Consider the following 71,499-nt stretch of genomic DNA (forward strand, 5'->3'; position numbering starts at 1 on the left):
TAGGTTGGAAAAGGTGGGGAAAGTTGGACTAGAAGAAGGGAACACCTTAAACTGAAGTGGGGATAAGTTTAATGTGTATTGGGAGTATATATATGGGGTAAGGTCGGGTATGAGGAGGGGGTGTCTGGAGGGAGCAGGTGGTGGTAACTTGCAAGTACAAGTCCTGGAAACATTTTTCAACTTGACAATTTCTGCTAAGATTTTTCACCATTCCTGCCTACTATTCCCGCAGATCAAATATGGTACTTTAGAGTCATTGACATAAGGGATGCTTCTTACACAACCACTGGACATCTTAAATTCAGGGCTCTGTCTTGACGAAGACTCTCTTTGACTAAACTCTAGTCAGGCTCCTTTGAGCCCTCTTCTCAAGCAGGTCTCAACCTTGGCTTATAAAAACTACAGACTCTCAGCATAAATGATTTTGTCCATCCACATACACTAAGAGATTTGAACAAACACCAGAATAGTTTCTAACCACTCAAGGCCACATCCTTGGGACTATCCAGGCCCCCCTTAGTGCCTGCCTGAGAAAGCTCAATGCTGCCTGGAGAATTTGTTTGTTCTAGCCAAAACATGTTGGCAGGCAGAGAGGTCCCTAAACCCTCTCGTAGAGTAGTCACTTTAGAAAGTTTGCAATTGTAAATCCTTCCCTGCTTCCTGTCTCCTTGAAATGCAAACATTCTAGGAGGTAACTCTCATTCCCAGACCAGTGGCATTGGGCACCTTGCTCTAACTCACACTGCTGCTTCCTATCATAAAGATGCAAAAATTCTGTCTTCTAGATAAGTGCCAGTGAACAAACCCAGATGGCCTAGACACATGGACCAACCCTGTTAACACCTCTCAATGCCTTTTCCTTAGCACATGCCAGCTTTAAAAAGTCTATCTTTCGTTTCAGTGACGGTGAGTTCAATTCACACTGGGGCTTCTTCCCTATTGCCATGGTTGTTACTGAGTGAAGTCTATTCTTCTTACCCCTTTAACTAGTATCTAGTTTTATCTTTTTTTTTTTTTTTAAGTCTACATTACTCAGTGCTCATGATGATAAGTGTACTCTTTAAGTCCCATCACCTATTTCACCCATCCCCCCACCTGCTTGCCCTCTGGTAACCATCTGTTTGTTCTCGAGAGTTAAGAGTCTGTTTCTTGGTTTCAGTCTCTCTCTCTTCCCTTTGCTCACTTGTTTTGTTTCTTAAATTTCATATATGAGTGAAATCGTATGATATTTGTCTTTCTCTGACTGACTTATTTTGCTTAGCATAATACTCCCTAGCTCCATTCATATTGTTGCAAATGGCAAGATTTCATTCTTCTTTATGGCTGAATAATATTCCATTGTATATTTATTCCACCTCTTCTTTATCCATTCATCTATCAATGACCACATGGGTTGCTTCCATAGTTTGGCTATTGTAAATAACACTGCAATAAACATAGGGGTGCATGTATCCCTTTGAATTGGTGTTTTTGTACTTTTTGGGTAAATACCCAGTAATGGAATTACTGGATCATATGGTAGTTCTATTTTTACTTGTTTGAGGATCCTCCATACTGTTTTCCACAGTGACTGCACCAGTTTGTTGTCCCACCAACAGTGCAAAAGTGTTCCTTTTTCTCCACATCCTTGCTGATACTTACTGTTTCTTGTGTTTTTGATTTTAGCCATTCTGACAGAATATGAGGTGATATCTCATTGTGGTTTTGACTTGCATTTCCCTGATGATGAGTGATGTTGAGCATCTTTTCATGTGTCTGTTGGCTATCTGGATGTCTTTCCAGAGAAATGTCTATTCATGTCTTCTGTCCATTTTTTAATTGGATTATTTCTTTTTGGGTGTTGAGTTGTATCAGTTCTTTATATATTTTGGATACTAACACTTTATTGGATATATCATTTGCAAATATCTTCTCCTATTCAGTAGGTTGTCTATTAGTTTTGTTGCTTGCTTCCCTTGCTGTGCAGAAGCTTTTTATTTTGATGTAGTCCCAAAAGTTTATTTTTGCTTTTGTTTCCCTTGCCTCAGGAGACATATCTAGAAAAATGTTGCTTACAGCCAATGTCAGAGAAATTACTGCCTATGCTCTCTTCTAGGATTTTTATAGTTTCAGTTCTCACATTTAGGTCCTTAATCCATTTTGAGTTTATTTTTGTGTATGGTGAAAGAAAGTAGTCCAGTTCCATTTTTTTGCATGTGGCTGTCCAGTTTTCCCAACACCATTTTTGAAGAGACTGTCTTTTTCCCATTGTATATTCATTCCTCCTTTGTTGAAGATTAATTGACCATATCATTGTGGGTTTATTTCTGGGTTTTCTATTCTGTTCCATTGATCTATGTGTTTCTTTTTATGCCAGAACCATGCTGTTTTAATTACTACCACTTTGTGGGGCACCTTACTGACTCAGTCAGAATAGTATGCAACTGTTAATCTCAGAGTTGTGTGTTTGAGCCCTATGTTGAATATAGAGATTACTTAAAAATAAAATCCTTAAAAAATCCATATAGGTCAATTTAGTAATATAACTTGAAGTCTGAAATTGTGATACCTCCAGCTTTGCCTTTCTTTTTCAAGATTGCTTTGGCTATTCAGGGTCTTTTGTGGTTTCATATAAACTTAGAGCTCTTTTAGTTATGTGAAAAATGCTGTTGGTATTTTGATAGGGATTGCATTAAATCTGAAGATAACTTTGGATAGTATAGACATTTTAATGATATTTGTTCTTCCAACCCATGCGCATGGAATGTCTTTACATTTCTTTGTGTCGTCTTGAATTTCATTCATCAGTGTTTTATGGTTTTCCGAGTATAGATCTTTCACCTCTTTGGTTAAGTTTATTCCTAGATATTTTACTGTTTTTGCTGCAATGGTAAATGGGATTATTTTCTTAATTTCACTTTCTGCTGCTTCATTATTGGTGTGTAGGAATGCAACAGATTTCTGTAGATTGATTTTGGATCCTGTGACTTCACTGAATTCATTTCTCAGTTCTAGTAGTTATTTGGTGGAATCTTTAGGGTTTTCTGGATTTGCCTTTGACAGTCTTCTGTGTGTGTGTGTGTGTGTGTGCACGTGCACGTGCTGATTCAGAAAGGGGACCATTTCTGGTCGTTCTAGTACTTCCACACCAGGGCAACTTTAATTCTGCCCTCAAACTGCACGGTCTTCCACCTGTACCCCTCTTCAAGGCTTTTCTCTTCTGTTCTCTGACTTTAACTGGGGCCTTGGTTTCCATGCGCAGGTAAACTGGATGTCTCTGGGTCACTTTTAGTTCCCCCTCCCTCACCCCCCTCCCCACCTTCACGTTCTACAACCTGCCCTCTGGAATCTTCCCTCCTTTCCATTCTGGATACAATTTTTTTTTTTTTTTTTTTTTCATCTCTTGCCTAAGTGAATCTAATTACCTTTTAACTAATCTCCCTACCTCCAGTCTCCACAGAACTCCATGGGGCTTCTTTTAAAACACTGACACACACACACACACACACACACACACACACATACATACATACATACATAAAACACTGAGCTGATCACCTCACTTTCCTTCTCAGAACTTTTCTTGGCTCTCTCCACAACCTACTGAATGAAGGTGAAACTCCTTAGAAGGCATTTGGGGCCCCCCTTACCCTACCTTAACCTAAACATCTCCTACCTTATCTACCATGGAACCTGTGATCTCTGTTCCTTAAATACATGTGTATCCATACTTGTAGGGTTATGCTCACATTATTTTGTCATTCTGGGATATAAGGCTCCCTTTTCCTCATTTCTGTCAATGACCAATATTTTATTTTTTTCAAGGCCTAATTCAGTATCACCTCCTTCATGAAAGCATTCCTAATAGTTTGAATTAAAATTGTTTTGTTCCTCTGTATCAGCTCATATCATTTTTGAAAGTCAGGTTCATAATTGAGGTATAATTTATATGCAGCAAAATTCACCCCTTTCAGGTGTATAGTTCTATGGGTTTTGACAAACAAAATATATAGTTGAGTAACTCACCATCACCACAATGAAGTTATAGAATATTTTAGTGAAACCAAAAAGTTCCCTTGTGTCTCTTTGTAGACAATTCCCTCCTCCCATTCCTAGTTCCTGGCAATCACTGATCTGATTTTTGTCCCTATACACTTCATATCACTTAAATGTATTTTTGCCTTTTCCCCTACAGGCCTGGCGGACTGAGAGCTGTAGTCACTCATCTTTGTATTGCTCATGGTTCCAAGCACAAGTTTCAAACACACTTATTACGTACCAGGTCATAAATATTTGATCAATGGAAAAAGGAAGAAAAGGAAGAAAGGCAGACCAGAAGAAGGAAAGAAGGAAAGAAAAAAGAAAGGAAGAAAAGAATGAGCCAAAGAATAAATGGACAAATAGCCCTAGGAGAATTCTGATTCGGCAATGGGGCAGCCAACAGAGTGCATACTAGTTTGATGAATTATTCTGAGTTATTAATCTGAACTACAAAAACAGTTACTTTTAAACACCTATATAGTGAAGTTTGAAGCAGTGAAACTGACACTCTAGTTTGGGAAGGAAATCTTAATGTAAATAACGTAAGTTGTACTAGCAGGTAGGAAAGGACCACCCACCACTCCCAGGCTAAGCTGCCTCTGATCTCCTCACATATTACACCACCATAACTAAGATATGAAATGTTCTGTTCTTGGTATATAGCACATTCACTTAAAATTTCCAGGGGAGTTAAGGGAAGGAGAGAGGTAATGTTAAGTGCCCCAAAGTCATGGTGTTATATGCTTTGTACTGTTTTATTTTAATTCTTACAACTACTTTCTCACTGAAGTTAAAAGTAATTAGGAGGTAACTCTTTTTTGGGAAAGGAAATAGATAATTAAAGGAAGTTTAGGGGTGTACCTCCTAAGGGTAGAGACAAGTTACAAACTATTTTTTAGTTCAGGATAAGTTCTTTGGAGATTTTGAGTTTTTCTTCTGTGAAATCACAGTAAGCAAGAAGGGACAAGAGTCCAGAGTAATAAACATTTTTTTTTTTTTTTTTTGTCTATCATTGATCCACTCAGGGTATTTCTGGTGTGGTGACCATGTTCATTTCAGAAGCCAATATAATGTGAAGGAACTCCAGTGTGCTGTTTGATGACGTTGTCAACAAAGGCAGAATTTCGGGGTTAAGGAGTATATTTAGTAAGTGGGTAATAATAACTGCCTTCTTTCTATAGTATGGTGTCATGGTAATTTAAAGTGATTTTGCAATCACTCTTGAGAGATAATTTTCTTGGTTCTTAGAACAAGTTGGAAGATAAACTTTGGACGATGTATTATACTATGCCCTTTGCAGTTAAATAACCCAAGATAATGTGTTAAAGTTTAGTGGAAATTTAAATTCCTGAGCTGATTAAAGAGTGTTAAGACTATTAGGTTTTAGAAATGTTAATATTACTCCCAGAGTTTCTAGGCACTATGTAGTGATGAATTGCATGTTTCCCTCGCTTATTATTTTTCAATCTTGCAGAACAGTTCAGCATTAAATAACTAAAATTACAGTTCAACTTGAAGCCTGGGACCAGGGCAGGAAGACCTTGAATTTCTGGCTGACTTAGGGCTGCATCGCGTCCCTGAAAAGTGGAGCCATTGAAAACTGTGGGATCATGATGGAAGTGCTTTTTCAGGAAGATAAATCTGGCTATGTGTGCAAATGGTCCGGGGCAGAGAAGAGAGAGGCAGCCTCCATTCAGAGGCTCCTGTAATATCCACACTGAGGTGATCAGAGCAGAGCTGGAAAAGAAATGGTAAAAAATAATAAAAGAAAAGGGTAGTGTCTGCGGCCAACACTGGACGATGACCAGATCCAGTGGGGTTGGGTGAGTAAGGAAGAGAACTGAAAGAACGGCTTCGTGTTCTCCAGCGACCCGAAGTTCTCAACAGAGGCCCCTCGACTCCTCTTCTGTCCTCAGCGCCGACGTACTGAGATCAGCTGGAAAGCTCAAGCTTCAGGCTGGTCCGGCCAGCCAAGGGTGCACAGGCGGAAGGACTGGCCAGGCGTATACTCCAGCTTGCCTTCCTTCCCCGCCTCCGTTCTCAGGCAGTCGCTCTGATTGCTAACCCTCTCTCCTCACCATTCGGAGTCCCCAGATCACCCCCCCACCCCCCGCCCAACCTCAGTCCGCGGTCGACACCGCCCTCTGTTCCTCCCCTCCCCCTCCCCCTTGGGGCGCTGACTCGCCCGCCTGCCACGTCTCACTGATGACATCACCAGGGCCGCTCGGTCTTAGCCAATCCGCTAGGGGGAGTCCGAGCGAAGTCCTAGCCAGCGAGTCAGCGGGGCGGGGAGCAGGGAGGGGCAAGAGGGGGAGGTGAGAGAGTGGGGCATGGGGCGGGCGACAAGCTCTCAAATACGCATGCACCAGAGGCGCGAAGCTTTGCGGGAAGTTGAGTCCCGGCTGCCGCGTCGCCGTAGGTCTTCGGCGCCCACTGCGGTGTTCGAACTCTCTTTCCCGGCGTGCCGCGCGGTGCGGCCGCCCTCCGGGCTGTGTAAAGACCCCTCGGTCTAAGGCTTTCCTGTTTCCTGGTTCGCCGGCGGCCATTTTGGGTGGAAGCGATAGCTGAGTGGCGGCGGCTGCTGATTGTGTTCTAAGGGGACGGAGTGGGGAAAGACGTTTGCTCTCCCGGAACAGCCTATCTCATTCCTCTCTCTCGATTACCCGTGGCTTGAAGGGTCAGGGCGGCGGCTGCAGCAGCAAGGGCGGCGGTGGCGGCGGCGGCAGCTGCAGTGACATGTCCAGCATGAATCCCGAATAGTGAGTGCAGGAGAGCACCGGTCGGCTGGGTCCGTGGGCCAGCTTGGAAAAGCTTAAGGGGAGCGAGGAGGGCTGAGGCAGGGGTGGGGGCCTCGGCCTCGGTGAGGTGAGGGTGGTAGGGCAGGAGATGCTGGCGGCCGGGAGTCGGGCCCCATTGTCTGACCGAGGAGGGGCGGCCGGGGGGAGGGGTCGGGCCGGATGGGTGAGCCGCCCGGGCCTGGACAGGTCAGGTTGGAGGCCTTGAGTGCCCGGCCGGTGCGGAGGAACAGTCTTTTGAGGGGGTTGGGGCGTTTGGGAGTCGGCGGTGGGAAGGGGTAGCTTAACGCGGAGGCAGTGACTTTTGAAGGAAGACTTGTTTTTAAGGGGAGAGGCTAGGGTGGGAGAGCTCTCCTAGAGGGCACTGTCAGACCCTGCGCCCGCACTCTGCGGAGCTGTCAGAATCGTCTGGGTGGAAACCAGCTTTACTTGTAAATCTTGAGCTTGTTGGCTCTATTCTTTCACCCTCCCGGCCAGGTTGCAGGTAATATGGATGCTTTTCAGGACTGCGTGGGATTGAGGGGAATGAGTAGATGGTGAGAAGAGATTTTAAATTTTTAGTGTTTTTTTGTTGTTGTTAAGTTATTTTCTGGAGTTCTTCAAGAACTCAAGGGGCCCATTTGCCTTCCTGAAAACCTGGGCATTTGTGAGAATTTTTTTTAGAGGACACTGAAGTCATTTTGTCTTCTGTAGGTCGAGAAAAAAAAAATAAACAGACCTCTAAGACGTAGGAACATTTTTCTGATATTATCAAAGTAAAGGAAGACTGCTGTCAAGTTGAAAGAAACGAACGGGCTCTATGATCTGTAGGTTTTGGGTTACCTGCTTGAATGCTCGAAAGATAGGGAGTGAGGTTCCATGACGTGTCATGAAAAGTTAATGCATTTCTTTTTCTTGCTTACTCAAGAAGTCAACACAGCATATGTGACACACCTGACACCTTTCCTGGGAACTGGTGTTCACTTTCCTTGGGAAGACTTCGTTGGGCTCCTCCTTAATGGACCTTTAAAATCCTCCTTCAGTTTACGTATATAAATTAATGAATGATTGGAGGAGATTTGATTGGTATTCCTCTTCAGCGTCAGAAGGCTTTGGGGGAGAGAGGGATTTTTTTTTTTTTTTAAGCAAAAATCAGTGTTTTAAAAGCTGAGTGTATTTGCTGCTTTGGTCAATTACTGCTAAACATTTCCCCTAAAAGGTCCACCTATCAGTTTAGCTGACTGTCATGTGTGTGTCACATGGCTCTTGCAAAATGCATTCTGACTTCAAGTTTTGTAATATGGTGGTTTGATGCTGAAATGTCCCCTTTTGCACTAAACAGAAGCCACTGTATTCCATTAGAATTTTATATACTTTAAGAAGTTGAGGATAGTGTTCTCATAGTGCCATATTTGCTATGTTGGCAGTTTTTAATTTCTTTATCAAGGACTCCCCAGGACAGAGTTGGTTTTGCATAGTTAGGGAGAGTTGAACTTGAGGTCCCTAATTTGGTGGTTTTCCTGGCAACAATAAAGTACATGGATTTGCCACTTATGGAGACTTGTAAACCTCCTCTTTTCAGGGAGTTTCTTATATTTGCTGCATATTCTTAGTATTATAAATAGATCTTTAGGATTAGTTGAACAGAACCATGACAAATTAGCCTCTGAATTTGTTTCTCCTTTTGTAAAATAGGATAGTAGGAGTCATTATTCCTATCAGGGTAGTTGTGAAATTCAAGTGTATGTAAAAGAAAACGTAAGAGCACTCTAGGTGGTATATGTCATTATCATATATGACATTCTAATAGTGCTAGGATTTAGGAATATGATCCTTACCCTCAAGGAGTTTATAATGGGATATAGAAAATAGATTGTTATATATGTCAAATACCAGTAGATCTAGTTTGTTCCACATGTGCAGGATGGATAGGAGCAAGAAGATTTCAAAGGAGGGTGGAGGGCTGTGGTTGGCTAGTCTGGTTCAGGAAAAATTTATAGAAAGGAGACTTCTAAGGGAAATATTAGCAGATTTAGAGAAGTAGCAGGGAATGAGGAGGATTTCTCAAGGGGGAAGAAGGAAGAATGGTTAATAAATGGCAGTGATAGCAATTCTTAAGTATATACAGTGCCAAACCATTGGTTAGATTAATGACCTTAACAGAATCAAACCCAGACATCATTTTTATACTTTTTCTGCCATCGACTATGCCAGTACCAGGTCTACTGTATTTATATTCTAGACCGTGTCTATGAAATAGGAGTTTGGAAAAACCTTTGGAGGAGCATTACTGAAAATTATTTGGAGAGGAGGTGATGGATATTTTATTAGGGAAGGTCACAAGGGCAACCAGCAGGCAGATTTTTAACAATGTGACTTCAGCAGTTTTTTCGTTTTGTCTTTCATGAAGTTTGTTACCGTCATAAAAGTAATTAGTGAAAAATTGGAAAATAGAGAAAATGAAAAAAATCTTAGAGTTTTATCACTGAATACAAGTCCGTTTACTTTAATACCTTGTTCTAAACTTTAAAATCTTAAATTTTTTCTTAAATTAAAACTTTTAATGGGTGAGTGCCTTTCATGATTCCATGATGTCTTAATAGCTAGCATTTATAGCTACATATATGTTAGCATTTATAGCTACATATATGTTAGGTATATTATACATTTGTAGCTACATATATGTTAGGTATATTATACATTATAATGTTTGTTGTAGCACATGCATTATATGCTGATGTGATGTACACTAGATAATATTTAAAAGTGCAGTCTAAATGTTCCTTGGTTTTGGTTTAACATCTGCTAATTTATTCCTTTTGGAAACATTTAGAACTCTTCATGGGTGCCACTGAATTTGGTAATGAAATGGGTTCTTGACAAAAGAGGTTTGGTTCTGTCAGAAAGAACAGGATTTTAGATTATTGGTCGACAAATGATTACCTGTTGGTAGCTTTTTTTATCGAATGCTTTTACTTTATGATCTTTAAATTGTAAGTTTGGTTTGGGAGTGAGGAGAAAAAGAAATATATCAGTCAAAGGTTAAATTTTAAGTTGTCCCTTTGACTACTTTCTATGTTATTTGGCTAATACGAGAGAAATGACAACCCTGGATTATCTTTATGGTATAGAAATTAAGGGTAATGACTGACTTGTCTGAATTTCAAGTACAAACAAAAAGAAAAAGCAACTGGAAGTGGAATCTGAATAGTGGAAAAAGTAGATGGAAAAGATCAGAGCTTTCTTTTTTCTGGAGATGTGAAGAAAGATTTTGATTTTTCTGAGCTAGGTGGTGAAGCAGGCAGTGATTATTTCAGCATACTGGTTAAGAAATGCTTAACATTATTCTCATACCAGAAACATTTGTTCTAATCCATTAGCTTTTAGTGGATTTTTTAGTGTCAAGGAAATCATTTCGGCTACTTCATCTATAAGGAATGTATTAATAAAGTATGTGTACCTATCATGGATATACCAGTTAACTATAATAGGAAGGACTATAGTAGTCTACTTGGATCAACTGTAGTTCTTTAATGCAGAAAAATTTTATAGTAAATGCCTTGTTTTTGTTTTGTTTTGTTTTTTAATATGGCTCCGGAGTGATGTTTAAGATTATGGCTCAAGATTTAATCAGTCTTATAAACAGCTCTTCTGTCATAGTAGACTTAAGGAACATTTGACTTTTTTTTTTTTTTGCTAGCACTGTGCTTTGAATTAATCTGTCTTTTAATATAAGGGTTTGAATGTAAAAGCAACTTAATCAGTCTTGTCTGTCAGTATAATTTCATTAAGTATGTCATAATTGGCTTTATAATTTTTATTTAGAACTTTTTTTATTAGAAAAGAAGCATAAATCAACTAAAAGTAAGTTGCCTTTTTGTTGGTTGTCTTGATGACTTTTTGGTGGTGTTGGTAGTGGTTTGAAAAATTCAGAAAATTTTAAAGAAGAATAATAACCAGTATTCTCACTATTGGGTATATGATTTCATAATGTCTGTAGAGAATCAGCAGATGTGATTCTTTGGGTAGTGTAAGTTTCTAGGAGCTGTACAGAATCTCCACAGAATGAATCTTCAGAGTTTTGTGTGAATAGATGATCTTGTAAGATCATTTGAAGATAACTGAAATTTTGCATTTAAAAATTTCTTCTTTTTCATAATTACGTTAAAATGAGAGCTGTTGACAGTTTCTTACATACTCCAAATAAAATTTTTAAAGTTTAAAAAATAATGTTAAGGATGGAAGAGCTTCAGAATCAAATGTTCTCTTGACAACTTTAATTGACTTTTGAAGAGAATTTTGCTTTATAAGTGATTTTATTTCTTGGATAGTTCAGTTTTTTTTTATTCTGGAAGCAATCTTAGTAATTTGTGGTCTGACATTTTGTTATAGTCACATCCTATTAGCAATCCCTTGTGTACATATGTTTTCTTGGCCACTTTTGACTATACGATTATGATAGTTTTACTATTTAAAGTTGTAATAGTTCCGTTTTTAATAATTAAGAATAGATTCCTTTTGCTAATGTTATCTACTTTTGTCTCTAATATATGAAAATATTTAAGGTCAAATAAAATCCTTCTTAAAGTTTTTTAGGTTTTTTTTTTTAAGGTTTGCTAAAAAGTACTTTGAGTATTTGAAGATGAAAATAAGCCAAAAATGGGTATTGGATGCCAGTGCATGGGATATTTTAGATGTGTTGCTTATCAGTTTTTTACCACTCTGTCTGAACTCAGTTTTGGAGTTTTAGTAAGAGTTAGTTAGGCAAGGGGTGCCTGGGTGGCTCAGTCATTAAGCGTCTGCCTTTGGCTCAGGTCATGATCCCAGGGTCCTGAGTTCGAGCCCCGCATCAGGCTCCCTGCTCAGTGGGAAGCCTTCTTCTCCCTCTCCCACTCCCCCTGCTTGTGCTCCCTCTCTCGCTGTCTTTCTCTGTCAAATAAATAAATAAAAATATTTTAAAAAAATAAAAGAGGCAAAAATGCCCTTTTTTTTTTTTTTTAATCTTACAGGGAGAAGGGAGTGGTCAGACTGTTCCACTGTTTTCCTGTAGAAGGTGGAGCTGGTACTGCTTCTTTGATGTCTAGAATAGAATTTAGGGAAGAACACCTAGGTCTTGGCTTTTCTTTGGAACTGCTCTGTGAGTGTTTCAGATTATAAAAGGGTAATGGTGGGGTGATATTTGAAAAAAAATAATAGTCTTGAGGAGCAAGAGAACAAGTGTTGGTTTGTTGACTGACTTTAATAATTAAAGAAATGGGGTACAAAGGAGAAGTATGAAATGAAGCTTTCCTTGGTAGTTTTGTGGCTGGTTGGCTCAGGTGGTCAGAACACTCAGCTTTATTAAATCCAAGGTTGTGATAGGTTCTGATTAAGTTTAGTCTGTTCCTTGTTTGTAGATTGCTAATTCTGACAGGTAGTGTTAAGTGTAAGTGCCTTTGCTCACAAGGGGGAACACCTTCGGAAACACCGTTTTTTAATAGTAGCTAGTACTTAACAAGTGCTTACTCTGCTTGGCATAAGGTCTTCACACGGGGCATTTTATGCAGGCTGCCCTTCAAACTAGTGAGCTTTACAAGTGAAGTTGAATACATTATGTAACTGAAGTTTTCCAGAAACAGTGATGGATTCAACTTGTCTGAATGTATTTCCTTTGAATAACACTAGTACTTAAATGGAATTATTCTTTGTCTTTTCCACTCTGCCTGTATTGTCCAACAACTTGATTGAGGGCAATTACTCTTTTTTTTAAGTTTTTATTTTAATTCTAGTTAACAGTGTCATATTAGTTGCAGGTGTACACTATGGTAATTCAACACTTCTATACATCACCTGGTGCTCATCACAACAAATTCACTCCTTAATCCCCATTACCTATCTCACCCATTCCCCACTCCCCTCCCCTCTGGTAACTGTTTTCTTTATTTAAGAACCCATTTCTTGATTTGTCTCATTTTTTCCCCTTTGCTTGTTAGTTTTGTTTCTTAAATTCCACATCTGAGTGAAATCATATGGTATTTGTCTTTCTCTGATTGACTTATTTTGCTTAGCGTTATACTCTGGCTCCACCCATGTTGTTGCAAATGGCAAGTTTTCATTCCTTTTTTATGGCTGAATAATATTCCATTATATATAAATGTATATTTTTTACATCTTTTGTCCATTCATCAATCGATGGTCACTTGGGCTGCTTCTATATCTTGGCTGTTGCAAATAATGCTGCTATAAACATAGGAGTGCATGTGTCCCTTTGAATTAGTGTTCTTGCAGTCTTTGGGTATATAGGGCAGTTATTCTTAACCCATTTATGGTCATGTACCCCTAGGAGCATTTCATGAACTCTGTGGACCTGCTCCCTTTGTGCATACATGCTCATAACATTTTGCATAAAAGTGCATGCTGCTTTTTTTTTCCTGAGCCTATTCATGAACCTTAAGAATGCCTGATTTAAGGAGATTGAAAACAGAAAAGAGAATGTTTATTACCACTCTTTCAAAATGTGAAAACCTGAAAATGACAGTTTAATTTAAAATCTGGTATCCTGAACTAATTAGTTTTAAAATATGAGCTGTGTTTGGGCATGCTTTATTTTGATGACCTATTCTGTTCTTTCTTTTTTTAAAATGCTACCTTTCTGTTTCTCATTAAGTTTTTAATATATGAATTGTTTCCAAGATCATCGAAACAGAGGCATACTAAGTTCACAGAACATTAGCGTTCCCATTAAGAGCAATAGGTCATCTCTGTAGTATCTTTGCTACCTCAGAATCCATATGGATGTAGTTAGGGTAAATGCCTAGCCAAGTTTAATATAGTCTTAAGCGTTTGATGGAACTTATAAAAATAGTTGAATAGCTAGGTTTACAAAAGGACATTTGAAGCAACTTTGTGAAAGATACACTATGCATAATTATTTAATGCTTTATTTGTAGATTGGTAGCTAGCACCTGTCTTCATAAAGAGCAGTTGGGTTCATCACTTCCTAAAAGCTAATGAAGTCTGAACTCTAAAATTTATCATGCTTTTTGAGCTGAGCTAACTTATTCTCTACTTAATGCAAATGTTCTAAATTAATTTAAACAGTGAATCACACTTTTCTTTATTTTTGGTTAGGTCCTGTGTGCTAGTTCATAGATGGTTTGATTCATTCTGATAGGTTTTATATGTATGACTTAACTTACTGATATTTTTATCATCTGAGTATATAAAACATATCATTGAAGGAATGTGGTGTGATAAAAAACGGCATTTGTAGTTACAAACCCTAGATTTAAGTTCAGACTGCCACTTACCTCTGCAAGTTATTTATGAGTTTTGAGCCTGTTTCTTTATCCATAAAATGTGGTTAGTACCACCTCAGTTCTGAGTCTCCAGAGTAAACTGTACAGTACTATGCCGATGTTATTTGACATGTATATTCTAATAAAGGATGTTAGAATATATGTAAGTGGCGAGTGGTTTCAATTTTAAAGCTTTTCTCACACGTGATTAATCATCACACAATTATGTCTGTTTTTGTCTACTTTAACAATTTTTTCAATACAGATTTAAAAAAAAATCTTCCAGTAAATGTATACCTATATGTGTGTGTATACGCATGCATGCATGCACATGCACACACAGAGTTAATTTAACCTTAGAAGAAAGCTTGGTAAAGAAAACAGCCATCCCTTTCTCTGTTTTTTGATGTGTTTTTTTGATTATGAAACATGGACTCTGCTCCCAGGTCATTACCAATTAGTTAAGAACATGACTAATGCTTAAACAAGTATAATCAGTATCATAGTATTAGCACAGATTAAATCTTGTGATACTTTGAAAGAATAGAATCGCAAAATAGCACAAAAGATTTAGAGAAAAGGCCTATGATTTCTATCATTAACAGAAAGTTTTACTTATGTTTGGTTTAGCTGGAGAGTAACAGAGCACTGAACAGCAGGACCTTCCAGAACCCTTGGTGCTAGTTGTGGGATGTGGTCAACAACTAACAATTTGAGTTGTTACCACCAGCCGGAAATTTTATGTATGTACATTCTTTCTCTCAATCCTGTGAAGAAATGTATCCTAGTTTTACAGATGGGGAAACAGAGGCAGAGAAGAGTTAAATGGCTTGCCTAAGGGCATTCAGAGTAATTAGCAGAATTGGAATTTTAACTCAAGGGCCTGTGATTTCACAGTCCTAGTATGCCCTTTCTAATTTATTGTGGTTAACTCTAGGAATTTAAAATTTGAGCCAGTTAATTAAATGACTAACATTTCTGTGGTTAGTTTGTTTTAAAATTCATGATTAGAGAGGTCTTTTTAGAAACGTTAAGGGTTTGTGAAGTACATGTTATGAGGTACATATTGTCTTTGACTTTCTCCTTCACATCTTGTGTTGGGTTGATATTTAAAGCTTCTTTAGGCTTGAAGTTAATTATTGCATCCATTCTCAGTTTTTCTACCCTCCTGACTGTTCCTGAATATTTATACTTGGCACCTTAAAAGTCATGAATATCCTTCTGTGAGTAAAGCAAGTGAAGCAAAGAACTGACTTTCTTTTGCTAGAGAGGGCACGATTGCTGCAGACCCTGTTACTATTTTATGTGTTACTAGGCTTTGGGAGTTGTGACTGGTGTGATCATAGTACTTACAGCTGTTAGTTGGGTAACTTTTAAACTTTTACTTTAGATTACAATAGTAAAATCCTGTGATATCTTGTCAGCTATCTGAACAGAAGCTTTGGATAAATAGCTTCAAAGTTTTTGTCAAAGCTCTTGAAGGTTTTCATCAAGTTACCTTGCAGTTTGGAGAGAGGAAGGAAGAATAATAATAACAGCCACTTACTGTGCTCCTGTAATGTGCCAGATACTGTGCTACACGTTTTAGAGGCATTATTTCTAATCCTGACAAGAAGCTTAATTGAGTGATAGAGGGTGCTAATGGAATATATTACAGATGAGGAAATTGAGGCTCATGGTGGTCAGTGAGTACCTTGCCTCAAGATCTGACAGCTAGTATGCGATGGAATCTGGATTCAAATACAGGTCTTTCCAGCTCTAAAACCCATGCAGGCTTTGAAAGGTAGAAGAGGTAGAGGATAACACACCTCCTCCCTGGAATAGTTTTCAGCAAATACTTGTTATATAGGTTGTGAGACCATCTATCTACTCTCTTGTCCTCTTGTATGGCTTGCCACTTCTTTAGCACTACCAAACTTTCCTTCATTTTCAGAATTCCTGCTTTGAATTTTTGGAACACTGTTCTAAACAGAGCTAAAATGGAACCTGGAAAAGTAATTGTCTCTAAATATCAAAGAAAAATGTGTAGCCTTAGTAGATTATGGGGACAGTTTTTAAAAAATTGCTTGGCTATTTCCTTAAATTTGGAGGAATGACTTGTATTCTCAGATTCTTGATAATTGATTATTTTGACTGTTTTTCTTGAGTAACAGACTGCTTTTGTCCATGGCTGAAGGTTTATTTTGTTTTTTATTTAGTTTAACCCTTAAAGTAATACGTGCTTTATAAAATTCAAACAATGTAGAAACATGTGAAGGAACTGGAAACCTCTTTTCTCCAGCCTGATGGTCAATTTTGAATTGTTTTCTGTGGAGCATACTTAAAATGAGTGAAGAAGAAAAATTGGTGTCAGACACAATTAACTGCAGCCCAAATTTTAATTAATCATTCCATACCCCAAAGTCTAATAGTGTATAGCTTAATAGTGAATTTGTTTGGCTACTATGTCATGATATCATGGTCATAATTTTGTTTTAAATTTTATATGTGAGCTTAGTTTTAGGCTATTTTCAAGTATGACATTTATAAAAAGGTAAAATAACAGGATTCCTTCATGCAAGTGAATTTGTTCCAGATGAAAAACAAATTTACTTTCCACTGAACTTTTTAAAAATAGTAGGCCTTTTCTAAGGTATATTTATATTATAGGTGACATTATGAAATTTGTATTTTGGGGGTACTGTGTGTGGATAAAAACAGCTTTATGTTATAGTCCCTCCACTGTTTTATTTTTGTCTTTTCTTCCTTCCAAAGGGTGGGATGTTGAGAGTTTTGTTAATGTCAGTCAACTTCCCCTTAAAAAGTATTCACTGATATGTGAACTGTATGATAATTTAAATTTTATTTCATAAAAGAAAAAAATGTTTATTTTCATTTAATCCAAAAAGTTGACTTCATATACTTGTGGCTATATTGGGAATGTGCCAATGCTATTTGCTTATAAACGCAATCCTACTCTACCTACTTAGAAATCATTTGTGTTATGACAGTTATGCTGAACAAATTTGCAAAGGTTTAAGTCTTTGAAAAATCCCTCTGATTAACACTTTTTCCTCATTTTTTTTTTGTTATAAGAGTTAGAAGAGCTTACTGCAGACTTTGAAAAAAGTATAAAGAAGAAAATATCAATTGCAATCCTAAAATTTAGAAGTGCCCATTTTCCCCCATATTTTTTTGTATGTGAAAATTTAAAAAAAACATGTGAAATGGGTTATACTAAACAAAATGTAATCTTTTCACATAAGAGTGTTTCACATAGACAGTCTTTTTAGAAATTTTAGAATTCCCAGTAGCATTTTAGATTCAGACATAAGCAGATTCTTTCCTTACTACATATTTTATGTATGCAGTTTGGTAACTTCATGAGAAGGAAACCATTTTACCTAAGTAGAATTTTGAACCAAAGTTTATTTTAGTAACTTTTTAAAAGTATAATGCTTCATACTCACAATAGTGTCTTTTTTAAAGGTACAGAAAATTTTCTGTTAGCGCTTGCATACAAAAATGGTAGAGGTATCAAGATTATGTCCAGGGGCGCCTGGGTGGCTTAGTTGTTAAGCGTCTGCCTTCGGCTCAGGTCATGATCCCGGGGTCCTGGGATCGAGTCCCGCATCAGACTCCCTGCTCCGCAGGAAGCCTGCTTCTCCCTCTCCCACTCCCCCTGCCTGTGTTCCTGCTCTCGAGGTCTCTCTCTGTCACATAAATAAATAAAATATTAAAAAAAAAAAAAGATTATGTCCAGATCTTAAATAATGGAAATAAAGAATCTCCAATATTGCTAAAGTAGACCATGAATTGACTTACAGGAGAAACTGATAGCAAAAAATTTTTCACTTGCTATTATCTTTGATGCCCCACCATCCAGTTGTTAAAGGCTGTTAATTTCCCCAAACCTACCCCTGTCTAGCCTTAATCTGTGTCAGTCTTACCTTAACTTTCTTAGCTTTCTCACTGAATTATCTCCTCTTTAAATTAAAATGCTTGTGTTGTTATAAGTTCAGCAGTTCAAAAGAGTTTTCCCTGATAATAAAAATACTTGTGCCTGAAAAGCAGCTATTAAGTTTTTATTTTATAGATTCCAGCATGATTTATGATTTGTTGATTTAACTTGAGAAAACACAAAATGTCTCTCTTATGTTTAAAAAATATCAGGAGCTAGCTTATCAAAGAGATTGTTGTTTTGTACCCATTTCACTAATGTCCTCACACTTTATTTTTTTAAACCTTTTTATTTTGAAATAAATTTAGATTTATAGAAGAGTTGTAAAAATAGTACACGAATTCCTGTATACCCTTCGCCTAGCTTCCTCTTAATATTAACATCTTTCATACCAAGGTACGTTTATCAAAATTAAGAAATTAATATTGGTACATTATTAACTAAACTATAGACTTTTATTACAGTTTCTTCAGTTTTTCTGTTAATGTCCATCTTCTTTTGCAGAATGTAGTCCAGGATACTACGTTGTATTTAGTTGGTTCTACGTGTTAGCCTCCTTCAGTCTGTGAGTTTCTCAGTCTCCTCTTTTTCATGATCTTGACACTTCTGAAGAGTACTATTAGGTATTTTGTAGAATGTCCTTCAATTTGGATTTGTGTGACGTTTTCTCATAATTGGACTGGGGTTATGGACTTTGGGGAAGATACTATAAAGGTGAAGCACTCTACTCGCCACATCATATCAGAGGGTACATGATATCAACATGACTTATTCCTGGTGATATTCACCTTAATCACTTGAAGTGTTGGCTGTCAGGTTTCTCCATTATAAAGTTACTGTATTTCCCTTTCCATACTCTTAGAAAGCAGTCATTAAGAGCCCACACGCAACAAAACGGAATTAAGTCCATTTCCTAGAGGGAGGAGTATTCAGAGAATTTGTGGACACATGCTAAAGCCACCACAGTAATAAATATTTGGCGGGGACATACTTTGAGGCCATGTAAATATTCTGTTTTTCCTTAAAGTTTATTCACAAATCTTAGTATTCACCGGTGGATTTTGCCTGCAGCAGTTCTTACTGTGGTGATCTATTAATGAATTTCTACCTCTCTAATTCCTTCTACACATATTTTTAGACTCCTGTCAGGAAGATTGGTCTCTTCTCCCATTTATTTATTTAATAATTGATACCAGTATGAACTCATGGATGTTTATGTTATTCTTTGGCTTATAACCCAATACGTGGTTGTTTATTTTGTGGCTCGAGTTATTCTGCCTTGACCAGTGACAGAACTTTCAGGTTGGCTCTTGTGTCCTTTTGACATGCCACCTCCCCATCCATTTTTCCCCCTGGTTTTTGCCCAAAATGTTAATCAAGGATGGCTGTAGGTTTTCTTTAGCTGTATCTCACAATGAGAGAATCTGATTAAAAATGCAAAATTAAAATGTTCTCTGATCTGTTAGCATGTGCTTTGTAAAAGACACAATGCTAGATTTTGGATACACAGAAGAATGAGTTGATTTATCTTCACACTCACAGATATGTCAGACATAAGAGTGGGGAAAAATAGATTCCAGGCTACTGAGGGGGAGAAGATATTCAGTGTCATAGTAAATTAGACATAGACATGAAAAAGACTAGAGGAAGTTCTGAGAACAGTGAATAGGATTTACTAGAAAATCTAAAGTAGAAGAGTGGTGGTTATTACAGTTGTGACTATAGATATCCGAACTAGAATAATACAGTTTTTTCACTTAAATTGTATTGTAGACTGATCCAAGTTCTTGGGGAATAGAGGAAAAATACATTTAAAGTCTCACCATTTGCTAAATTATTCTTGACTTTATACCAGAATTCTCACCTTATGCTCTGTATTTTTAGATTTGCATATTTTTGTCAACATTTTTACTGTATTCTGTTTTATAAATTATAGTTAGAGAAATATCTTTAAGCAGTCTCAAATCTCTGAATTCTCTTGAACATTCGGAATATTAATAACTTAGAAATAAGCTACTACAGTAGTAGGTAATTTTATTTTTTTATTTTTTATTTTTTAGTGGTAGGTAATTTTAAATGTCCCAATGCAAGTAACATGCTGTTGATCACACTCTTCAGGTATGTTTATTCAACAAGAGGAAGAAGTTTGTGAGATTGATTTTGTTTGCCATTCTCCTCCATGTCTCTTGTCATGTTAGTAAAGCTGATGGTTTGGGAGAGAACAAAGTAGTCTTTAGCAATAATTATCTCATTGCAGAGAAGAGTGCTAACTGTTCATATTATTTATAATAGCTGTGAACCTTAAATTATCAAACTCATAAATGTTTTAAAATAACACTTTTTAAAAGTTAAAGTGAATGTGATAATTGAAAAAGTTGATTTTTAGAAAATTGACTATTAATTTCATTTAGACATAATGTAATTTGTAACCCTTATTAGGAGGCATTCCTGTTTTTCTTTTTCCAGCCTTATGGTTACTCTGAAATAGAGAAGTTGATCTTTAAGGTAATGAATATTTGTGGCCTAGTGCTGTCCTTTATTGTTATGGGTTACAGTACAGCCATTTCAGGGGGTTTTATTGAGTGTTTACTGGATGCCTGGCACGGTGCTCTGGGAGATTGGTAAATTCAGGGCATTTGTTGTGTCTACATTTCTGTTAAAAGCGAAGTAGTATTAACAGTGAGATTATTCTTGCTAACTGAAATGTAAATTGTTAACATGTACCATGTACTCATTGCTGATGTTCAGTGTTCATCATTCTTAAGAATTTATTTAGCTTTTCAAAGGAGGGTGTCAATAGTACTAAAGTCAGTTAGCAGCTTTACTGGTTAATAAAAGTTGTTTGGTATTAGGTATTATTTATTAAGGGTAAATTTTACAATTATTACCCCTTCCCCCCTCCTTTTTTTTCTTTAGGATCTCAAATTGGAAAGGGTGTTATTTAGTTCATCCTGTGCTTCAGTCCCCTTCCTAATGACTTGTTTAAAAGCTGCTTATTTCCTTCTGTGATTTTTATTTTGTTGCTGACAAGGGCACTTTGGATTTTTTTTTTTTAATTCTTTTTTTTTCCAGATATAATTAGGAACAATAAATGTATTATGATAACTTGGTAAACCTAGAAAAATTTTTTAAATAGTATGTATTACTATGTAAACCTAGGTAGCAGTTGATGAATATCCACAGAGATGATTACTTCTGAAAGTTTTATATCTTGCTTACATTTAAATAATGATAACTGTCATCTAAATTTAAATTGTGAGTGATATTTGGGTTTCATCTTAAGTTCAAGTATCATTTTTTTTTAAATCACAAAGGACAAAACTGAAAATCATGAATAGGTTTCCTTAAAAAATATGTAAATTCTCAGTTTTGGGGTCCTTTTGAAATTACTTAAAAGAATACATAGCAGTGGTCCAAGTTGAAAAGGATCTGTGAGGGACTCCTTGGGAGGCCGTGGGCAGTATGTTGTCTTTAGGTCCAGGAAGGAATCCTGTTCTTGGAAGGAATCCCTGGGGCTGGTTTTTGAGTTAGGCCTGGGAGGTTAATGTATGTAAATAGAGCCTAGCTTTCAGTTTCTGAAGAAAGCTTTAATACAAACTTAGAAAGTTGGTAAAGTTGTATGTTTATGTAAACAGCATTTGATTTTACCACATCTCTAGTCTAAAATATTTTTTAATATAGGTTTTTAGAATTTAAATGATACCCCCCCCCCTTTTTTTTTAAATGGGGAGAATTCCAGGTAGATGCTAGGAAAGGATCGCAAAAGCCCCTTCTTTGGAGGATTGCTATGAAATAATGATCTGGTCTTGGAATTTGAAGGAGAGATTTATGTTTCATTGGCAAGAACAATGGAAAGTTAACTCCCTGTATTCTAATACTGCAGAGGAGTGGAATTTATCTAGCATAAGTCTCTTGGGCTCTCCAAGAGTACACATTACTTATATTTTCTTTCATTCTTTCCTTGGAAGTAGAAGTTCATTGATCTCAAGAGATCATGGGTGGCATTGCTTACCTTTTACATAATTCTGTCATGTTTAGTGATTCATGAAAAGGGCTTCTGCTGTTGGTTGCAGTTTGGGCTTCTGAAGCCATTCATGGGCCTTTTAGAAGTCCTCGAGTGAGCTATTGTTGGCTATATTTTTGTTGTAGAACTTAGAATGCAGTATGCTTGTTATTAATGTGATCCTCTTTTTCTTTTTGCAGTGATTATTTATTCAAGTTACTTCTGATTGGCGACTCTGGGGTTGGAAAGTCTTGCCTCCTTCTTAGGTTTGCAGTAAGTTGAAATTGAAATGCCTTTAAAGAAATTAATGCTGTGTGTGTTTTCTAGGTAGACAAAGGATTAAACAATTTTATTCAGAATAAAGTAGTTCTTCTAGAATTTATATATTTAAAAGCCCCCAACTGTATATTCCCAGTGATATCTTGGACTCTTAAGTAGAGGAAATGCTGTTGCTTTTAAAAGAAATTCAGCTAAGCATGATTATAAAGTTAGAATGTCTAATATTCTTGGTAGAGTTCAAATAGTTGGCCTGTGTTTAAGTGACTTGATGAAAAAATGAATCTTCAAGGAAAATTTTGGTGGAATAAAGGAAAAAGCCGGGCCTGGTACAAACTTTTTTTTTTTTTTTTTTGACAATGGCATACGTAGTGTTTTATATGCTGCACTTTATGAAGAGGTATATAACTTTAAACCTACTGAATAGAACCCACAGTCTCCTTCATAGTCTTTCTCAACTGCCTTCAAATTTAGCATGTTTTCCTTCTTGCTGTCTAGGTCATTGGTTCTCAGAGTATGGACCAAAGACCCTTGGGGATCATCAAGACTTTCTCAGAGGGTCCATGAGATTAAAACTTTTATCCTAATAATACTAAGCCATTAGTATTTACTAAGTAAGTACTTACTTAGTACTAAGACAAAAGACATTTGCCTTTTTCACTGTGTTGACATCTGCTCTCATGATGCAGATGCAGTGGTGGACAAAACTGCTGGTGCCTCAGCACCACATTAAGGCAGTGCTAAGTGCTGAACTGTACTAATAGTCATGGTATTTACCTGTATTTATTCACAGGGCGGGGGGGGAGTTTTCACTTAAGAGTGTCTGAGAACAGTAAAAATGAATAATTTCTAAAAATCGTGATCCTTGAGTATTCTTTTTTAAATGTTCTGTGTGAGAAAAATGAGGAGTACATATAAAGCACGTGTACTGCAGACTGAATTATGTTGGTTGTCTTGAGGAAAATAAAAGCACTTGCATAGTTGAGTTGTGAGCTGAACTAGCAGCTTTTTTCATTTTTTAAATTTGTTTCTTTTTGTTTTACTTGAAAGAACAACTGACAAACTGGTTATGTATAATTTGATGGTATTATTGGGCAGACATTTTCTCAAATGAACTGAGACTGTCATTTCAAGGAAAATATCTGATGGCATTTGCTGTCTGTAATAAAATTCAAGCTTTCTAGTCTTCAAGGGAAGATTAGAAGTTTAGAAAACTTAAAATTCGCCACTGTGAGCTTGATAGCATGTCAGATACTTACTGTGACTTTTCTGATGAGTGACCGTATTAATGAATATCATTTAAAAAATGTATAATTTTTTTTTTTAAGATTTTATTTATTTATTTGACAGCGCAAGAGAGCACAAGCAGGGAGAGCAGCAGAGGGAGAGGGAGAAGCAGGCTCTCCGCTGAGCAGGGGGCCTGATGCAGCTTTAATCCCAGGACCCTGGGATCATGACCTGAGCCAAATGCAGACACTTAACTGGCTGAGCCACCCAGGCACCCCCTAATATAATTTTATTATATGTAACAGCTAGTGAAACCAAGGAACTACTAGAATAAAACATAGGTGGCTCTTTAATCTTGTGTGAAAATACTTTCTAACATGGAAACATCAGGAAAAAAAGGATTGTTAAATTTGATTGCATTAAAATTAATGTCAAGCGCATGAAAATGTTAGAAAACATGATAATAGCAAAAAAAATATGAAGGGATGATCTTCTCAATATATAAAGCACACTTACATACTAAATAAGAAAAGGATGTTTGTCCTAATGGAAATACGGGCGAATAACCGAATGGGCAGTTCACAAAAGAAGAAACACAAATTGACAGTAAATATGAAAAGTTCAATTTTATTTGTAATTAAAGGACTTTAAAACTAGGTAATACTTAATTTTTATTAAATTGGCAAATTTTAAAATCAGGAATCATCCCTGTATTAAATCAGCAGTGCTAGGTATGTGGGAAGAATCTGGCATCTCTTGATGAAAATGAGTAGTACAGCCTGAGGTGTCTGTGTTTCAAAGAAAATCTTCTCTGCGATGCTTGTTGATCTAAGTCATAGGTTTTCAAGATTTTTTATTTATTTATTTGACAGACAGCAAGAGCAGGAATACAAGTAGGGGGAGTGGGAGAGGGAGAAGCAGGCTTCCTGCTGAGCAGGGAGCCTGATGCAGGGTTCGATCCCAGGACCCTGGGATCATGACCCAGGCTGAAGGCAGATGCTCAACGACTGATCACCCAGGCGCCCCTAAGTCACAGGTTTTCAGTACTGCCTTCCCACACAGTAGAATTGCCTGGGAAGCATTTAAAAAATACTGATTCCCGGGCCTCTAGAATAGAGATGAGCTGCACAAGGTATAATAATGAAATGTATAAGCTATGGGAGCACAGAAGGAAGAATCTCTAATTATTGGCCAAGAGTTAAAGAACGTTTGGACAGTCAGTATTGCCTGAGCTCAAAATCCAAGAATGAATAAAAATTGTGACCCAGGGGCTAGAGATTAGGAGGTATGCAGAAAGAAATACTGAAAATTTGGACAGAAGGAAGAGAATGTGTATTGGCTCAGAGGTATGCAAGTAAGGCACATTTAGGAACTTATAAAAATTCTAAGAAAGCATTTATAGTAAGTATTTCTAACAAAGTACCTGTCATGTGGGAGTGCTAAGTGAATGTTTATTGCACTCATTTTGTTCTCCGTCCTCTTTCTGTCGTACCTGATACTTATTAGGCACTAATAAGTTTAGAAAGAAGTAAATAAGATTTTTAAGAAATGAATGCCTAGTAATGGTGACCAGCATTTTGTCAAATTGCATTCAGTGCTTTAAAAATAATCCTTTTACTCAGTTACTCTGCATGTGCATAAATGTGACTATATGAGGAAGTCAACATGGCTACCTCTAGACACTTGGAACTCTCTGACACACATTTGACAATTTTCTTCGATCTTTTTTGTTTTAATTCCATGTACACATTACATTCAACATTATGGAGACTTGCCCACACTGATTTCATTTCTTCCCGTTCTCTTTTTTGGAGTGTTGTCATGCGAATCCCAAATGTGTCACTTCACTCCTATATACTTTAATATGCATTTCTAAAAACTGGACATTTTGGGGGCGCCTGGCTGGCTCAGTTGGTGGAGCATGTGACTTTTGATTTCGGGGTTGTGAGTTCGAGCCCCACGCTGTGTGTGATTACTTAAAATCTTTAAAAAGTAAATAAATAAAAACTGGACATTTTCTTATAAAATAACAATGCCATTGTCAGCTTAGAAAATAAATTTTGCTGATTGTCTCAGAAGTGTGGTATCACAGTTGTTTTGAATCAGGATTCAGACATGGTCTATACATTCCATTTGGTTGTTTGCTGCTTAATTTCTTAATCCAGAGTTTTTCCAACCTCCTTTTTTATTTATGTATTTTTCATGTCTTTTACTTTTTGCAGAACTTGGGCAATTGTCATACAGATTATCCAACATTTTAGATTTGTCACTTTGCTTCTTTGTGGTGACTTTAAACTTTTCCTTTATCCCTCCTGTTACTGTAATTGGAAGCCCAGAACTCTGCTGTTCTTATGGTAGCTACTAGCCCCATGTGGCTATTTAAATTTAAATTAATTAAATTTGAATAAAATTTAAAATTCAGTTCCTTATTCTCACTAGCTAGTGGTTATTATTTTGACTAGCACAGTTTATAGAACCTTTCCATCATCAAAGAAAGTTCTCTTTGATAGGGCTGCTCTTAATAGATTTAGGCCCATCTTTGTTGGCAGAGTACTTGCTAGGTGTTGCTTTGTGCTGGCTAAGATTATTCAGTGGTTTAGGTGGTGATAGCTGATCTCTCCATTCATATATCTTTTCACAAACATTTTCACTTGAAGAAAAAGTTTTGTTTCCATTCTGAATATCATAACAGATACTTGAAGAAAACAGGTGTAATTTTAAAAGGTTATCATTGGGTTAAACATTGTTCACACAAAACCTGTGCACAGATGTTCATAGCAGCATTATTCATAGTAGCCAAAAAGTGGAAACAACCCAAATGTCTGTCAGCTGATGGATAACAAAATGTGGTCTGTCCACACAATGAACTATTATTCGGCCATAAAAAGGAATGAAGTACTGGCACATGCTGTAACATGAATGAGCCTTGAAAACTGTGCTGAGTGAAGGAAGCCAGACGCAAAAGGCCACATCCATTCACATGAAATGTCCAGAATTTGCAAAGCCATAGGGACAGAAATTGCATTAGTAGTGGTTTCTGGGGTCGAAGGGGAGATGAAATGAAGAGTGACTGCTACTGGGTTTCCTTTCGGGTGATAACAATGTTCTGCAATAAATATTGGTGACAGTTGTACAACCTTAGGAATATACTAAAAACTACTGAGTTGTGCACTTCAAAAAAGTAAATTTTATGGTATGTGTGTTATATCTAAATTTTTAAAAGTCATAGCTAGGAAGTAAAAGTGACTCCTAAAAAAAAACTGGAAGAGAATGACAGGAGCATTCCTTTGTGGTGAATACATGGGATGGAGGGTCAGGGGAGCAAGAGTTTTGCTGATTAGCAATTAGAAAAATCATTTGTAATCATTGAAAATATGAAACCTTTTTTGATATGATGTATGTAAAGAATTTGCCTAGAGATGTTTGGTAAAATTAAAGAACAGCTATTGAGAAAATCCTAAGAAGAAACTGCTATTAAAAGGTGTATTGTAATCAGAACATGAACGGAGTACTGGAGTGGGATGAAGTAGCTGTTCTCAACATGTTATGGCTTATAAAGTTTATCAACTTTGTAGATAAAAGTTGACATTATATTTTCATATTTCCTCTACTGAACATTAATTTTATATGTTGACTTTTTTTTCCCTTCAGGATGATACATATACAGAAAGCTACATCAGCACAATTGGTGTGGATTTCAAAATAAGAACTATAGAGTTAGATGGGAAAACAATCAAGCTTCAAATAGTAAGTCATTTTTAGACTAGAATGTGTTTTGGAAATCATTTTGGTAAAGTTAAAATGTATTATTTACTTTTTAACATGCTAAAAGTGAAAGGATCTTAGGAATCATGTACTTGTGATAGAATGGTAGAATAAGAATTTAGATGAAAAATGACTACTCTAAGATTACCTTCCTCGTTGAATTTTCTGTTCATAAAGAAATATGTGTTGTAAGTCGTACTTGGTCCTAGTTCTTTCTCTTGTGCTTTTATCAGTTGGGGGGGGGGGTCCTCAGCTGAAGTTTACCTTAATAGTGAAAGTAGATTGAGCATTTCCTGATGTCTTTTACTGTGCTGAATACCGTGGCACATTAAAAGAAACCTTAGGGGAGAGGGTTTTCATGTATGTGGTTAGTTGAAAAGTTTTGTTTAGTTCTTTTGTATTTATTAGATTGTATGTACCAACTCTGTAGAAACAGAATTTTATTGGAAAGGAACTTAGCTTTTTTAACATGTTTTACAGCTCAGAAAACTAATGCCAAGAGATTTAATGACTTGCCCACAGTTACTGGCAGAACCAGGTGACTCACAGTTTGCTTCAGTATTTTGTGTCCCTGTGCCATCCTAGCCCCCTTATCCATTCCTTCCATCCCCAGCCCTGAATTAAAAACAGGCAATTGTAGTAGTTCAGTTGTATCACCTTTATATGGGTTTGGGCACTACGAGTGTGGACAGATCACTGGTCTTTAAAAACATTAATTTCTGGGTATCTTTCGGTATTGACTCTTCGTACAAGGTAACAGAAAACCAGTGACTGCTAGAAGGAGTTCTGGATTTGAAGTTAGGAAACTTGGATATGTTATCTTCACTCTGGTATTTACGAGTCAAAGAGTCATGTGTTTAACTTACTTGAGCCTTTTTCCTGGGACTCCATTTCTTATCTCTAAAATGAGCATGATGGTACTTGATTTACTAACTTACAAGGTAGTTGTGAGAACCAAATCCAGTAGCTCTGTGTGTGTGGATACGATAATGTATGTGAAAGCCTGTTGTAAACTTTTGGACATTATATAAATGTTACTGGGGATGTGACATACCCAAATAAATGGATGTTTGACAGTTTTTTGTATTTTTAGTTGCCCCGTTTTCTCATCTGCCTTTGATAAGAAAAAAGAAGGTACATTACAAAAGAACTGTGGATCCATACAAGTGACCATACTTGATACTACAAATTAGGACTTGCAAGGATATAGTTATCAGAGATAGCTTACTTCTTTCAACCCGTGAACAGATTACCTTTCATATTGATTTTTCCCATTGTATGTAGAGTGCCAACTTTATACTTGGTACCACAAAAAATATTGCAAAAAAAAGATGTACCCAACTGTCTAACCTAATTAGTAATGTGAAATGATTGTGTGTCATCATTGAGCTCATGAGATTTTAGTGTATATTTGTGAAACATCCATTTATTGTTACTTTCCTGTGGCTGGAAGGCATCTAACAGGTCAGTCACTCGGTCTTCCTTTCATCTTCAGTGGGAATTTCCTTTTGCTATCTGGTGCCCTTTTTTTGAACACTTCTGGGAAGTTCACCATTTTTCAAAGCAGCTAGTTCCATTTATAAATAACTTCTGATTGTTAATTCTTTATATTGAGCTGAAGCCAGTTTCCTTTAATTTCTCTTATTCCTCTGCCTTTCGGAGCCGCCTAAACGCAATTAATTCATTTTCTATTGGCAGCTTGCCCTTTAGATTGATCTTATCACAACCTTCTACCTCTGAAGTCAGTCATTCCTTTCTGGAAGCATGTTTCCAGAACCTTTTACAATTTTGGTCACTCTTGCACATTGTAGGAGTGCCTTTTATTAAAATGGGATACATATACAGTATGTATATGTATGTGATATACTGTATATGTATGTATATGTAATCAAATATGAGATAGAGTCCAGCCAGTGTGAACTACATGGGGTAAATTTTCTCTTGATTTGGACTTTGAATTTTTTTTCTCCCCTGCACTTCAGGATTCATGCCCTTTTCTCATAATTAATCCATTCAAAGATAGATGCAAGGTTATAGAGATGAAGGAAACAGAGCCACCTAGGAAGAGATTCCATTTCAGTGGGAGAGACAAACATGGAAAAATCAGTTACCCTGTGATTATGAGGGGTAGTGAGAATTAGATATAAAGGGTGATCAGTTAGGAAAGTACTGTTAGGATGAAAAGTCACAGGAGTTTTCAGAGCGGCAAGGAGAACATCAGAGATTTTACTCTTCGGATGCCTTTGCTTAGTCAGCTACAATTATTTATGTTAGCGTTTGTTCAGAAACAGTTTCTTCCTTTTCTTGTCTAATTTTGCTATCTTTGTGAAAGGGGTTGGTGGGTGGAGAAGGGAACTAATATTTTACGGAGCAGCTTCTGTAATCAGGCTAGACATTTTACAAACATTAGTTCATTTAAACCCCTTTAGCAATTCTATAAGGTGAGTGATACCTAGGCTCTGTAGTTGAGAAAACTGTTAGGTGACTCTCCCTAGTGTTCAATAACCAGGAACGTAGGTTTGATGTTTTGAAGTCAGGTTGCTTTGACTCCAAAGCTCATGCTTCTCCACGGATATCCTGAAAGACTTTGAGGCTCCTCACTTACACAGTAGATCTAAATAGTCTTCTGCGCTCTCAAGCTTAGTACTTTGGACAGAAAAGGTAATGAAGCTGTGGTGACTTGTTTGCTTTTAGATTAACAGTTGTTAACATTTTACCTTATTTGCTTCATTCTTTTTTTCCCTGGAGAATGCTAAATTAGACACTATATTTTACTCCAAAAATACTTTAGTGTGCATCTCTATTTTACTGTGTAACCACCATTTCACATCTAACAAAGTTGACACTAATGCCATAATATTCTCTTAATATCCAGTCTGTATTCAGATTTCCCCCCAATTGCAATAGGGCTGGGTCTTTAAAAAAAAAAAAGGATGTGGTTTCACTGAGTGTTCCTGAACCTTTAGTTTTGCCATTTAAGACGTTAGTGGGGATCAATATATTCCAAAACTTTACAGTTCCTCCCTTTAGAGGCTGTTGGGGTCCCTGGCTGGTCAGTGGACTCTTTTTTTTTTTTTTTTCATTTGACAGAGACACAGCGAGAGAGGGAACACAAGCAGGGGGAGTGGGAGAGGGAGAAGCAGGCCTCCCGCAGAGCAGGGAGCCTGATGCAGGGCCGATCCCAGGGCCCCAGGACCATGACCCGAGCCAAAGGCAGACGCTCAACGACTGAGCCACCCAGGCGCCCTGGTTCAGTGGACTCTTGATCTCATGGTTATGAGTTGGAGCCTCACATTGGGTGTGGAGATCAGTTAAAAATAAAATATTTAATTAAAAAAAAAAAGGCTGTTGCTTTTTAATCTCTATTTGTCTTATGCATCGAGTCCATTTTTTTGTTTTTAATGGTAACCATTGTGCTATTTCCCCATCAGTCTTATCTTTTACCAATCTCTTTTAGTGGGGTGGGTAGCTATTCTAATTACACAAATATTTTAAGAAGTCATTCAGTAGGATGGGCGCCTGGGTGGCTTAGTCGTTAAGTGTCTGCCTGTGGCTCAGGTCATGATCCCAGGGTCCTGGGGTCGAGTCCCACGTTGGGCTCCCGGCTTGGCGGGTAGCCTGCTTCTCCCTCTCCCACTCCCCCTGCTTGTGTTCCTGCTCTTGCTATCTCTCTGTCAAATAAATAAAATCTTTAAAAAAAAAAAAGTCATTCAGTAGGAGTAATTTAAACAAAATTCTCATTGCTTCTTTTTAAATCTAACAGTTGAGTTTGCCTCTTGATGTTTTTAACAATTTTTTAAACCCAGAATTTTAATGTAACAACATAAGCATTTGTTTTCATTGCTTGAGCCTATATGGTTAAAGTGTGGTAAATGGATCTTAAAATGATTTTATGAAAGTATATGGAATCATCTTTACATTGTTTTTCCTAGGATTGAGATAGTATCTTACTGAGATGGTTAAAGTACTGTCTTGACTAGTAGTTATGTGAATTAGGTCCTTTCAGTGCATGTGCTAGCAAGTGATTCTGTCTTATTTGTGAAAGTACACAGTGTTAATGAGGCATTAGGCCAGCAGCTTTCCTAATCAAGTCAACCTGTCTCTGCATTCATCCTGAATGCCTTGCACCGTGCTAAGGGCTGTAGGGAATATGAAAAGTAAAATAGGGACGCCTGGGTGGGTGGCTCAGTCGGTTAAGCGTCTGCCTTCGGCTCAGGTCATGATCCCAGGGTCCTGGGATCGAGTTCCGCATCGGGCTCCCTGCTCCGCGGGGAGCCTGCTTGCTTCTCCCTCTGCCTCTGCCTCTCTCTCTCTCTCTCATGAATAAATAAATAAAATCTTTAAAAAAAAAAAAGAAAAGTAAAATAAAGTTTCTGACTCAAAGAGCTTATTGGGAGCATTACAGCAAGCTAAATTATAGGCACTACCTTCTTTTCTGAATCTTCAGGTATTTGGCAATTACCATGCAATTTAGGAGTGTGAGCATTGAGGGTTAATGTTTCCATGTCAAATCGTGATAATTTCCAAAACTATGTAAATTTTAAACTGTTCTCCCTCTTCCTGCTCTTTCCCCCAACTCTTATTTAACGGAATTGTTTGGATTTCTTGATTGTTTTATAACAGTGGGACACAGCAGGCCAAGAAAGATTCCGGACAATCACCTCCAGTTATTACAGAGGAGCCCACGGCATCATAGTTGTGTATGATGTGACAGATCAGGTAAGTTCCAGGAGGGAATTGTGCTACTGTGGCAAAGTAGGAAGTTACTGTTTGATAAATATCAGATTCTTTGACTTTGCTTATATGGCATCAGTATTATACATGGCAGAATACTTTGTCCACTCCCAAATGTAAATGTCACATTAAAAAACATTTAAAGCAGTACTCTTTTTAAGGGACATTGATATTTTTCTTCCCTCCATTATTTGAATATCAAATAAATTGGCCAACCAAAATTTTATATTATTTTCCTTTAGTAAATAGGAAATTTAGTTTTTACATATGCTTTCAAGGGACTGCTTGTATTTATCATTAAAGTAACTTTTTGTTCATTTTGGCAAGAGTTCGTAGGGAGCTGTGGATTTGTTTAGTGTATACTGTGCTCTTGGTGTGAAGTATTAGCAGGAATTTGTTAATTAGACCTCTTAGATTAGAAGTCTCTGCCTATGGAGGATATGGTTCAGAAATAGGATGAGCTGGAGGAAGATTTTTAAGAGGACAGTGAGGGGGCACCTGGGTGGCTCAGTCTGTTGAGCTGCCGACTCTTGGTTTCGGCTTCAGGCTCAGGTCGTGATCTTGGGGTCCTAGGATCAAGCCCTAAATGGGGCTCCCTGCTCAGCACGGAGTCTGTTTCCTCTCTCCCTCCTCCCGCTTGAGCGTGCTCTTTCTCTCTAAAATAAATAATCTTTAAAAAAAAAAAAAAAGGACAATGAGTATCTAAAGATTAGCTCATGTTGAAAGAATGTAGGGGGTATAGAGATAGTGTGAAGATGGTGGTCCAGGGGCCATGAATGTTCTTTTGATTAGAAAGAAAATTTCAGGATCCTTTTTTTCTATCAAAGAATGAAAGATAAACTTTGAATATTAAAATTTATTTTTCTGTGGCAAATGTTAAATCTCACCTCACCTAGGAAATCATAGCTAATTAGGAGATAATTAGAATCATAGACTTCAGTCCGTGCCATTAGAAGTATTGGGTGAGTTATGTCAACAGGAGAAAAAAAAATGCTAGTTTTAAAAATCTCAGGTCATTACCATGGGATACTGAAGTATGAAAATTTTCCTTCCCTAAATATGTCTGTGGAAAAGAAAACAAGCATCTTTAATTTAGTAATTTAATATCTTTTGATATCTCTAGTATTAGAACACTTAGGCGCTCTTGTTCATGAACCAACATTCTATCAGATTTCAAAAACCAGGTTTTTATATAGGTGTGTTTAAATTGCATATTCCAGGGGTGCCTGGGTGGCTCAGTCAGTTAAGCATCTGCCATCAGCTCAGGTCACGGTCCCAGGGTCCTGGGATCGAGCCCCGAGTCGGGCTCCCTGCTCAGCGGGGAGTCTGCTGCTCCCTCTCCCTGCCGCTCCCCCTGCTTGTGCTTTCTCGTGCTTGCTCTTTTAAATAAAATCTTTAATTTGAGCTGTAGTTTAAAGATGAACTGTATTTCCCTCCCTTAAGCCTTCAGATTCTAATCTCTTTTCATATAGGTACCGATAGTCTTATGTCACTTCACTTCCTTCCCAGCACTGTAGTTATTTTGTAGCTAGAGTTGCCTCACTGGTTCTTCTTAGGCCAGGAAAGACCTTTGGTTTTTACTTGCTTATTTAGAGCAGTTGTGTCCAGAACTGTATGATCATTCTTAAAAATGTCTGTCTGCTTAGGAGTCCTTCAATAATGTTAAGCAGTGGCTGCAGGAAATAGACCGTTACGCCAGTGAAAACGTCAACAAGTTGTTGGTAGGGAACAAATGCGATCTGACCACAAAGAAAGTAGTAGACTACACAACAGCAAAGGTACGTCTCAAGTTTGATTTCCAAACTGAATGTGAAGGTGTTCGGTTTGGATGAAGTTGGGTACGGTCAGCGTACAGCCTTTACAGCCCGGGCAGTGTCTGTTTGGATTCAGTAAACTCAGGCCGTCCTCCCTCCCCATTTCAGATGATGGAAATGCACTAAGTGGGAAAACATGCTCAGTGTTAATTAATCCTTATTGTTTTCTTAGGAATTTGCTGATTCCCTTGGAATTCCATTTTTGGAAACCAGTGCTAAGAACGCAACGAATGTAGAACAGTCTTTCATGACGATGGCAGCTGAGATTAAAAAGCGAATGGGTCCTGGAGCAACAGCTGGTGGTGCAGAGAAGTCCAATGTGAAAATTCAGAGCACTCCGGTCAAGCAGTCAGGTGGAGGTTGCTGCTAAAATTTGCCTCCGTCCTTCTCTCACAGCAATGAATTTGCAATCTGAACCCAAGTGAAAAAACAAAATTGCCTGAATTGTACTGTATGTAGCTGCACTACAACAGATTCTTACCGTCTCCACAAAGGTCAGAGATTGTAAATGGTCAATACTGACTTTTTTTTTATTCCCTTGACTCAAGACAGCTAACTTCATTTTCAGAACTGTTTTAAACCTTTGTGTGCTGGTTTATAAAATAATGTGTGTAATCCTTGTTGCTTTTCCTGATACCAGACTGTTTCCCGTGGTTGGTTAGAATATATTTTGTTCTGATGTTTATATTGGCATGTTTAGATGTCAGGTTTAGTCTTCTGAAGATGAAGTTCAGCCATTTTGTATCAAACAGCACAACCAGTGTCTGTCACTTTCCATGCATAAAGTTTAGTGAGATGTTATATGTAAGATCTGATTTGCTAGTTCTTCCTTGTAGAGTTATAAATGGAAAGATTACACTATCTGATTAATAGTTTCTTCATACTCTGCATATAATTTGTGGCTGCAGAATATTGTAATTTGTTGCACACTATGTAACAAAACAACTGAAGATATGTTTAATAAATATTGTACTTATTGGAAGTAATATCAAACTGTATGGTGATAAGTATTGTTTTAATTCTTATGGTTAAAGGGAAATAGAGCCTTGCATTATACTCCAAACAGCCATGTGTGTGTGCAACCAGGGCACTGTAGACCTATCTTAGAGCAGCATCCAATATGCTTTCCGATAATATACCCGGTAAATGACCTAGGGAGGCTTCTGTGCTGTGTTGGGACTTAACCAAGCTTAGTGGTTCAGGGAGACTTAAGTTTTATGGAAAACAAGTCTAGAATGTATGCTATCTAGTCTATTATCTCTGCTCCTTCTCTAAAACCATTTGAAATGGCTTCATCGATCAACACTTTAATTCTTCTGTGGTAGAGGTGGAAAGCAGCACACCTTTCCTAATTGGCAAGTGATCAGGCTAATGTGTGTGCTGATACTGTTTTTTCCATGCTCTGAGTCACATGTCAACTATTTTATCCTCCACAATTGTATAATTTAGGTTGGAGGAGAATTAAAGCATTAAAGTAGAAGGCAGGAAATTCACTATTGATTGCCCTAATTTTAGGAATTATATCCCTAAAAATTAACTGAAAACACAAATGCTAGGTGGGAATGATAAATGAGAAAAATGTATTTCAGTGGAATTTTGCACATGTGAAAATTTTGTTAAAAGGACCTTAAAGATCCTAAGGTTTGTTTTTATTGTGGGAAACAAAAAATCTTCTGCTAACGATGACATTTTGAGGTGACAGAAGTCAGAGATTGTTTCCTTGGGGTTGAAATAGCAACCAAAACATTCTCTACTTAGGCGCTTGGGATGTGGCTGTTGGCAGCACGTTTTATGGTGGGATCTTTAATCCAGTGATAAAATTTAAAAACAAGCCAAAAATGATAGGTTTCTTTATTTTCACTAAACAGGCAATTGAAATACATGGTACAAAAATAAGTGGTAAGATTATTGTAAAATGAAATGGACAGAATAAATATTCAATTTAATTTTCCATCTATGAGAATTTCACAATAAAATCATAGTTTACTTTGTATTATAGATGTGCTTGTTGGATCTATTCATCCTCGCATAAGGCAACTGAAAAATCCCTCAAGTTACCAATAGTTACTTGGGTGAAGATTTTTTTTTTAATCCTTCAAAGGTTTGGTTTTTGCCTTAATGGTACAGTATAAAGGGGGAAAGAATTCAGAAACTATTTTCTAAAGTAGATGAATGCTACAACCGTTAATGTGATGCTGTGCCCTTCAGTTTTATACAGCAAGCTGTTCAAACTGGCAGCTTATTGGTGAGTTAACAAGAACGAACATTACATGAATTTATTTTAAGATGTAAGCGTATTTACATACTTACTTAGTTTTGAAAATCCAGTGTTCTTTCCCCCATGGCAGTCAAGACTGGGGCTTGTTACCGCAGGATGTTTGAGCATGCTTCCCTATTTGCTTTTTTGCATATGACAATAAATGCAGTTTTGAAAAAAATATACAAACACTTCAAGCTACTATGGGCTTTAATAATTTGTTCACTTAATAAGGGGAATTCCCACTTGTCATATTTTAATGCCCGTGGCTGCCGTGAATAAGCTTACGTAAGTGAAGTGTTCTGAGCCTGAGTGGTTGCAATCTCTGGGAAACCCTAACAGAATGATAGCCACCCTGGTCTGAGCAGGAACTTCCTGTTCTTTGACCTTTGACTGAAATTTCCTTTAGCATACATGTTGCCATTGCAGCATCTTGACATCATCCCTTCTTTATGTTCCTGTTGAAGTTTCAAAACAGCCCTGTATTGATACTGTCTCCTATTTGCAGATGAGCCTAGCAACCCGAACCCAGGTCTTAGTACTACCACTTCCCTGTGGACTTTGATTCTGTTTATTTACAGGGACTACTAGGAAATGTTACTACAGGTAAACGTGGGATCTCATAACTACTCTTATGTCCGTGTAAGCCACTTCTGTCCTTCAGGCAAATGCGCACCAGCCCTGGTGCAGTGGCCGGCCAGGCTGTCTGCCCCTAACCTGGCTGTGGCTGCTCATGGACATGCTGCAGGGGCTTCCTAGGCTGAAACCATTTCAGCTGGAGTTTTAAGGGTGGTCTTAAACTCCTTATAGCACTGCTAAAGATAGAACTCTTCAGTGGCATTCACAGCTAGGTCCAGAGTACCCTCAGTCACACCTTATTTCAAAGGAGATAGATAAAAATATCTTAGATCATTTCTGTAATGAAAGTAGTAACTTTCTTGAGAAACCGGGTACTCTGAAATAAAATGCTCTGAAAATTCCTGTCTGTTGAAGCTGGTAATTATTAGGTTGGATGGGAACAGAATGGCATATTCAGCATTCACTTGCTGTGACATTGGCCAAGTCTGTTTCCCCGGGGCTGTCGTCTTCAGGTTTTTTGTGAATAGAAACAGGTCTATCAAATACTAGCAAATAAATGGGTTTAACGCCTCAGGGCTGTTGTAACAGTAGAAAGGCATGTACCAATTTATAGCCACATCAAAGAGAAGGTGAAATAGATCAATATAAGAACACAGGCCATTAGACATTTTTAAAGCATCTGTAGGTTTTTAAGAATATTTTACGTATGTAATTATTTGCTCTGGAGGTGTTTTGTTTTGTCCTGTCTTTTTTAAATCTCACAATGGAACTAAGATTAATATGGAGATGGCAGGGTTGAATTCTGATATGCCCTTGCTCACTGGTAAATCATACCATAGCAGCAGGCACTTGAAATAGTGCACTTTATATAGTTTACTTTTGTAGTTAATCTTTAAATATTAGATTTTAACAGCTTCTTTTCCCAGTGACGATCAAGTCAGAGATTTTAAAGCAGAAAAGTCACATTTAATAATAGGACTTTAAGTTCATATGGAGGTAGATGAGATAGTGTTATGATTATGTGGCCCCAAAACTAAAGTCCTAAACTTCTTTTAAAGAAGGTAATTTTGTATTAAATGTTTTGTTCTGAGGGGATGTCAGAAGTCTGCTCATGAGAATAACCGTTCCAATGTCACCTTCTTTAGGTTCAAGATGACTTGTTCATTTTTCTTTATAAACATGAGATCTTCCTTTCTTAAGAACCCTTCTCCAATGAGCATCTGGAAGGAGTTTGAAAAAAGATCTTTAAGTGCTTATCTCACATATATTTAAGTGTGAAGAATCCTTTTCTGAAGTCTTTAGCCCACCATAATGCTAGAAATATACAGGGGGAGATGTGATTTCCCCTTCTTCCATGTTCATTCACACAAGAGAAATTTTTTAAAGGTGTTTTTTTTCCTTTTTTATAGAATCTGTGGTTACCAGCAACAGCTGAACATTTTGCTTTAGAAAGCTACAGAACTGATGGTTGATCCATATAGTTTTTTTTCCTGTCAAGGTACATGTCACTCCCAAGCAATGAAGAATTTCCCTTTTCTCCTTCACCACTGACCGCCTTAGCTTCTGTAACCAGGCTTCGTGACCCTATCCATGCCCTTCTCCTCCCTGATCTTGGAGACTAGGAATGGACTGATGCGTACTCCTGGAGGTAACTTTTAGGTGTGGATAATCAGGCCATAGTCCTGCGGAAGCTCAGTGGCAGTTCCCTAAGTCTCTGACACATTTTCCTTTGACGTATTAGTTAGGCAGGCAGATGGAGCCCTCCTAAACCCTGAAGATAATTTAAAAAGTGTCCTAATAACCAAAAATAATTTGTTCAGAACTTTCTATTAATTTGGGGATTTAAAGTCTCTTCTAAAATCTTCAAGAGGGATTTATAAACCTAAGCTTAATTTTATAAAAAGACCCAAGTTCCTGGCCAGTGATTCATTTTTTTTTTTTTTCAGTCTCTTGGGTCTTCTGGTATGCCTGAAAATACCAAGTATTTGGTACCTTCTCTCTCATGTGAACCTTCTTTAAAGGATTTCAGCAGGTGGACTATTTTAGGAGCTCCGTTTTTTTAACTGGATTGGGGGGGGGATGGGTATGAAAGACCTGTAAGCCTTATTAGTCTTATTTTATCAAAAACTGTAAAGCTACAGGCTTTTGTAGAGAAGCACCAAAAGGAAAACCTCAGTTTGGAAGGATTCATTTTAAATAAAGAACAGTAACTCAAAAGCCCTTACTTCAGGGAAGAGAAGGGCATTTTAAAGCTAGTACATTACAGTTAAGTTTCCCCCTTGATTTGAGTGTTAAATGGCTCTTACAAGGGCTTCCTGAAAGTTTCCCACCAGCCAGGTTTTAGTCCACAGATTACATATCTGCTTGAGAAGATGCCTGAAAGAGAAAGAGAAACTTTTTTTTTTACAGGCAGAGTGCTGCAGAGGAAGAAATGACAACAACAATCACTGTATTCATTTTAGAACTAAAATGACTATTGCTCAAATTTCTTTGAGGCAAGTACAGGGACTCCCTCCTCTTGATATACCTTGATTTTATCCTTTACGTTCTCTTGGCTACAGTGAATTGTCACCTAGAAAGTCTGAGAATTAAGCATCGCATTTTGGTTGTAGGAGAGGAAATTTCAGAAAAAATATGGTCCAGTTGTAGAATCCTACAGAATGTTGGGCAGTGGCGATCCCACATTGGGCACCCACCCCCTCTGCTCTCTTAGCTCTTCTTCCCTATCATTCCCTGTTCGACTTTCCCAAAGATCAAAAGAAAGTTGTATTGTTAAGTCTCTAAGGCATGTTACCCCCACCAATCCCCCTAGCCCTTTTTGGAAGGCAGTCTGCAGAGATCATTGTTGGGAAGGGGAGGGGTGGGGACCTATCAGTAAGTGAGACTCTGTGCGCACTTGGTGCTTTCGAGTTGCTTGAAGATGGAGCACCAAAGAAGGTGGGCAGGGGCGCCTGTGTGGCTCAGTCATTAAGCATCTGCCTTCGGCTCAGGTCATGATCCCAGGGTCCTGGGATCGAGTTCCGCATCAGGCTCCCTGCTCGGCGGGAAGCCTGCTTCTCCCTCTCCCACTCCCCCTGCTTGTGTTCCCTCTCTCGCTGTGTCCCTCTCTGTCAAATAAATAAATAAAGTCTTAAAGAAAAAAAAAAAGCTGGGCAAGAAGAGCCTACAGAACAGGGAGCCTGACAGCGGCCCTATACTGGAGAAGTTTACATGCAGACATTAAAAAAGTTTAGGGATAGAGGAGTTTTGCCACTGTTGTCTTGAAGGGGCAGAGAAGTGCGAGCGCGGGGCACCCTAGTCCTCGGACAGGCAGCAAGGGTGAAAGGAAGTCCCGGAAGGTACCGCAGTGAGCCAGCTCACCACAGGAAGACCCTCAACCTTCTTCCTGGCAATGGTAGCATCTCCCTTTTTCAGTGTCAGGGTCTTCTAGCATCTCATTTGTTTCAATAACTTGGTTCAACAAGCTTCTAAGAACTAGCCAACTGTTAGAGCAGGAGCTCTGTACCCTAACTGGCACTGGGGTCCAAGGACAGATTTTCTTCTCTTGGGTTGCCTACTTACCAGGCGCATCCCCTTCACATCCGTGCTCTTGTGTGCCATGGGCGTCTTGTCCGGGATGAGGGTGCAGCCGGCCAGCATGTCCAGAGAAGCTAAGATAGCGTCATATAGGCGATCTGCATGGCTCTCCAGCTCACTGGGCTGCTTTGAGATCCTCCCGAGGACATCTTTTAACACTAACAAATGAGGTTCAAAGCAATTAGGCCAAAAAAAACCAACCCCAAAACAAAAACACAACACGTGATTGCATTTTCTAAAGAATCATAGAAGGGTGTAGCATTTTTACACAAAATAGGAACATGGCAATAATTTCAGGATGTCCACACTTTTTAACAAGTGACTCTCCAGGGACTGCTGTTGCACTGGGGGATCCATGTTAACTTCTGATAAGAGCTGAGAGAAGAATTCCGCTGGCTCCACTTTGGATTCACATAATTCACAAAAAGGCACAGAAGCATGGTTCTCTGGTGACTGGTGTAATCTGGCTTTTAGAGTTAAGACACAAGGCACACCCAGATCCTCTGGAGCAGGCTTAAAACAATACGCCGAGATTAGGACATTGGGTCCTGCTGTCAGGTCCTAAGAGCCTCTGTTGGCTGGGGAACTGGTACTTAGCAGGTATACAGGTAGCCTGGTAATGTATTCGGGAATGCTTGTGAACCCTTTTTGGTGGGTCCTCGAGGAACAGACTTCAAAAGAAAAGGATCTGAAAGCAAAGCTAAGACAAGAGGTGAGTGAGGCCAAGATTTCCTCCAACGAGGAAGGGATGGACTAGGTTCAGAGTGCATCACAGCAGGCTTGTTTTTCTCTTAAAAACCTTACTTCCTTTGTTAAACACAAAGGCTGCTTTAGCTTCCTGAGCCTTTATCAGCTGTGTTAACACTCCGTCCAGTTTCCTGCTGCAGCTGCAACATCTGCCAGCAGCGGAAGGGAAAGGGGAAGCTGCCTATCGGTAGAGGATGCGGCCGGAGAAGGAAGCAGGTCTAGCTGTGGGGAGATCAGCCTCTAGGGAGGCCACAGCAGGGGGTGCAGCTCCTCTGCACGGGCGGCCGCTGGGCTCTCCCCTCCACCTTTACCAGGCCTTGGCTCAGTCCTGTGTGTTCGTCAGTGGAATTCAGGGGACCTTTATTTTTGTTTCTGAACTTTTATTTTAGGATGTTAGAATATTTGGTGGGGGCCAAGTAAAAGGAAAGCTGGGCGTGAGAATGCAATCTTTCCCAGCCAGGCTTTGGTGTTTTAATGGAATACATACATTCAGGAGCCTGGGTCAGCTTCGGGCCGATAGGTCCCAGTCGTGTGATCCAGCTGCGTGCGGAGTTTGGGTATGAGAAAGGACTGGCAAGGTGTGCACCGAAGCAGTGAAAAAGCCAGCTCTCCACGGGGAGGCCTCTGGCAGGAGGCGGAGACAGACACATTTTGGAGGGGCAATGAATGTGGTTCTTGTTCCTATGGTTCTGCTTGTGGCCGGGGGAGAAAGCGGGCTGCAAAGCTGGGTAGGGGGGTGTGCGCTCAGGGTCGACCCATGCTGGCACTGTGCCCTGGAGAGAGTTGAACACTAGTGCATCTAGCGGAAGAGACCCTGTGAAGGTCAAGGGGAACATGTGGTCTTCACACAACACCCAAGTTCCTGGTAGTCCAAGCAGAGGATGGCAGGGGCAATGAGTCCATCTCAAAGGGCCTGGGTACATACCTGAAAATCACAGGAACCCCCAAATGACTCTCAGGTTGAGACAAGGGCAAAGGGGGATGTTCTTTTTCCAGATTAAGCACGGAGAAGTTATTACTGGATTGGTTTTTGAAGGAAGGTCAAAGAACCTGTAGCTTTTAAGAGGCCCGTTGTTACAAGTGGCCTCTGTCTGGGCAGAGTTTCCTAGTATGGCGCGCGCTCCCTGCCTGCTCGGGCCCCCGCACCTCCAGACCCAGCAGCAGGGCAGTCGGCAGCAGGGGGCTTGAGCAGGCTGCCACCGCTTGTGTGCTCCAAGGCAAGTTTGCAACGCTGAGGTGAGGGTAATAACAGCATCCATCTCACAAGGTTGTGATTGAACGGGACAAAAACCTGGTATGTTAAGTGCTTCAGCGCGCGGCGTCTGGCGCACGGTGTTCAGTACAACACGGATGTAATTACAAGTAGCACAAGAGCCTGACCTACCGAATTTCTGCCCCAATAAAACCCAAAAAACGCTCGTGCAAGAACCAAAACAAAGGCTTCCTGAGGGCAGGGGATTGCCAAGGGCTCCCCCAGTTCACACTGGATAACCACTGCCCGGCTAGAAAGTCCTTCGGTGGCTCCCTGTCCCATTGAAATCCCTCTGCCCGTTCACAGTTCTCAACCCTGGTCATTTTTCTTCCCAGGGGTATTTGGCAACGTCTGGGGAGAGACTGTGGGTTGTCACTACTGGAGAGGAGGTGGAGGTGCTACTGGCATCTAATGGGTGAAGGCCAGGGATGTTGCTAACCCTCCTGCAGTGTGGAGGAGAGCCCGCCTGCCACAGCATCACGTGGCCCCAAATGTGGGTAGCGCCCATTGAGAAACTGCTCTAGGCCGCCTCGCTCACACGCACCCAGCGCTTCTGGTCGGGCCAGCGCCACCTCACTGCCTCTCGAGCCCAGGGGTCCGGCCCAGCTTTGCTTCTGTGCTTGGTTTCCCGCAGAAGCCCCACCTCACTCCAAAACCGCGGCAGAATACAGATGCGATCTTTTAGCTCCTGCTTGTTTAGTCTTACAGGAAATCAGGGGCTGCTTTGGGCAATCCGTCAGTTCTCGGCTTTAACCCAGCATTCTCCGAGCTCATCCTCCCTTTCCCACCTGCCCACAGCAAGGGCAACACCGATCGTGAATCCTTGCACCCTGCATGCTTAGGCGTACTCTTAAAAGTCTGTGATTTTACATTTTCCTAAATTGGGAACCCGTCCTGCAAAATGAACTCTCAGCAGCTCCCTCAGAATGGACTGCTCTCAAACACCGAAACGGATGCTTCCTCCTAGCAGAACACCAAGCACATAACCAGAGAGGGGTCCAGCCTGGGAAAGGAGGGGCACCCCTGAGGGCCCCCTACTGTGAACAGCCTATCAGAGAACGGAGGACGACTGCATGAAAACCAGCATTCCGGCACAGGTCAGTACCAGGGGACGGTAAAAGAGGGTCCTTGCAGGCTCGACTCCGCTTACCTTTCGGTGACCGGCTCACTGTGAGGCTGCAGGGGCAGTGACGAGGTGAGGGCCGGCGGGCAGCCAACAGAATCTGGGTGGGGGAGGCGGGGTTGGCACTACTGGATCCTTACCGGTGACCCTGCGGCCCCTGACCTGCTGCTGGGAGGGAAGGAGTGCTGGCTGAATTCAAAACTTCAAGCGTCTCACCTGGGGTGTTATCCAACAGGCACTGAAGAAGAATCTCCCCTTTCTGTAAGACGCTCTCCGTCAGGGACTGGTGTTCATCTATATCTTTCTTAAATTGCTTAAAGCACATCAGAAAAGAAAGAAAGAAGCTTTGTTACTACTGTTCTGTAAAACTTACTCAAAATGATCCTTTGTGGAGTAGCTCAATTCCCCTCTACCCTGGAAGACAAACCCATCCCATTTTCAGAATTCCCCAAGTAAGCAGCACGTTAGTTTAACTTCACCTACTTTGAGCCCAGAGTAAATACAGACTCGATCCTTTTTTCCATTTACAGTTGGACAAAAGACGAGTTTTCTTTTCCCTGGGAGAGCCTGGTTCATGAACAGCTTGGGAGTCAGGGTTTCTTTATAAACTCACAAGGCTACGGGATTCTCAGAACACACTGTCTTCTGTTCTAACAAACCTGGTAAGAGCCACAGAGAAGGGCCCCCACCCACTTCTTCGCTCAGTGCCCTGCTCTGTGCAGACCGTGGACCTCGGGGAGGCATCGGGGAAGCTGTGAGTCTCCTAAGTAGCTGATTTGTTTTCCCCTCGTGGGCCAAGCCTTGTAGTTGTTTTTGATGTTTCTTTAGCTGCTAAGATGTGTAAAGTCAAATCCATGACAACCTTTGGTACAGGGGACAGAACTTGGTGGTTCACATTCTGGAGTTAGAATTTTACTCTTGGATTTAACTGTACTCCTGTCTTTAGTTTTCTTTTGCCCTAATACCTGTACTTATTATTTTATTCTTTAGTATTTTCTGTAGTTCATATGCTACCATAAACCCAATGTGTTAAGACAAAGCATATGAGACAGAGTCAAGGTTGACAATATGTGAACACACGGACACAGACTTGCTTATACGAGCTACCCTCTAAGCAGCGGTCAAGGTAGCTCACACATACGCATGCGGCATGCACCAATCTGTGTGGGGAAGGGGCTGACAGTGATCCCACATCGTGCCACAGCTGTGTGGGTGACACAAGAGGGCGAGTCTTCACTGACTTGTGAGGATAACTCCCAGCTCAGCTCTCAGTTCTACCCACAAAGCAAGAAAGGTGCTCTGGCTAGTCTGCAAGTTGAGGCAGAGGACAGAGTGAGGGATAAAATGGAGGGACTGGACTTGTTCTCCTTGGCACTTGCTTTGATGCGGATGAGGCTGAGGCTGAGGCACTCTGGAGAGACCACCCAGATAGTGTGAGCGCAACTTCCCGGCAATTTCCTTTCTCCCCACAGTGGTACTGCCCCTAAGCCTCCCAGGGGTGGGCCCTGCTCAGCTCCGCACACGCACTCGGAAGCTGCACACAGAGGACCCCATCACACTCAGTCTTCTCTTTCCTCAAGCATACTCGGGGCAAGAACTCAGGGCAACCTCTCTCCACCAGGCAGAAGACAGCATTCCCACGAAGGTACTGCAGCTGGCCCGTCCAGGCAAGGCCCCGCCCCTGAATCTTAGCTGGCGCCACGCTGGCCCTCTCTCCTGCCAGGGTGTGGGGCTGCTGGGGTGCTGCTGCTCTGGCCGAGGCATACGTACATCACATTCTCCGCTAAAGGCACTTGATTAGGTTCCAGAAATTCAAAGGACTATCTGAGAAAATCCTTTCTAGACGAGCCTCACAGGCTCAGACCCCACTTACTACCTGTGCTCCTTCAAAGGAGGTTAGAAATGCTTGGCCAACCAGACATGCTAGAGGGCTGTGGGTAGTTCAGTCAAGGCTGATGTTATACTGGGGGTGACTGTACTTCTGAGAATGAAGGGGAACCTACTGGTAACTATTCCAGAACAGCAGGCACAAACTATCACTCCAAATACACCTGATCTAAAGTCAAATTAACCAGAACTCGTAATTAAAGAGATTTAAAAAATAAGACCTTAATGAAAAAGAGGCAAAAAAAACCCAAAACCCTCAACCCAAAAACCAAACACATGGAGAAGCAAATTCCAGTCAGGGCTGTCCAACGGAACTTTCTGTGATGATAGAAATGCCAGACACTTGAAATGTAGCTAGTACAACTGGAAAATACGAATCTTTAATTGTACTTAATTTAAATAGCCGTATGTGACTAGTGACTCGTAATAGTGCAGTTCTACACTTAACCCCTGAGACATCTGCAAAATTACATTGCAAATTCCCTTAAGTATATCTGACTGAGGATAAACATATTTTCTCCAAACTCTGCTTGGCCTGGGAAGTAACTCCTACATTTTAGTTTTTCAGCACGAAGAATGTGAAAAGGGCCTCTGATTAGATTTCATGTAAACAGCCAATTGCGCCATAGCATACCGAGTATCAGTTATTTGAGCTTCTACTTTGTAATCAAGTGCTTAGCCACCACTCTGGTGAGAGAACGGCCATAAGCCAGGACCATATATTACCCGGTAAAGCTGCAGAGAAGACTTGAGACCTGTAAGATTGGACTTGGATGGAATCAAGTGGTCTGTAACATCCGCTACGTTATGCAGCCAGCGGATCAGCTCTTCCAGCTGACAGCAGAATGTCTGTGTAAACAAATAAAATACATGGTGTTACTGAACGAACTGCGTTTTACATTTCAATCCAGGGGATTCTGGGAGCCAGACTGTGCACCTTTCCCGAGCGTTCCCTCACTTGAGGGGTCAGTCTCTTCCCTCCTCCCCTGCCTGTCCCCACCCCATGACTCCAGACCTCTGCGAGGGCAATATGGTTTCTGTCTCCCCTCAGCCTTTGTGACACCAAAAATGACAGGCTGAGAGCAGCCTGCCCTGCACGTGGGGAGAGGAGCTGACGGGAGGACAGGGACTGGCCCAGAGGAGGCACGCCTACCATGGAGACCTATTCCTGGGTGAGTACCACTAACTGTCTATCCCTGAGGAAAACAAAATAAATGACTATAATCTTGACTAATTTGAACCTATGGCAGGAAACAAGTGAATTAAAACTGAATGTCCCTGTTTTGCATTTTCCTCGAAGTATTTCAATCTTTTATCACAAAAGAGGCACATGCTAACATGTGCCCTACCTGCTTCACAGGACAAATAAAATCATACATGGGACATTGCGGGGCTGACTGAAGCCCTCAGATGCTAGGAAACGTCTGTCGTGCTGGCTCATGGGTCTCCCGCCACCTGGCCAGCCGCTGCGCGTGTGCAGTGTCCATGCGCTCACCCAGGACATGAGGCCGCGCGTGGACTGTGTGTGTGTGGAGAGCCATGTTCCCGAACATCCTTGTATCAGGAACTACGCAAAGCCCTTGGCGTGAATTATTTCATGTAATCCACACAACATCCCGAAGAGGCAAGGCTCCACGTCTTACAAATGAGCAAACTCAGAAGACTGAGCTGCAATTCCAAATATGGCAGTGATTTGGATTCAAATTCAGATCTGCCTGATGCTGGCGACCCCGCTCCCCAGAGTGAATTCTACCTCCAGACAGTCATGCGTCTACGAGGTCTGGTGACCAAGATGGCTAGGACACAGTGCATCTAATGACTCCCAACTCTGCAGCTCCACCACTTTATCAAACTGAAGCTCTCAGAAGTCCTACAGTCAAGAAAACCATTTACCTTCGTTATTTCCTAAAGGCATGTGAACACAGACGTTTCTTATGCAGAATACCTCTTAATCCTCAAGGTCAAGAGGCCTAGGAAGCAGCCTTGAGTGGTGGTTAAGCTCAGGCTCCAGCCTTGGGTAGGCAGCTTACCTAACCGCTCACTGCCTTTTCTCCAAACATGAATGACAACAGTAGTCCTTACTGGGCCGAGTGGTGAGAACCAAGTAAGAAGGCACAGCACAGTGCCTGGCACATATAAAGTGCTCAAGGTTACTACGTCTGATTCCATGCACTGGCAGAAGCCACACCTCTAGGCGAAGCCCCTTGAACGTCGGTTTACCTTCACACACTGCACGAGCGATTCTTCTCCCTGCTCTCCCTTCCCGGGAGGCTGCCCTGTGGCATCTGGGTCCAAGCACGCGCGCCGGTCCCACACAGCTGGCAGGGAAGAGCGTGTTCCCAGCGGACCGGAGACCCCCAGGGCCTGGCGGCTCCCCACACTGCTGTCCCCTGCACAGCCCCTTGCCTGGATGAAGGAGCGCAGCAAACGGCGGTTCTGGCCCTCGGGGCCCCTGGGCCCTCTGAAGGCAGCCCCAGAAGGAAGCTGGCTTTGGCTCGAGTCCGACGGGAGGGAAGCTGGCTCATCACTGTCTGACACATCCAAGGAGGTCTGCCCTTTGGCGGCCCCAGTGGGCAGGGTCACCAAGGTGGGAATGGAACCTAGATATGAAACCAAACTAGAAACCTGCGTCAGCCGAGTGGGCAGGGCAAGGTACTCGTCATCACTTTCTACCTCCTCTTCTGATTTCCACCCAGACTCTGTGCAGGCAGGGTGGCAGACGCCCTGGCTGGCCCCCTTCTCTCTCTCTGTCCTGGGCAAAGGCCACCCTCTGTCCCATGTCCTCAGCTGGGGAGAACCCACCTCAAGGTGCTTGCCCATGGGGAGCCAGTCCTTCACACCCCTCGGGGCTGGCTCTCTGCTCTCCCAAGGAGCGTCCCTACTGCCTGGGGCTCTGGGGGTAGATGTGAGCTGGTTACAAGATGCCAACCCCACGCTGCCCTGCTTCTGGGGTACTTCAGAGGACCACCGCATAAGGCTTGGCTCTCTGGGCCTAGAGAATGGCAGGGCAGAGGCCTCTGCTGATGGGCAATTCTGGAAGCCATTAGTGGGTGACTTCAGGGTACTTGCTGGGGAAACAGAAAAGCTATCCAGGTCTACGCCGGAGTCCTGCAGGACAGGGTCAGCCGGTATATGACTGTCAAGGTGCTTTGGGAGTTGAGGCTTGGGCCTAAGTGGGTAAGTATAGTCCAGCAGATCTTCATACTCTTTATTCGGGTTCCAGAGCGGAGAGTGGCGGTCGGGGGAAGGAGGCAGGGAGTCTGGTAGCACACAGGCCCAGTACTCGGCCTGGAAAGAGAGGCGCCTCCTGCCCAGCCCAGAAGCATCAGCCCCGGGGGACGCGGGCTGTGGTGACCACTGGAGCCCCGGCCCTGGCCCCACCACGGAGGGGGCCGACTGCGGGACGACCAGCTCCAGGGAGGAGGAGACCTTGGCAATTGAGCAACGTGGAGGCTCTGCCTTCTCTCGGTGACCCTGCAGACTGCTGCCCAGGGAGGAGGCAGAGACGCTGCAGCTGGAGAACTGAGGAGCAGCGGCGGCCTGGCTCCCCAGCGGCCTCCACCTTGGCGGGAAAGGGAAACCCGAGTTGTGGGGCTGCTGGCTGAGGTCTAGCGCCCGCGGCGACTCAACCAGGGACAGGTCATCTTTGCTGTCGGCATCGTGTCCTGAGCAAAGGCCTGCGGCTCGGGGAACGCTTAGAGTCTGAGGTAGATCCTCTGAGGCAGAAAGCCTGGTCTCCTCCATCTGCAATGAGAAGAGGGAAGAAAAGGCACTAAGGTGAAAATAAGCAAACCACATTTCTTTCTTAGAGGACAACTGTGGAATTTTCCTTGGGGACCCAGATGATATTCTGGAGAGCTCTTGCAATCGGAGTCTGCCATTTGATGCGAGAACTAGACAGCGTGTGGCGAGGGGCCAGCACGACAGCTCCGCGTGCTCCGGGAAGCCGACCGTCGTCCCCAAACCACGCCCACCCTCCCATCTTCAGGCAAGCACACACAGCGGCTCCGTCACGCCGGGGCTAGGGCACACCACCTAACCTCGGAGAAGCGTGTCCTGGGCAGGAGAAACCCCTGCCCCAAAACTCATCCACAGCCCGCCCCCTCTGCAGGTGACCCACCAGGCCCCACCTGTTCAGCTCATGCCTGTTATAAATGAACAAAGGGAGTCCCTCATCTCAGCCTCTTCAACTCATCTGTTCGATGAAGAACTTGCCCCCGAGGAAGGTAGGACAGCACGGTGGTTAAGGGCATGGGCTTTGGAACCAGACAGACTTGATGCCAACCCAACTGCCACCTTCCAGATGGAGACTCTGGGCCTCCCTTCCCTCATCTGTAAAATGGGAAGAGTAATAGTAGCACTTCCTCGGGACATGAGGATTAAAGGAACTCAGGTGTGAAAAGCACAGGGTCAGAGCTCGACGAACAGGCACCACAATAATAAGCCCATTTGTAGTGAGCTCATGAAACAGCCTATTTCTGTGTTTGCTCATTTACTTGCTGCCTCACTAAATCTCGGATTCACAGGTGCCCTGGGCACCACTCCTGGCTCCCAGGCAGACGGACCCAGCTGCTGTTTTCTCCCAGACAGTCATACTCAGAGCATCCTCACGGGGCAGAACCACGTGGGGGCAGCATGCAGCAGCCAAGGCCACAGTGATCCTGGCGCAATCAAAGCCTTTCCCATGGAGGGCCTTGGCAAGCAGAACATAATAGGATGTCAGAGTCGGGAAGGATGGATCATTCGGTCACCTTCCCAATTATACTGAGGTCACAGAGCCAAGCACGACTGCTTGCTCCCTGTGACTTGACTAGGCAAGGCTTCCCTGCAGTCAGGGAGGCCCAAGAAATTCTACTTACCCAGGGACAGTGGCGCCCACCACGGGGGCTCTAAGGCTCTGTCAGGTTCCCTGGGTCCCAAGGGGATAGAGTCTCAGAGCTTGAAGGAGCCCACAGCCCTGCACCCTCCCTCCCCAAGTCTCGTCAGGGCCCCCCACCCCCAAGAGTTCAGATCACCAAGTCAGAAACAGGACACGGCTCCCCCTATCACAGCTCCCATGGCCCAGCCCTCTGGGCACAAGGTCTTGGCCACAGCATCCCCAGTCTTCAGAAGGTCACCAGTCACACTCTTGAGGAACAGGAGATGCTGTGGACAGAGTCCCCCACTGGCCCCAAAGCCCAACTCTCCAGGTGAGCCTGTAAAACAGAAATCATCACACCCAGACTCCCCACCCCCCCATTCCCCTCCTTGTACAGGGGCTGGGAAAGCAGGTAAGATGGTAAGGAAATGCTAAAACATACTCCCAAAGGACCACAATAGTTACATCTACCATCCCATTCGCCTTATTACCTACCTGGCTTCCAACAGAGTGCAAAAGGTCTCTAGTCCCAGTGCCAGCAGGAAGGGGCAGGCAACCAAGAGCAAGCTTAGATCTACCAGCTCCTGGCTCCCTGCTGGTGGTGTTGGCCTGGGGCTGGTCGGCTCCAGAGGGGCTGGTGGCAGGCACAGACAGTCCCTCTGTCCCCCACACGGGGGAGGCAGACCCTGCCACAGCCTGGGCTTCCAGGCACGGGGGCTCCTCCTGCTTCCCGCCTACGAGCCCCGGGGTGTCCACCTCCTGCGCTCCGCAGCTCCGCGGCCCGCAGGACGGGGTCTTTGTGTCCGCGGATGCCTCCACCTCGGCCTTTTCTTCCCCCAAGGCCATGGAGACGTCCCCAGGCCAGGGTTCCCCTGAAGCCTGCAGCTCTCTACAAAATGGGAAGAGAAAAGAAAAAGATACATTTTCTGCATCTGTACCTAGGAAACCTTGCTTTTTAATGATTAAGACAGACATCTGCAATGAAGGAAACCAGCAACAAAAAGAAAAGGTAACCTACTGAATGGGAGAAGATACCTGCAAATCATGTACTCAATAAGCATTTAATAACCAAATATATAAAGAACTCATACAACTCAACGCCAAAAAAAAAAAATCTGATTTTTAAAAATGGGTAGAGGACCTGAATAGACATTTTTCCAAAGAACACACACAGATGGCCAACAGACACATAAAAAGATGCTCAACATCACTCATCATCAGGGAAATGCAAATTAAAACCACAGTGAGAGATCACCTGACATCTGTGAGAATGGCCCAAATCAAAAAGATAAGAAGTGCTGGCGACAAGGTGAAGAAAAGGGAGCCCCCTGTGCAGTGTTGGTGAATTACTGAAACCGACGCAGCCTGTGTGGAACAGTGTGCGGGCTCCTCAGGCAAGGAAAGCCCGAAAGCCCGCAGGACAGTACGCTCCAGCGCTTCCACTTGTGGACAGTTACGGGAGGAAAAGGAAAACACTAATTTGAACAGATCAATGCAGCATTATTTACCACAATCAAGATACGGAAACAGCTTAAGACTATGGAAACAAAGAATGAAATCTTGCTATTTCTGACAACGTGGATGGACCTAGAGGGTATTATGCTAAGTGAAATAAGTCAGAGAAAAACAAATACCACATGTTTTCATTTATATGTGGAATCTAAAAATCAAAACAAAGAACAACAAAAAGAAACAGACTCAGAGAGAACAAACTAGTGGTTGCCGGAGGGGGGGGGGATGGGTGAAATAGGTGAAGGGGATTAAGAGGTATAAGCTTCCAGTTATAAAGTAAATAAGTCACAGGGATGTATAAAAAGTAAGCAAGCACAGTGTGGGGAATAAAGTCCATAATATTGTAATAACACTGTATGGTGACAGATGGTGACGATACTTACCCACTTACATTGGTTGGCATTGTGTGATGTGTACGACTGTGGAATCCCTAGGTTGTACATGTGAAACTAATATAAATATGTCAACTATACTTCAAAAAAAAGGACCTTTTCTTTTTTTTTTTTTTTTTGTCAAAGAAAAGAGAGAACAAACAGTGTTTACTTCCTCAGAGGAGAACACAGGTCTGTTTTTCCCTGGCCCCGGAGTTTTCTGAAGGGGAAGGAGGAGCAGACCATTTTGTCCTCTGCTTTTACACGGCCAGCAGCAGCGCCAGCAGCAGGGGCCCAGGCAGGTGAATGCGGGTCCAAATCAGAGCCAAGGCGCAAAGCCGCACTTCCGTCCCGGCCCCCCTGGGGCCTCCCTGCACCAGCCCGGCCGCGGCCACAGTTCTGCTGCCGCAGCGCTCCCATCGGCAGGCGGCTCGGGCCTGGCCCTGACCGCTGTGCTCTAGGGAACAGCAAGGCAGGGCCTGCTCAGGCCCTGGCTGAGCCCAGGGTGTTCCCACAGTGACCGCTTTGCCTGCTGGAGGAGGCAGGATCCTCTCAAAACACAGAAACCCCACCTCGGGCTGTGGAGCTGGTGGCGACTTCTCATTCCAAGGGTGGCCAGCGACCGGAGAGAGGGCGAGCCGCAACTCTTCTCCCACTAGCCTGGGTTGTGATTAACTTACAGCTGAGGGAAGCCATGGAAATCCGGGTGGATAACAATGGCAATGGCCACATAGCTTGTGTGCACGGGACAGTGAGAGTGAGAGAGTGAGTGAGAGAGCACACGCGAGCGTGCACCGGGCTGGGGGGCAGGCAGGCGAGGGAGAACCAGGGCAAGCACTCAGGGAGGGAAGAAGGAACAATGTGGGAGCTGGACCTGAAAATACAACCGTTCCTTTAAGAGTTTCAGGGTGAACAGAGACCCCTGCGGTCAGACTAAGAGTACAGAAACAAGTACAGGCTGGGAGCACTGGGGGCTGGGGCAGGAGAGCTGGCAGGCGGGGCAAGAGCTTCGGGAGGATTTGGAAGGGGAACAAGGAAAGCATAGTGCCCGGGATTTCGGAGGCCACCTGGAATGCACTGGACCAACCTCAAAGCTAGAACCTGAACAAAAATAGCCTTGCTTCCGCAGAGACCAGGAGCTGAAGTGACAGCAAGAGGAGGTGCTGGGAGCAACACGGAAGCCTGAGAAAGTGGGGCTGGCGGTGGAGAGGGGCTCATCCTGCTCAGCTCGCACACTGGGGAACTGGGTGGGCACAGCCACACCTTGAGAGCATCCCGTCCTGGAAAAGGGTCCTACTCTGTCTGCCTGGGCACATGAGGCTCCAGGCCCATTCAGAGGTGACCCCAGAAGAGCATACACACTTCACACGTACTCTCTTACTTCTCACAACCACTGCACGGGGTTTTTTGGACAGGTAACGTGGTTGAAATATAAAATGCGCTGCAGATAGAAGTCTCCCTCTGCCCTTGTCTCCATCCCTCACTAAAACCAGTTACCACAGGGATGCCTGGGTGGCTCAGTTGGTTAAGCATCTGCCTTCGGCTCAGGTCATGATCCCAGGGTCCTGGGATCAAGCCCTGCATCGGGTTCCCTGCTCAGCGGGAGGCCTGCTTCTCCCTCTGCCTGCCGCTCCCCCTGCTTGTGTTCCCTCTCTCTCTCTAATAAATAAAAGTATTAAAAATAAATAAAACAAACCAGCTACCGCACACAGGGCATGCCAGGCACATGCCCGGCGCACGATGTATACTGCATGTCAGCAGGTGCCAATCAGCGTTGTGGGGGGGGGGGGCGCCACAGAAATCAGTGTAACAAGTCACCTTACAAGCCACAAAGGAATCCAACAGAGGGAAAAAAAGCAGCCAATGTTTCAGAGAACAAAGGCAAAATATTTACTCTTAGAAATTCCCATAAAAATAGGTAAAGAGTCTCAGTAATTTGTATGTCTCTTACCTTTTTTTTAAGATTTTTTATTTATTTATCTGAGAGAGAGAATGGGAGACAGAGAGCATGAGAGGGAGGAGGATCAGAGGGAGAAGCAGACTCCCCGCCGAGCAGGGAGCCCGATGCGGGACTCGATCCCGGGACTCCAGGATCACGACCTGAGCCGAAGGCAGTTGCTTAACCAACTGAGCCACCCAGGCGCCCTGTCTCTTACCTCTTGACGCATATGCAAGCAAACACAAAAATCTCTTTCATCCTCCCTCTTTACGTAAAAGCAGCACACTGTACAGGACACCCTGTTCAAAATGTTTTCTTTCCTTTTTTTTTTAAAAAAGGATCTCATATACCTTTCCTCAGCAATACACAGAGAGAGCGGGCTTCCTTTCTTTCCTATTACTGCCCAGCACTGTATTCCGGAAGAGTGCCTTTTGGTTTATTTCACTGGTCCCTTACGGGTGGATACTGGGGTTATTTCCAGTCTTTCCTTATTGCAAGCAACGCAGCAAGGAACCACCACCAACCAGGCAGAAGCACACAGTGCACACAGCCCTTGCGCACCTGCTAGCACGTGCACAGCATCAACATCCAGAAGTACAGCTGCGGAGGGGAAGGCATCTGCACATACTTTGCCTATGTTGCCAAATGGCCTCTAAGGGTGGCACCCATTTACACCACCCCCCCCAGCAGTCTGCGAGAGTGGGTTTCCCACGGGAGGCAGGTCCCCTTATCTCCCTTCACAGAGAGGGAAACCAAGGCTGAGAGAGATTCAAATCCAGGACGGTGTGACTCCAGAACCCGAGCTCTTTATGAACCATCAAGGGAACAAGTTACAAAGCAGATCAGCACATGGAAGAGGGAAGAGAGTGACAGGATGGACAGATGAGTGACCAAGTCCTACTGAGACAGGTTTTCATAGAGCCACAGCCTCACCGTGTGGCTGTTTAAAAAGCTACACATGAAGATGTTTAGAAGCTGAGCCCATGAGCTGGAAAAGTGTAATCTGCAGCCCCCAATTTCTACTTCTTGCTCCATTCCTAGAAACTCTCTCAATGGCTAGAGTCAGGCCATGATGGGTGGCTAATTCCCCTTTTACCCGCTCTCCTGTTCCCCTAAGGGGGGTGTGTGGTCTTACAACAGGGGCAGGAATAAGATGATGCTGGGACAAGAAAAGAGTGCAAACAAATGATCTCTTTGTTTTGATGATGTAATTTTTAGGTCTTGTCGGGACTCATTACTCAAAAAAGAAGGTATCCATTTATCCTGCGGGGTGGGGAGTGGTGAGCTAGAATTATAAGCTATTTAGGAGACACCTCTAGGTAATTTTCAAGTGTGCATACAAACCTGAACTCGGTTAACACTGTCGCCAGAGGCCCTTCAGCAACCAGGTAAGATGGTCTGAAATAATGATTTTCATGGAAACAGTGCTTCGGAAAAGGCAGGTTTATTTTCTCAGTATGGATGAACAGTCTTCGTAATCTTACTTCTTAATCTGCCTGACAAATCATGCCCCCCTCCAACTACACAAGTTAAGAGAAGACAGATACATGTGAAAGAAAAGAATTAAAAGAAGTCCATGAGGGCGCCTGGGTGGCTCAGTTGGTTAAGGGACTGCCTTCGGCTCAGGTCATGATCCCGGGATCCTGGGATCGAGTCCCACATCAGGCTCCCTGCTCCGTGGGGAGTCTGCTTCTCCCTCTCCCTCTGCCTGCCACTCTCCCTGCTTGTGCTCTCTGTGAAATAAATAAAATATTTAAAAATAAATAAATAAATAATAAAAGAAGTCCATGAGAGCTAATTCCATGTTGTATAGAAGATGCTACAGAATACAAAGGGAGAAATCAACTGGGATAGAAATAATCAGGGAAAACTCCTTGAAGTGATGACTGTTGAAGGCAAAGCATTTTTAAAACATCAATCTTGATGAAGTGGCCTAACAAATGCACAAGTTTTAGATTTCTGGGGTTCAATCCTGTCTGCACTTGCCAGGTGGGCATCTGCATGAAGGCCCAGCCCTCATTTCCACAGGTTTAGATTTTACGCATCATTCCTTCTAACCTTCTGGGGTGTGGGTGGAGGTGGGGATTCTGCTTGGACACTTCCAATGAGAAGCAGCTTATTCCTTTTCCAATGGACTGCTCCGGATGAAGAAAATGACTTGTGGTATTGAACCAACTCCCAGATCAACAGCTAACAGAACCTATCACTCTATGTGGGGCCTTCCTGCCCAGAGCTCACATATCTTACAGTGTTCCTACAGGCTAGTGGCTCTGGGAAGGGCAGAGGCCTCAGCCGACCTCCTCCCTAACAGTGAAGTACCACAAGGTTGGATTGAGGGCCTGCAAGTCTCAGAGCACAGACAATGAAGAGTTAATTCAACCCTCTACCTGGGAAAGGTCTATACACACTGGAACTGCCCTGTTCTTGGCCAAACCAAGAGACAAGCCATATAAGCTTCAGGATATCCTAGCGACCACCTGGACTTTGCTATTAAAATTCTCATTAGTCTCCCGCAGAGGCCATATGACCTGCCAGATATATATAATTAGGAGTGATGTAGGCTTGGCATCTGCTTGCCCTACAGTAAAAATATGCTCACACGTCACATATGTGGCAAAGCTATCTCTGTAAGCCTGGACACCTGACCCGTCATGGTATCGGCTGCGCCCCGCGCGTGCGGCCCCCGTCACAGCTGCCGGTGCTCCCTCCCACTCGCTCCTATCCAGGAGGGGGAAAGGAGGGCTGAATTCGGGGAGAGAGAGAGAGGATACGCCTCTCCTAACCAAACCATTCGGAGAGGAATGATCAACCAGGGAGCAATCCTCCTCTGATCAAAAAAAGGACCATCTCCAGGATTTGTTAAATCACAACCTCCCTACGAAATAATCTGATTTATACCAGCTTTGCCAGGGATGCTGCGTTGGGGCAAGGCCCATCTCTGCCGCCAAGCACACAGCTGGCCACCTGTAGCAGCTACATGGGCCAGGTATTACTTCACAGAGCAAGCCCTACCAGTTCAGGGGCCAAATGCTTCAAACTCCCCGTGTTTTCACAGGAGCCCACAGGTACAGGTGGTGAACACTGCACACGTAGTGGCAGAATCTGACCAGAGAACCAGACAAAGAAGCTCTTAGGACTGCTCTTTCTCTAAAAACATGAAACTGCCCACTAGGAAAGGGGGAGGGAGCGGCACAGGACCCAACACTGCAGCGTTGCTGGACAGTTTCTGGGGGAACTAGATTTATGGGAAAGAAGCTTAAAGGCAGAAGCCAATCCAGGCGTGGGAGGCAGCAAGATAGGGGGTAAATCCATATGCAGCGGAGGCCAACAAAAGGGACAGTCACAAGAGGCCAGGGCCTGCCTCAGAGTGGGGTGGGTCCAGGACTGCTGTGGCTGGAGGTGTGAGACTGGGAGGTCAACAGCCAAGAGCAACTGCCTTTCTACCTGCTCCCGCCCTGGCTATTGAAGCCCCCAAGTCCCTTAGTCTTCCACATCGGCCCTGTCTTTCCCTGTGGGGCAGGTCACCCTGAGCACCGTGTCTACCTTTTTATTCGAAGGTCAAAGCCAAGTAAAAGGAAGAAGCCAAGTAAAAAGCAAGGTCAAAGCCAAGTGAAAAGGAAGAAGCTACGGAGGGCAGACATGTTTCCCATGGCTTGGTAATAGGCTGATGCCATCCTCAGAATGCTCCAGCACCAGCAGCCCCTTTCCTTCTCCTCCTGGGGCTACTTCCCTATGTTTTGCTTAAAGTCAGAGGGAATCCTCCAGCACCTGAGAAGGAGCCACTGGCTCCCTGTAAATCAATATAGGTGGGAAGGCTGCGGCCAGGCTGCTTCTCTTGCTTTCTCACTCACTCACTCACTCACTCACTCACAGGCTGGCGACTGACTGGGACCACCAGATAGCCACACAGCAAGGCCAGTCTTTTAACTCATCACGCAGGTCTTCAGAACACCTTTAAAGAGATGTCACTGCCATATCTACAAGGAGCTTGGCTGAGCTTCCAGTCCCCTGTCCACTCAACTGCAAGCTCTCTGGCCTTCTTAGCAGATTGTCCCCATCCAACAAAACTCAAACTATGAGGCTACTGAGGACTTCACGTGTTAATAACCGTACCTTCTGTTTCCACCAAAGAGCAAGGCAGAAAAACAGCTTTCCTGTAACAAAAATCTCTCCTACTGTCTGAGCAAGCTGGCCCTGGAACCATGGTTGCAGTTCCACAAGCCACGGCTTGTTCTGTGCTCGGTGATTTCTGCGAGGCAGTCAGGTTACATGTATGAAGACTGATAAGAATCTTACTGATAAGAATGCTGCTCACTGTACCAAAGGATCCTCTTTTGGAGAACACACTGGAGAATTCTCCGGTCTTGGTAACAAGTGTTTCACTGAACAGCCAGTTTGTTTTTACTTGAAAGGTATTGGAGAAACTGATAAAAATTTCCTATTTGCTTTGACTACTAGGAAGCTCAGCAACAAATCTGCAACCCTACCCAACCAAAAAGCTTAGGACAGAAAGGCACTCACCTTTTGTACTAATCTTACCCTTGACTTCATCTTACTTTTCTTTCAACCTATCTGCCTCAATTACTTCTATTAAAAATCTTGTTATATGGAAAGTATCTTGGAATGATTTCTCAAATCATTTTTTGGAACAAAATATAAGAATTGTTAAAAATAGAGTAACATAATAAATAGAAAAAAAGATCATAAATCGAAGACTTCACTCCAAAACCATAAAAACAAAACCGTTTTTAGCAGTACTTCTAAAAACCAAATGCAGGGGCGCCTGGGTGGCTCAGTCGGTTAAGTGTTCTGCCTTCGGCTCAGGTCATGATCCCAGGGTCTGGAGTCAAGCTCCACGCCAGGCTCTCTGCTCAGCGGGGAGCCTGCTTGTCCCTCTCCCTCTGCCTGCTGTTCCCCCTGCTTGTGCTCTCTAATAAATAAATAAAATCTTAAAAAAAAAAACACCAAATGCAGACACTTGTGTTAGTACCTTCCTACTCAGTGTGAAGACCAGCAGCATCTGCATCACCTCAGAGCCTGCTGGGAATGTAGATTCTCAGGCCCCACCAGAGTCTTGAAATCAGAATTTACATTTGAGCAAGATCTCCAAGTGACTGGTAATGTTTCAGAAGCACCAGGTTAGTCAGTAAGCCTGTTTCAGCACACTGGAAAGAACTACTACAATGGCTTTACAACCATTCACTGTGGTTTGTTCGTTTTTTTTTTTAAGATTTTATCTTAAGAAAGTAATCCCTACGGCCAACGTGTGGCTTAAATTTACAACCCCAAGATCAGGAGTTGCATGCTCTACAGACTGAGCCATTGAGGCACTCCACTGAGTGACTATCCTATGCCAGGCACACTTGAGAAGGAAATTTATGGTCCTTGTCCTTAAAGTCTTTCCAACAGGACACTAGAGAAAGATCACACCTTGCAGCAGGTTTTTAACAGCTAATTATAGTATGTCACATCTGGAAAGGAGTCCCCAGAAAGAACCGTATTCCCTAGAAAGGATTCAAGATTCGTTGTAGCTACATTAAAAACAGAAGCAGAGACCAGAATTCTCCTGTGTTAGTTATAAGTGAAAAGAAGGTATTTGTTTTGGAGACTCCAAATAATTTAAGAGAAACTGACATGTCAAGGGGACCTACAGCTGGAAGGAAATGTACAACTTAGCCTGCTTCCTGCCCCCAGAAAGTGGTGCAGGAAAACCTGGAAGTGAGGCAACATCCCCTAGGGGTTCTATCTGCCACCTCTAGGTCTGGCCAACAGGGCTAAAGCCAACAAGAAGACTTCTTCCACTTTTCACAATGTTTGTGGATAACTTCAAAGACAGGAGACAGTTTCTTCATGAGAACAGAGTTAAGTTATAAGGAGAAAAGCCACTCCAAGTCCATCTCCACAAGCTCTGCCTCTCTGGCTGAACACAATCATCCTGAAGATTTCTTGTTAGCAACAACAGGCCTCATCTGTTTCTCTGCTCTTACAGGACCATTCTGAGTGTCAGAGCACATCAGGAGTTTATCAACTACTACTGTAATACTTGGCCAAATTATTATCTGGCACTTAATCAATCTCTAGTGGGTGGTGAGACTCTGAATGAATCACAGATAATCTATGGAATACTTTCACCCTGGGGGAAAATCATGAAAGGCTTAAGGACTTTTTAAAGTCAAGCAACAGATAAGGACTAAAAGGCACATAGACCCTGAAGGGTCAAGTACTACACAGATACTTAGTATTAGTAAATCTATTCAAGTATCTGTTTATTTTTATCCTAATAACTGCTAACAGCTCCTGAACATTTTCTTTGAGCCACGAACTATGCTAAGCACTTTATATCAATATCTTTTTTAATCCTCAGAACCCATGGAGTAGGTACTACTATAACTCCCATTTTACAGATAAAGAAACTGAGGCACAGAGCAGTTAAATAACTTATCCAGAGTTAGTAACATGACAGATAAAGCCTGTTTTAACTTAAGAGAGCCAGAAGTCAACTGCTTCCCTAACCTGTAAAAATAATTGGTCCAACAAATTAAAGGAATGAAAATTTTTGTTTTGTCAACTTTTGGCTACACTACTTTTCTTGGTTTTGTTTTGTCTTGTTTTGGCTTCAGTCACTGAGTGTCTTGCTATGTTCCAAGCACTGTGCTAGGAGCTGGGGAAACCACAATACAATGTGATGTGTAAAAGCAGAGGCAGAAGAAAGTAGCCTAAAGGAAGACATGATTAATTAGCTGTGGGGTAGGGAAGAACTTTAAAAGTTTTTCAGAAGAGATGAAACTGAGTTCTTTTGCTCTTTTCAGTACTGAGTAGCCTAGAACTGATCCAGGTGACGCAGAGAATGAGAATGAGAAGTGGGACCTCTACTTCTTTTTAACCAAACCCTAGGCAAACTGACCTAGTACATTTTGTCATTCATTTTTACAACATCCTTCTCACCCTAGATCTAGGAGCTACTACGGTATTTATGAATACTACCTACCTTTGTGCAGGCCCCACTCCCCACCCCCCAACTGAATTCTCAGTGAGGTCCAATCTGCTCTGGCACTGGCAGGTTTCCGCTCATTTTTATTACAAACAATACACCGAACCCAACCAAATAATTATGAAGGACCTGAGCATGTATGTGCCCCTAGGCTGCTGAGAACAGTTTTGGTGATGACAGTTGGAAAGGGTGGCCCTTCTAGGCAAAAAAAGCCAGACATTTTGCTTTTTCCCCTCAGCAGCTGCTGCATTCACGGCACCAAGAAAGCGTCATTCGTCTCCATCTTTCCCGTGGGAATGACCCTGAGCTGGTGAGAGAGGGTCTCCGCGGCGGAGCTGCGCAAGCGCCTGACTCCCAGGGCCACCTGGCCCCCGGCGAGCGCGCAGGGTAAACAGCACACGCCCGGGGAGAGGCCGCGAGGGAAAGTGAGTCCGCCCGCGGCCGGGTCCGACCAGCCGCGCAGCTGCTCGGACGCGAGGATACGTGGACACGCGCGCCCCCCGCGGCCCGGCCTCCCCGCGCTCAGGCTCTTACAACCCCGGCCTCCCGCCTCCGCGCCCCGCACCCACCGTTCCGCCTGCAAAATGGAGGCGAAGGCACGAGGCGCCCCTACCCCCAGGAGCCCTTTGTCCCTTCCCGACGGGGGACGCGGGGCCCGGCGACGCGCCCGGTCCGGCCTCGCAGACCCGGAGAGGCTGCTGGGCAGAGGGGGCCGGGCCGCGGGGGCGGGGGCTGCGGAGCCCCGACTCCGACGCCCGCGTGCCGAAAGCTACCTACCTCGCCTCAGACGCTTCTGACGCCCCGACCGGACCTGCGGCAACAGCAGGCCGACGCGGCGGCCCCGACGCGGGGGTCCCAGACGGAGACCGCGGCCCTCACGCCCGAGCCCGCTACGCTAGGGGCGGGGCCGCGAGCCTGCCACGCCCTTCGGGCCCGCCCACCCATCCGCGCGGAGGCGGCCCTTGGGGCGGAGCGGTCATTCCCAGCCCTAAGACTGGAGGCTCGACCAATACGCGACCGGTTCCCCCAAAGGAGCCCACCCCTCGTGCCGTTCTGGCCTATGGGAGGCCGGATCTTCTTCGGCCGTCATTCCCTCGCCGTCCGCGCTCGCTGTTCAGGTTTGTCTGTTTCGGGCGAGCGGGGTCCTGCGAGAGCGTGTTGTCCCGGAGCTGTGCGGAAGGGCGCTCTCTTCTAGCGTGTAGATCGCACCCTGAGTCATGCGTTCATTCATTCATTTTGCGCAGAGCTCGCGATCGCGTTCGAGGAGCGCCGCCACGGGGGAGGCGGTCCCACGGTCTTTGTGCATGTTCGCATCCGCATTCTCAACTAAACACGCAGGCGTGTGACCGCAGCGCGAACTGGTGCCACCCGGCACAAGCGCAGGAGGGGAAGGTCTCCAGGCCGAGTGGTTGGGGAAACTTCAGGGGTGAGGTGGGACTTAAGCAGTCCCGTAAAGGGTGGGTGGGGTGTGGGTAAGTGAGCCGGGAGCCGCTTAGAGGCTCTATGAGCAGCCAGGTCTGATGGGAAATCCGTGGAGTCCAAGGGGAAGAGGGAGCCAGCCTGTGGAAGGCTGTGATGCTTGTCCCTTTCCACCATCACCCCCGCCAGCAGTGAGACCTAGGAGTCTAATGACGCAGCTCTTAAGCGTTTACTGCCCAGCGGAACCCTGGGGCATAGAGGAACTACCACCAGGCTGGGGTGGGGAAGGGGGGTCACACTGTAACCTGTGTTAGACCCGTTCCTCCTTTCTGATCCTTTTGCTCAGCAGCACTTTCGGCAATCTGGGTTACATCGAATGCCTCACTAGTTTTTTTTTTTTTTTTAAGATTTTATTTATTTGACAGAGAGAGACACAGCGAGAGAGGGAACACAAGCGGGGGGAGTGGGAGAGGGAGAAGCAGGCTCCCCGCAGAGCAGGGAGCCCGATGCGGGACTCGATACCAGGACCCTGGGATCATGACCTGAGCTGAAGGCAGTCGCTTAACCAACTGAGCCACCCAGGCGCCCATGCCTCACTAGTTTATAAAAACAGGTCTGTAAAGGTCTGAACCCCAGCTGTGGATAGCCTACAAATTCCTTCTCCTGGAGCTCCTGGGCCGCACCAGTTTAGGACATAAAGACTTGGGTTTTCCTGAACCTGTCCTGATGGCTACAGGTTTTGTCTAAACCAGGAATCACAAACTTTTTTTTTTTTTAAAGATTTTATTTTATTTATTTGAGAGAGAGAGAATGAGAGACAGAGAGCATGAGAGGGAGGAGGGTCAGAGGGAGAAGCAGACTCCCTGCCGAGCAGGGAGCCCGATGCGGGACTCGATCCCGGGACTCCAGGATCATGACCTGAGCCGAAGGCAGTCGCTTAACCAACTGAGCCACCCAGGCGCCCCAGGAATCACAAACTTTTGACAGCAAAAGCAGAAACTAGCTCACAGATGGCTTTGTTTGGGCAGCACATTGATTTTATTTGCTTTTGTCTTTTAATAAAAATTAAGTCCCATGAACACCACTTGTGTATTAATTAACAGCCAGCCTCTTCACACATTTGTTACCTGCCTGATATCAGAAGGCATTTGCATATGTGACCCTTGGTCTTCTCTGAATACCCCAAAGACCTCTGGGAGAGTCACCTAGCCCCAGCAGCTGAGACTTGGGTCTTTTCCAGGTAAGACACCCAGCTGGACAGAGAACCGGGCCAAGTCCAAATAGGCAACCAGGTCAAATGGAGAAACAGGACACCAAATCAAAATGAAGGGAACTTGAGAGGAAAAAAAACAAAAAACAAAAAAAACAAGGCCAAATAAATAAGGTCTCAAAAAGCCAAGGAAGTTATGGGTGGTGGAATTTGAGATAAACAGACTATGAACAGAAAAGTAATTCTGAGTTTAGCAAAAGACCAGTATAGTCCACCCACTGCGTGTCAGGTCCCAGGTTAAATCCCCCCCACCTTCAGCAAGCCCATCCTTATCTCAACCAGTCCTGCACTACCCCTCCTTGGAACTCTGCAGTGCTTGGTGTGTACCTTTTCCATGGCCTTTAGCACTTTCTGCTCCATATGGTTTCCTCATCAATACGGGGATAGGATGGATGACTCCCAAGGTTCTTTTCAGCTGTGACATTCTGTAATTTTCTGTTGAGCATCTTTTGTTTCTGCCTGAAAGTAATCTTTCCTTTGAGGAACTGCCTGAAATCCCCTGAAAGTTAGGGGAAAAATGGACCATCACCTACAGACGTGGGCTTGGGGGCAGATAAAATAATTCATGAGACGGAGCTGTCCTCTTTTGAGGAGGGGATGAGTGCATTTTTTGTTGTTGTAGGAGAGATGGTTGCATTGGACAGACTAAAGCATACACTATCATGGAGATCCTGTTGGCTACGCAGCATCTGAATATCCTTCTAATTTGCAGGAGCCTCCCCTACTCTCAGTCTTGGAAGGAGTCTGGGCCTTTCCTCCCACACTAGAAGCCAATGGGTCTAGTAGAAGCTGCACTAGAAACCAGAACTCTCCTTGCCTACTGGTAGCTGGAACACGGGCACATGACCTGGAGTAGAACAAGTCAGTGGTCCCACCCAAAATTGAATCTTGAGTGAATAATATCACAAGAATTGAAAAACAATTCATGGTGGCAAAGTTCGCACATGTACCCTAACCAGAGTGTTGGAGTAGAATGGCTAGGCTCTCTGCCCTCAGGTCCACATCTGTATGTGATGGTCCATTCTTCCCCCAATTTTCATCATCATCCCATCTCAGTGTTGTAGTATGTAGACTACAATTAGAAGTAACCATCACCGGGGGCACCTGGGTGACTCAGTCAGTTAAGCGACCGCCTTTAGCTCAGGTCATGATCCCGGGGTTCTGGGATTGAGCCCCACATTGGGCTCCCTGCCCAGCGGGGAGCCTGCTTCTCCCTCTCCCTCTGCTTCTCCCCCTGCTTGTGCTCTCTCTCTCTCTGTCGAATAAATAAATAAAATATTTTTTTTAAAAAGTAACCATCACCCATATTCTTTAAATACAAAATGAAGGGAGATGAAAGGAAAGGAAAGGACCATAGCTAAAGATCTACGCTTATACATGACACAACAAGAAAAGAAACACCAGGAGAGACTTCAATCCTCATTTTTGCAACTGGTCATGAAGCTTTATTGGCATTTATGATTTCCCTTCTCCACTACCCATTCCAGGTTCCCCTTACCTTCAAGCTGGCCAGAATTCTTTACCCACTGGGGTGAACCAAATCTTCATGCTTGAGGAGTCTGCTTTGGTGGGACTGCTTACATGTGATGTAGTACCTTTCCATTAACTTGTGTCTCTGGCATGGTAGTGATGAGGTGCCCTAGGAGACCTCCTGGGCTCCAGTCATCCTCCTCCTGCCATTCCCTCCAGTCTATCCCGTTGCTGGTCAGGACCAGTCCCCAGCCAACATGATAGCCTCCAGCGGCATGAGAGGACCGTATCAATCTCAGTTTCCAGTCAAGTGGAACTGTTAGAGGCTCTGCTGTGAGCACTGCACATAAGTATCTAAACAAACTGATGTGAGGAAAGGGAAGCATACATTTTGGAGGAGAATCATTAGGTATAATTTGAGAGGTGCCACACCTACTTTCACCAGCTGGTTCCCTGACATCTGCCTCCTGTGGAGGAAACTGAAGCGGCCCTTGGCTCAGAGTGTGCACTTCACCCAGAAGGACAATATGCAAATTCTCAGAGCACTGTCTCCCAGCTGGCACTTCAACTATTGTTTTTAATTACGTTTTTTATGTTATTAAATACATACACTTACTCTTTTTTTTCAAATCATGTAGTACTATAAGACTGATAAGACAAAGGAGCCTACTGCCCGTCCAACCCCTTAATCTCCTTTATTAGAGGCTTTCATTTTCAAATCTTTAACTTTCTCTTCTGTTATTTCCATATTTTTTAAGTAATGTACTTGTACATTATTTTTTAATTTATGAATGTGAGACCTGATCTGCTGACTTTTTATTGTGTTGGATGAGAACTTAGCCCTATTTTGGCTCCTTTCTTATTTTCTCTCATCCACCTTATATTTGCTATATCACAATTTTCATAACTTAAGTCAGTAGACAGTTTTTATATCATTATGACCTGGTAAATATTGTTTACTGATGAGTTCTATACAATGGTATGTTTCCTTTCACTTACAGCTTTTTGTTTTTCCTGGGGTTAATGATTTTTTTTAAAGATTTTATTCATTTGTTTGAGAAGAGAGAGCATGAGCAAGCAAGAGAGGATAACCAGGGTGGGGGAGGGGTAGAGGGAGAAGGAGAGGGAGAAGCTGACTCCAGGCTGAGCAAGGAGCCCCGATGCGGGGCTCGATCCCAGGAGCCTGGGATCATGACCTGAGCTGAAGGCAGATGCGTAACCCACTGAGCCACCCAGGCAGCCCGGAGCTAATGATTGTTTTTTACCTGCAAAGATTTCATTGTATCTGCCCTTATTTTTTCCATTAAGCATGTCATATTTTGGGGCGCCTGGGTTCCTTCTCTCTCTGTGTCAAATAAATAAATAAAATCTTTAAAAAACAAAAAAGCATGTCATATTTCTACCAGTACTTTGTTTTAAATGCTCACATTCATCCCCCATTTCCATTTTCCCCCAGAGGTTTCCTTCCTAGGAAATCATCCTTCCTTGCTGCCTTCTGAGCTTCTGCTGTAACGACCTATTAATTAGGCCTGCTACACTGTCATCTCCCCTCAGTAGAAACACCTGTTATTTCTGGTGCAGGAGGATCCAAAACTTTTTGGAATAAACAGAAAATGGCAACCAACATCCATATAAAAACTGCAGAACAAAATAATAAACCTTTTGAGCTAATGAAAATACAACCAAAAAGCAGTGGAAAACGGCATCACAGCTCTCTCAACATGGATTAAATATCATTTAGCAAGCAACAGCAGCTATAAAGAATATAAAAAGTCAGATATTTAAAAGCTCAAAGAAGAAAGCAACAAAATAAGGATTAACTGAATTCAGGAAAGGAAAAAATAGTCTGGAGATATGAAAACTAAATTATATGGTGTCTAAGGGAAAATAGGTTAGATGAAGAACTCAATAAAGGCCATTGACAAAAAAAAATTATTTTCTTTTTGGAAAAAAATTTAAAGATGGTCAAGAGAACCAAAAGTAAATTTGGAAAGGAAGTAAAAATATCAAGAAAAAGTGAGAGACCCAGAAGATAAAGAGCCAATGTATATATTACCAGAGTCCCCAAAGAAGAAAAACATACCAATAAAACAAAGCTATTATATAAGGAAATTTTTTTGAAATAAAATAAGACATGAATTTTTGGAAGGAACCAAAGGTACCAGGGAAAAAATGGACTCAATATCATTAGCCTGAGGGAAATACAAATCAAAACCACAATGAGGGGCGCCTGGGTGGCTCAGTCTGTTAAGAGTCTGCCTTTGGCTCAGGTCATGATCCCAGGGTCCTGGGATCGAGCCCCGCATGGGGCTCCTTGCTCAGCAGGGAGCCTGCCTCTCCCCCTCCCTTTGCCAGCTGCTCCCCCTGCTTGTGCTCTCTCCCTGTCAAATAAATAAATAAAATCTTAAAAAAAAAAACCAATGAGATTATCATTTCACATCCACTAGGATGGCTATAATCAAAATGACAGGTAATAACAAATGTTGGTGAGGATATGGAGAAACCAGAGCCCTCATACATTGCTACTAGGAAGGTAACATGCTGCAGCCACTTTGGAAAAGTCTGGCAGCTCCTCAAAAGGTTAAACATAGGCTTACCATATGACCCGCAATTCTACTCCTAGGTATATCCTAAGAGAGATTAAAACACATGTTCACACACATACCCGTACATGAGTGTTCATGGCAGAATGGTTTATAATAGCCAAAAAGTGGAAACAGCTCCAATGCCCACCAACAAATGGAAAGATAAACCAAGTGTGGTATATCCATAAAAATACATCTAATGTTATCTGGCATTAGAAAGGAATGAGGTACTAGTGTGAGCCAGCACAACATGGATGAACCTTGAAAACATAATGCTAAGTGAAAGAAGCCATTCATGAAAGACCACATACTATGTGACTGCATTTATATGACATGTCCAGAATGGGCAAATATATAAGAACAGAGCGCATGGGTGAATAGTTGCCTAGGCCGGAGGGAGTTGGGGGAATGAAAAGGGACCACTAAATGGGTAATGGGTTTTTTTGCAGGAGGTGATGAAATGTTCTAAAATGGATTTTGCTGGTGGTTGCACAACTCTGTGCATAAACTAAAAACCATGGAACAGTATGCTCCAAATGAGTGAACTGTGTAGAAAGTGAATTATATGCCAGTAAAGCTTAAAAAAAAAAAAAAAGGATACGGGAGTCAGCTTGGAAGAGTTTCTCACTGGCTGAATTTGGGACAATTTGCACATCAAAAGAATGATGCTAATTGATAATGTAATAATTTTTAAAAGCGTGAATTCATCACAATTCTAAAGCAAAGAAACAGAACATAAAAAAAGAGGGAGAAAAAGAAAAGTTCGTTTTTGCAGAGTGGCAAATGTAGAAGGAATGAGAAGTTAGCCAATTAGCATTTGCCACCCCAAATGTAATCATTAAACAAGCCCAGCATTACTCCTGGATGCTAACCTGCTGGGAAGAAGGTTGTTGGGGAAGAGGATATGCACACAGACTCCCAGTACTCCCCCAAAGAGAATGAATGACAAGAGGGAGGTTATACGTTTATTAAAGGAGAAATCGAGCAGTTCCCAAACAGCATTAATAAAGGCTTTACCAGACATGTGGTTCCTAAGTATTCTTTCCAAAATGGTTTAACCTAGCTTCCTGCTTACAAGTGGATATGGGGAGAAGTTAAACACCTCCAGCAGGAGATAATCATCTCCACAATATGGGGCCTTCTATAAAGCAATTGGCCTGGACTCTCCAAAAATGTCAGGAGTATGAAAACCAGAAAGAGATGGTATTGGGGAGAACTGTTTTAGATGAAAAGGGATCAAATAGATCAAACAATCAAAAACAATATTGAGACCTCAACTGGGTACTGGGGCAGAAAAAAAAAATAAAGAGCTATAAAAATACTTTGGGGAAAGTTGGGGAGAGGTGAGTGTGGGCTATAATAGATGATATTACAGCCCTATTGTTAAATAGTGCAACAACGCTGTGGTTATGTAGGAAAATGTCCTTATTCTCAGGAGATGTGTGCTGAAGTAATCAGATGTGAAATGTCTTCACACCTGTAACCTATTTTTGATTGTTCAATCAAACGTGTGTATGTGTATATGTGTGTATGCTTATACACACACATGCGTTCATCTCTACATGTGCAGACTTTTTTCAGTACAATACAGTACTGTAAATGTATTTTCTCTTCCTTTTAATTTTCTTAAATAACATTTTCTTTTCTTTCGCTTACTTCATTATAAGAATACCGTATATAACACATATGCAAAATATGTGTTAATTGACTGTTTATATTATCTTCAAGGCTTCCCGATCAACAGTCAGCTATTAGTTAAGTTTTGGGAGAGTCAAAGTTATACATGGAGGGGCACCTGGCCTGCTCAGTCAGTGGGACATGCAACTCTTGATCTCGGGGTTATAAGTTTGAACCCCGCGTTGGGTGAGATGACTTAAAATCTTAAGAAAAAAAAGTTATACATGGATTTTTGACTGGGGGGGGGAGGGTTGGCGTCCTTCAGCCCTACCTCGTTCCAAGGTTAACTGTAGCTATGGCTACATCTAGGGGAGGAGGAGCAAATGTGGCAAATGTTAACAATCAAGGAATCTGTGGTTTACAGCCTCTGAGACAGCAATTGGTGCATCCCACCTGCCCTCCTACAGTTCAGACCATTGCATAAGCCCTTTCCCTTGAGACATTTAGTGTTGGGCTTCTAGCAAATTGCGTGTGGCAGAGATGATGGGGTGTCACTTCTGTGGCTCCCCTCTTGGACATTCTGTCTCCCTCGCTGGCTCAGATGGAAGCTGACTGCTGGGACCTGCCCCATGGAGAAGAGCTCCACGTGACCCGGAGACCTCAGGCCAAAAGCTGAAGAGGAATGGACACCCTCAGTCTAACAGCCTGTGAGGCACTGAATCCTGCCAGCCACCGTGGGAGTGAGCTTAGCAGGAGATGTCCCCCAAGACCTGCCCCCCTGTGAGACAGCAGCCCTGTGAACCACCCCCCCACCCCATGCAGCCTGATGGGGGACCCAGCTGAGCAGTGCCTGGGGTCCCAAACCAGGGAAGCTGCGGCACAAGTATTTGTTCCTTTAACCCGCCATGTCCTGGAGTCCTTGGTTTCGCAGCAATAGATGCCTAGCTCACTAAAGAAGGGGTAGCTCCCTTGTACCCCTTCACTGTTCCCAGAGCTTTGCAGCTTTTCTACCACTGGGACGGTTTGGCTTGCACACTCTGTGGGCACCCAGGCCGCTGCATCCTCTGAAAGCTGCCGCAGCTGACATCAGACCCTGCTGCAATGGTCTCTCAACGAATTCTGAGCGTCGGATTCAGTAGCAGGATCTCCAGGGGCCCAAATCCCAGCTTCCAGGGTGTGGGGCAGAAAGTGCCTGGCTCTCTCAGCTTCTGCCGAGGATCCTGTGCCCTGCCTTCGGCCAGGGCTCAGGCAATGGGGGGTTCCCCTCAAACAGAGAGGTTATTCAGATGCTGGGTAGGCCAGAAAAAAGAAGGGGGGGAGAGGGGAGGGAGGAAGGGAAAGAGAATGAGAAAGGAAAAGAAAAAAAGATGGTAGGAAGAGAGGGAGGAGAGAGGGCAGAGCAGAGCAAACATCTAAACTTTCTTCTCTACTCCCCAGCTGTCTGGAAAGCTCACCTGCTGTAGGAGAGAATAATATCCACAGAGTTCCTGATGACCTAATTTATTATTATTATTATTATTATTATTATTATTATTTTTATTCATGAGAGGCAGAGCGAGAGAGAAAGGCAGAGGGAGAAGCAGACTCCCAAGGAGCAGGGAGCCCGATGCGGGACTTGATCCCAGGACCCTGGGATCATGACCTGAGCCGAAGGCAGACGCTTAACCATCTGAGCCACCCAGGCGCCCTAATTTATTATTTTTTAAAAAAATTTTTAAGGGGGATGCAGAGGGAGAGGGAGAGAGAGAGAGAATCTTAAGCAGGCTCCACACTCAGTGCAGAGCCTGATGTGGGGGGCTCGATCTCAAGACCCTAAGATCAGGACCTGAGCTGAAACCAAGAGTCGGATGCTTAACCAACTGAGCCACCCAGCCGCCCCTGATGCCCTAATTTGAATTCATGGGTCCTCATTTACGGTAACTCTGCTATCTATCTCCAGCTCCACTTTTACTCTCCTGCCCGTATCAGCTCCCCCTGTCTGCGTCTCCAGAGCAGAGAAATGGCCGGATAGTTTGGCCACCATGTAATAGAGGGTGTTCTGGCTGGTCAGCACTTTCACTCTAAGCAACTTAGAGGGTCTAGATTGGCCACTACCTCGGATGCCCTTGTGACTGGGCTCCTTCCAGTCCATTTGTTTGCCTTTGAGGTCGTAACAGGACAACTTTTGTAAAGAAGCGCCTAAACTGGGGCCTTTGGCAGGCATTTTGAGGCTTCTG

The 71,499-nt window shown here is 42.8% G+C and overlaps 2 protein-coding genes across 2 annotated transcripts; one reads left to right on the plus strand and one right to left on the minus strand.

Moving 5' to 3' along the window:
• Positions 1 to 6,404: 6,404 nt before the first annotated feature.
• RAB1A (RAB1A, member RAS oncogene family) lies at positions 6,405 to 34,823 on the plus strand. The gene is made up of 6 exons (XM_021699044.1): positions 6,405 to 6,779; positions 22,215 to 22,287; positions 27,169 to 27,264; positions 31,906 to 32,001; positions 33,663 to 33,794; positions 34,003 to 34,823. The coding sequence occupies exons 1-6, from the start codon at positions 6,757 to 6,759 to the stop codon at positions 34,198 to 34,200; spliced, it is 618 nt and encodes a 205-aa protein (XP_021554719.1). The 5' UTR covers positions 6,405 to 6,756; the 3' UTR covers positions 34,201 to 34,823.
• Positions 34,824 to 38,937: 4,114 nt separating this feature from the next.
• On the minus strand, positions 38,938 to 50,991 carry CEP68 (centrosomal protein 68). Its single transcript, XM_021699182.1, has 6 exons — positions 50,605 to 50,991; positions 47,472 to 48,995; positions 45,978 to 46,100; positions 43,581 to 43,677; positions 40,228 to 40,400; positions 38,938 to 39,042 (listed from the first exon to the last, which is right to left on the minus strand). The coding sequence occupies exons 1-6, from the start codon at positions 50,953 to 50,955 to the stop codon at positions 39,019 to 39,021; spliced, it is 2,292 nt and encodes a 763-aa protein (XP_021554857.1). The 5' UTR covers positions 50,956 to 50,991; the 3' UTR covers positions 38,938 to 39,018.
• Between the last annotated feature and the right edge of the window lie 20,508 nt (positions 50,992 to 71,499).

Source organism: Neomonachus schauinslandi, chromosome 10, assembly GCF_002201575.2.
Source record: "Neomonachus schauinslandi chromosome 10, ASM220157v2, whole genome shotgun sequence".
Classification (NCBI taxonomy): domain Eukaryota; kingdom Metazoa; phylum Chordata; class Mammalia; order Carnivora; family Phocidae; genus Neomonachus; species Neomonachus schauinslandi.

Coding starts and splice junctions, on each gene's coding strand:
- RAB1A (XM_021699044.1), top strand. CDS start 6,757: ATGTCCAGCATGAATCCCGAATA. Junction 27,265..31,905: donor AAACAATCAAGCTTCAAATA/GTAAGTCATTTT, acceptor GTTTTATAACAG/TGGGACACAGCAGGCCAAGA. Junction 32,002..33,662: donor TGTATGATGTGACAGATCAG/GTAAGTTCCAGG, acceptor CTGTCTGCTTAG/GAGTCCTTCAATAATGTTAA.
- CEP68 (XM_021699182.1), bottom strand. CDS start 50,955: ATGGCCTTGGGGGAAGAAAAGGCCGAGGTGGAGGCATCCGCGGACACA. Junction 48,996..50,604: donor TGCACTCTGTTGGAAGCCAG/GTAGGTAATAAG, acceptor TTCTCATTGCAG/ATGGAGGAGACCAGGCTTTC. Junction 40,401..43,580: donor CCTGTTGGATAACACCCCAG/GTGAGACGCTTG, acceptor CTCATTTGTTAG/TGTTAAAAGATGTCCTCGGG.